Here is a 72,089-nt window from a genome sequence, read left to right as displayed (position 1 = left end):
TTGTTTTATGTAAACTTCCTCTTCAAGAATTCTGTTCAAGAATGTAGATTTCACATATGTTTCATAAAATTTAATTCCTTTATGTGTAACATAAGATAGTTAAGTTCTAAAACCTTCTAATCTTGCAACAGGAGCAAAATTTTCACCATAATTAATATCTTCTTGAGAATAACCTTTCAATACCACCCTTACTTTGTTTCTAGAAACTTCTCCATCTTCATTCAACTTATTTATGAAAACCCACTTTGTGCCAATTACATTTTTATCTTTGGGTCTAGGAACAAGAGTCCAAGTTTGATTGCTCTCTATCTGTTATATGTCTTCATTCATAGCTTCAATCTAAAGCATCTTTAACAGATCTAGATTCAAATTTAGTAAGAAAACATGTACCTTTCAATTTATTTCTTATCATTATACCATCTAACTTGTCTCCAATGATCTAATCAAGTGCATGGTGCCTTCTAACATATCTTGCTAACACAGGTACTTTGGATTTGGAACTTGTTCCACTAGCCTCATCATTTTTTTCTATATCAAACTCGGGTCCCACTGTCTATGGCTTGGGTCCTTTAGACTCGGTTAGCTCTGGCTGTAACTCGACAACCTCTAATTGCAACTTGGGGCCTTCAAACTATGACTTGAGTTTTACTGGTCGTAACTTAGGTGCTTCTAGAGATTTTGGGGACTCAGGAGGTGAAGTCTCCTAACTTCCAATTAGATTTGGCAATGTATCATGTTTAAAGTAAATAAAGCTTCTGTAATCCTCAGGTTCTTTGCTTCTCTCTTCTTCACTCTTTTCTACAAACTCATCAATTCTCACATGTGCACTTTCTATGATCTTATGAGTGGATAAATTCAAACATTCATATGCTTTGTTTCTACTAGAGTATCCTAGGAATATACCTTCATCACCTTTGACATCAAATTTACCTTTCCTAGTCTCTTTCAGAATATAACATTTTCTACCAAATACTTTCAAGTAACTTACATTAGGTTTGTAGCCATACCATAGTTCATAAGGAGTTTGACTTGAGTCTTTCTTCAAATGTACTCTATTCAACGTATGTACTACAATACTGATTGCTTCCTTCTAGTATTTGATTGCAACATTCTTTTCTATCATCAAAGTTCTTGCACAATCCATGATGGATCTATTCCTTCTTTCAGCTATACCATTTTATAGAGGTGTACCAAGGGCTAATACTTATATTTTAATTCCTCTTTCAGTGTAAAATTCATTAAATTTATTAGAGATGAATTCACCACCTCTATGTAACCTCAAACACTTTAGTTTCTTTATAGTTTCCTTCTCTACTCTTGCCAAATACCATTTAAACTTTTGAAAAGCTCTTGAATTCTCTTTTAGATACATTACAATCATCATTCTAGAATAATCATCAACAAAAATAATATAGTACTTATCTCCACTATAGCTATCTATTCCAATAGGTCCACATAATTCTGTATGAACTAGCTCCAAGACTTCTTTAGAATGATAGTTCTTGCTTTTGAAACTTGTCTTGCCCATTGTACCAATTTGACAATTTTTTCATAGGCCCATATGTATGAAAGTTCACATGACATAACCTTTTATGCCATAATTAGCTTTCTTCTACTTGAGCAATGAAACATGAACTTTCACTAAGATCTAGATAGAATAGATTATGTTTGGTTTGATTACCAGACCCAACTAGATTTCCTTTTGCATCTAGTAGCTTGGCCTTCCCATTCATGAATTCCACCTTGAATCCAATTTTATTCAACTATGACACACTCAGTAGATATGCTTTAGTCCTTCAACCCAATAAGTATTATCACATCTAAGTTCATTGGTTAGTGATATACAACCTTTTCCCTTTATACAACATGGTTCATTGTTTCCAAATCTCACACTTCCACCATCATAATGTTCCATATGTTCAAACTTTATTTTTTCACTAGTCATATGATGTGAAAAACCACTATTAATAATCTATGTATCATTTTTCCTAACATGAGAGATAAGTGTCATTTTATATCTTTCATCATCATATTCATCTTTTACAACAATATATGTCATTTCATTATGTTCACTACTATTTGAATCTTTAGCCATAAAACAAGATTTCTTACCTTTGTCCTTGTAGTCCTTGAAGTTCTTGAAATACTTCTTGCCTTTGTACTTGTTGTGCTTCTTTTCATATTTGTCTTCTCTGTTTGGACATCTTCTAGCAATGCGTCCAACTTCTTCACAAGAGAAACATATCAAAGGAATTTTACCTTTGTACTTTCCTTTGCCTTTGGGATACCTTCTTGCAAGTAATGCTTCAATGGCTTCAAGATCACTATCAAAACTATCTTCCTCATCACTTTTGAGATTTTTTTCCTTTAAAACTTTTAGCTCTCTTCTTGAGTGATAACTTGGCTTCAAATACAAACTCAAGATTGCTAGAATTAGGAGTATAATTATCATAGTTATCTAGTTCAAATGCAATAAATCTTCTAACTAGAGCATCCAAGTATATCTTGTTATTTGAATTGCATCTCATCTCTTAAATAGAAGTTACTCTGATTGAATAGGTAGGAAGAAGGGTTCTAAGTACCTTGTGTACCACTGTCACATCTTCAATTGTTCCTATTAGCTAATTTTTCCCTCTTGCTAAAATGAAAATATTTGAATTTAAGCATAGTTAATGACCACATACATTTGAATATCTGAACATTAGGGAATGATAAATATATTTTTATGACCTTAGGTTATATCTTTTCCTAAGTGATTGCTCATTTTTTTATATCCTTGTAGGCCCATATTTTATCCATTTTCAGATGCAAAAGGATCGAGGATTGTTGCTTTTTCACATTCTGAAGATGCAAGTTCTTTAAACAATGTGGGTAATCACATTGCCACTACATGGAAAAGTGGGGCCTATTCTTATTGTGGGTCGTAGGTAGAAAGGCTGTCAAGTTGCTTTGGCATATTGAAGGCTTCTAGTTGGCCAAGGTATTGACATGGAGAATAAGTGGACCACATGTTTCTGGATGGTTAGATCTTCCAGGATCTACAGTCATCACTTTGTCACTTGGTGAAAATGCAAAAATTTTAATTCATGCAACATAGTGACAAAATGAACTGTGGCATGTGGGTCCTATTTCCTTTTGGGCTACAGATAAGATGTATAGGGTGTTAGACAAACTAGCAAAGACAATGTTCTCATTGGTTAGGTTATGACATTGATGGTTTCATTTTTAAGACCATCAGATGGATTAAGATCTGTGGTTGTCACTTTGTCACTTTGTAGAATAGCGAGGTACTTGGTTCATGTGAAAAAGTGAGGTCTTGACATCTAGAATTTGTGATGTCACCTCCCTTGTGGGCCACAAAGTTGAGCTTGTTAGACCAGTGTGGAGATGTCAGGGCACATTGGCAGTTTGGTATCTTTTCATTGGTCAAAATGATGACATGGACAATAAGTGGGCCAGTTTTCTTTCCACCATCAGATCAAAGTTGATAAAAAATGGGAGCTTTCCTACTTTCTAAAGATGCAAGGTTTTTTAACAAAGTGGGCAAGCATCTTGCAGACATGTCCTTATGGGCCCGGGTGGAAGTCAAACAATTAGCAATGGTGGTTAAGTTTGCAGTTTCATGAGTAGACAATGGTTAAGTTTTAAGGGGTGGTGCAGTTGGGGTAATAAGATAGTCAAACCCATGAAGACTTTATAGGCTAGTAAAAAGAAATAACATCATTGGTCCATGTGGCTCATCTTGGTTGCTTGACCCAGTTGACCCACTAGCTCTTGATGATTTATTGAACCATGAGTGGGAGAAGTAATGATTTTCCTATGTAATATGATCTCCATGATCGATCCTAACCACTTCCGAGTTGTGGCTGTCCTAAAAAGTCATGAAAGACATGTTGCCTATCTCCTAGTTATCTATTTGAAGGATTTTTTCCATTAATGACACTGTTTCATGTCAAGATCAAGGTTTCTTCTAGTCAGGGTTGGTGATTTTCATTGCATGTGGATGTGTACTAGGATTAGATTTTACCCAAATTTACATGATTTCCCTCTATAGTTTTAATCTTAGTGGTTGATCTAGACTTCTTTTGGAAGCTATCCTAGTTATGCTTGAACTATAAAAGAAAGTTTTGTTACTCCCCTAAGGGTTCTCTATTTTTTCTAATTTTTATAGTTCTTCTATAATTTTGCCTATGCTCAATAGAGATCTTCTCTGCTGTATCCATTTTCTATCAGCTAAGTGTGTGTGCACTATTATAGCCTAACTTGTTGAATGTATTTTGACAATTGAAATATCATATGATCATGTTCATACTTGGTGACTAATTAGATCAAGTGAATCCATTATGTTCCTTCTTTGATTATGTTAGCTTTTGGCTTATCTAAGATATTGAGATTGAAAAGGTGTAGATAATGGTATATTTGAGAAATCTATTAAGTTCTAGTGCATTCATTAGGAAAGAAGTAGATCCATATACTATTTTGGTGGATCATCTCCTTAGATTAGATTAGGTAGTTTTGCTTTCATGCTTTCCTTCACCCTTTTCCTCTCAAGAACAAGTTAGGTGCATCCTGATAGTGAAGGAAGACAACCTTCTCTGAAGACTCAATCTCAAATTGTAAAGTCCCATAGTTTCAAGATTGTTTCCATGTCACACAAGGCTGCCTAAGAAGTATTCCCTCAAGCTAGGGTGCAAGCTTTTATGTCAACAGGTCCTCCACATGCTTTGATAGCACTGACACTAACTTTGATTCTCTCAACATATTTTGCAATGTTTTCATCCTCTCTCATCTTCATCTGATCAAACTAACCTCTCATTACCTCCATAGATATCCTTTATTTTGGTCCACATGTCATGATCAGTAGTACATCCTTTGACCTTATCAAATTTAGCATAATTAAGAGCTGATGCAATGTCAATCATCATAATGTTATGATTTTTCTTTTCAACAATCTGCTCTATAGTCAATGTTCCAGCAGGATCCTTGTAAGCATTCTCCAAATATTTCAAACATGAATCACTAATGGTTTCTAGGTGCAACTTCATAAGTTCCTACCATGCCTCAAAGTTATCTCCATTCAACTTGGGAATTTATCTTATGTACGACATCTTGATCTTTAGCTTAGGTCATTAAAACCTTCTCTACAAGTACCAAGAGGCTCTGATACCAATTTTTAGAAATATAAGAGGAGTAGCAGAGAGGGGAGGGGTGAATTAGTTACCACTAAAATAAATCTGAGCTCCCTTAGATTGCAATACAGAACACAAACTTTACTGAAAATACAGATATTGATCGGCAAACACACAGACACTCGATTAATACTAATAATATGTTTTAACTGAGTAACCATTGAAATAACAACTATAACTCAAAAAATGCTTAACAAGAAAATCTTAAAATATTATCTGTGATTAACTGACTTAACTTAGTTGCATACACAAAATAAAGAGCACGAACACAAGTGACACCAATATTTAACGTGGAAACCTAATTTGGGAAATACCACCAATCGCAACTAGTTACTGATTTTCACTCTTCTGAAGTGAGCCTTGTTAGGAGCCAACCTTGTTAAATGTTACAAAACACACTATTAGGTGTGACCCTGTAAGAGGATTTAATCACCTTTTTAGGAGTGGTCATGTTAGAGGTCTTTAGAAACTTCAATCTAGAAATGCCACCTTGTTAGAGGATTTATAAATAGTTGCCAAGCCAACTCTATTAAGGGATTTAGGTCACTAGTAAAATGGTTAAAGTGTAACAATGAGATGATCTAATTTCTTATGCAATTGAATTTTTTATTATAGAGCTCAAATTTGGCTTGTATACTTAATCCTTTATGATCGAATGTATCTTTGCAGCTCCATAAGGATATTCTACTTATCCTGTTGAAGTTTAGCATCTGTTAAAGTAATCATCAAATTATACGTACCTGTGCATATATATGCATATGAGAATATTCATATATATACATATACATAGATATATATAAGTATCTGATTTTTATAATTGCCATTGATTCATATCAGGTTGGCTAATGACACTTGCTATTATACTGATCAGGGATCGAGTTCTTATCACTGATCTTGCTATGTCTTAACCTCATGCAAGCATTCAATAATGAATCAAGCTATATATGATCTTAGAAAAAGTCTAATTATAATTGTTGTGCATTTTGGATACATACAATGTTTGTACCACACTCAATAAGTATCGGGTTCGTTGTATTGTTGTGTATAACACTTGATAAGTATTGGGCTTTATATCCTTAACAAATTGGAGCTTACAGTATGAATCATGAACACATAGCGTCATGTCTCTTCTATATGATATATATGCTCACCAAACTTGGAGACAATGTGATATCAAGTACTAACATATTTTCTGTCCCAAGATCATTCTTTAACCTGCAGTTTCAAAGTACACATTGTCAGCATTGGCCATTGAAGATTGAATCTAAAGATTTATACATCAACATTAAGAAAAGTAAGACTGTGATTATCTTTACTAGTATTTCTATCAAAGATCCTATATGCAATAACATGGTATCATAGCCATTCTGATAAGAAATTATTACTTAGTAATTACAGTCCTTTTGATAAGAAGTAATTATTCAAAAATTGTACATATTTATCTACAAAACTCAGAAAAATATCTTCAATCTTCTCAAACCAAAATGACTAACCACGTAAGTCTAGAAGATAGGTTGGAAGGGGCTTCATGGAAAACTCATGTTATGATTCTTTTAAGAGAAATGGAATTAGAAGAATATGTAGAAACTAATAAAGTCATTCTTGACAATGAGCAAGAGAAAACTACATGGAAAAGACATAATAAGAAAGCTATGAAAATAATTATAGATTCTGTGAAAGATCATATTCTCCCTTCAATGTCAAATCTTAATACAACATTCACAATGTTCTCTAAAATTAAAGATACTTTTGAGATTAACAATACTAGCAAACTCTTGACATTAAAATAAGACTTGTTATACATTACAATGAACAATTGAGAATCTATAACATCATGTTTTCTGAGAATATCTAAACTAAAAGATCAAATTGCAACTATTGGTAATCAAGTTGATGAAAAATAAATTTCCATGATTTCCATAAGAGGTATTCCCATATCTTCAAAAAACTTTAATGGAGGTCTAAGCTCCTGATCTGAGCTTCCTAAGTTTGAATCTCTCAAAAACAAATGCACTCAAGAAGAGTCAAGATTAATTATGAGACGAATCATTTCAAATCAAGAGGGAGAATTTCAAGCTCTTCAAGCCAGTACCAATAATAAGGGAAAAAGAAAGGGAATTCATCAAGATAACAAGGAATTCAAAAAATCATACAAGATAATATATTGGTCCAAAGTACAATGCTTCAAATGTGAAAAATTTGTTCAAACTCATAACTTTTGTCTAGAACAAGAGAAAATTCAAGCAACCCTAGCATAAGTTAAGTATGAAAAAGATGAAAATCTTGCATTTTAAGTTTTTTAACAAAGAGATAAAATGGAACAAGATTCCCATAGTGAGGAATTAGAGGGAGAATGATACATTTCCAAAGTTTGAATACATAAGTGGCATATGCAATGTTGTACTCAAATAAATTAGTTATCTATAAATTCAATTTTTGAATCAGAGATATGGTATATCAAGATTGATGAGAAATCAACATATATTCTTACTAAACCTCTTTGCCAATATTAAATTGGAATATTTTAGAGGTAAACTTGATCAAATTGTAATTTTTGAATATTGAACTTAAGTTTCAATTTATATGTGTGTTTATTTCTCTATAGTTGTTTAGTTGCATTAGATATGTAATAAAAGTTGATGATCTTTCATTGACATATGCATTTAGAAGGTAATCTTTGTAAGGTGATGATTTTACAAATGATAGGCCTGTTATTATGAAAGTGTTCTAATTTTGTTAGAAGTTATGAATAACAAAATAAGTTGTGATCACTCTTGATTTTGTTTCAAAAAATTGGAGATCATATCTTATGCTTGATAGTGTTCATTTCATGAAAATTTAAATTATTTGACAAGTCTCTATTCTTAGAGTGGTAGTGTCAAATAATGTGTTAAGATTAGATATTCTAATATTTGGATTATTAATTCTCCCTTGCTAAAGAGGGAGTTTTGAAGTTTAGCATCTGTCAAAGTAATCATCAGATTATATGTACCTGTGCATATATATGCATATGAGCATATGCACGCGCACACACACACACACGCACGCACGCACACACGCACACATCCACACACACACACACACACACAAGTATCTAATTTAAATTATGATTGCCTCTAATTCATATCGGGTTGGCTGATGACACTTGCTATTATACTGATTAGGGATTGTGTTCTTATCACTAATCTTGCTATCTCTTAACTTCATGCAGGCATCCGATAATGAATCAGGCTGTATATGATCTTAGACAAAGTCTAATTATAATCACTATGCATTTTGGATATATACAATGTTTCTATCACAACCAATAAGTATCGGGCTTGTTGTATTGCTGTGTATGACACCCGATAAGTATCAGGCTTGTTATCCTTAACTAATCAGAGCTTATGGTAGGAATCATGACCACATAGGGTGATGAATCTATGTGGCCTTTTTCCATGTAGATTCATGCCTCTATGGGGGCATGTCTCTTCTATATGATATATATGCTCACCAAACTTGGAGATAATGCAATATCAAGTACTAACATATTTGCAGTCCCAAGATTGTTCTTTAACCTATAGTTTCAAAGTACTCATTCTCACCATTGGCTATTGAAGATTACATCTAAATATTTATACATTAGCATTAAGAAAGGTAAGACTGTAATTATCTTTACCAATATTTCTATCAAAGATCCTATATACAATAACATATTCTTCTAATTCACTTCCTCTAAGCATCTTCTATTCTTCCATACACTTGCACATTTTCAATCTTCAACTTGATCTTATATTTATACCTTATCCATTTTCAAGTCGGCTTGAATATAGCTTAGAATAATTAATATTCATCAACTCAGTTTGCTAAAACTAGCAAACAAATCTATTAAAATCAATATGCCAAAATAAGAAAATCCTTCATTAGCCGACCTTGCTTGGTAGACACTATCTCAGAAATGATTTTCCTATGTTAACCAAGTGAAATTAGTTAATATTGCATCTTCAAAAAAATTTCTTTGATAATCAAGTGAGCTTAGTTAATACTGGTTCCATCCAAATTTTTTGTCATTAACTGAGTGAGCTTGGTTAACACTCAACTTATGTGACCTTCTCTTTGTCACCCGAGTGATCTCAGTAGACACTATCTTCTAAACTTGGAAAACTCTAGAATTCTTGGTAGACACAAGAAACTATCTTTAGTGCTTGAGTGAACTCGACTTACACTACCTGGTAAAGATATGACATTTTGTGTAACATCAAAGATAATATACAATTAACCAATTTTTTTCAACATTATTGTAATGATTAGGATGAAAAGGCCTGCTACCTTTAGCTTGTTTCCTTTCTAAGGTCAGCAACTTGTTGCTCATCTTTTACACCACTAAGAAGTTATCTTCTAGCTTCCTTTCTAGATTAGAACCTTGATCTTGCAACCTCTTTTCTAGATTTGAACCTTCATCTTGCAACTTCTAATTACTTAACATCAAGGCCTTTATCTTGTTCTTTAACTCTCCTAACTTGTTGGAGGATGTAGAGGCTATTGGGGTTATGACAAAAGGTTGGCTCATTGATGTGGTATGGATAGGGGTTATTATAGGCTGACGAGTAGGCAAATAAGGAAAGAAAGGCATTGGAGGCCTTGGAGATGAATTCCCTCCTTGAATCAAGATATTTTCTACTCTTATGGCAATTTCATATGTAGTTGGTAAGGTATCCGCTCCCATGGCTTGCAAGGTAGTAGTAATCTCACTATTGAAAGCTCTTAGGTAATGCAAGAAAGTATTACTAGGGGATTGTTTTACAATAATAGGTTTTCTAACCCTTGTCTTTTGGAATCTATAATTAAAATCTATCATATATTCATGGGGTGCTCTCTTAATGGTAGTTAGCTATTCTAAAAGTGACAAGTGATCACTTTTATCTTCAAAATGTTTGCATGATCTTTCTCCTAACTCATCCCATCTATTGATAGAATTATGTGGTAAACCCGTATACCCTTGTAAATATTTTCCCTTTAATGATGAGGCTAAAATTCTAACAACAAAAAAATCCTCTGTAATACTACGTATATTCCAGATGTTTGAAACTTCCTAAATATGTTCTATTGGGCAATAGAAGTTTTTCACTGATAAAATCTGGTAGACTTGTAAGAGCAGATACTGGGATATCATGTCTTTGGGCTAGGATGAGAGGACTTCCTCCATTGAAGGTAGTAAACACCTAATTTCTAGGGAGGGCCATGCAAAATAATGATCTATTTAGATGAAAAGATGGTACCCTAGGCTGTGATTTGTCAACTAGAGGAGTAGAAAGAGATCTAACAAGCGTATGTGCTACTTTTGAACTCCTAACTAGTGATAGAGAGATTCTACTTCTTTTTCTTCTAGGAAAATAAAATGAAAGTTCAGTATACTAGAAGTTACCTCTAGAATATGCCCTCATTTGAACCTTGGGCATGAATTACAACAATTCTAGTTTGGAAACTAAGATGTGGAGATGGAGTCTCCAAGTGCTTGAATGAGAGCCTCTTGAAGGCTTGAAATTCTAAGAAAAACATTATTTACTTAGCATAAGTTTGAAGTTCCTTTCTTGACACCAGTGAACCTGTAGACTTTAGAAGTTCTTCAATGTCTGTCCCATTAGGTGTGCCAAAAACTATTGTCACAAAAGTTTGCACCCTTACTTGAAGTTTCACCTAAAGGCAACCCTCTAAAACATGGAAACAATCTCCAAGCATGAGACTTGAACTATGAGATTTATTCTCTAGAGAAGGCCAAATTCCTTACTATCAGGATGCACCTAATTACTCTTTGAAGGAAAAGGGAGAAGGAAATGCATGAAACCAAACTACCTAATCTAATCTAGAGGGGTGATATACCAAATAGTATGTTCAATCTTATCTTTTCCTAGAACTATACAATTCATCAATATATTTCTAAGTACATAGATTCAATCTTCTCTTAAAATCAACAACCACATGAAGATCATAAATTGATAGAATGTTATAAGGAAGGAGCTTCACTCTATATCATTCAAACGTAAAATAGATACAACATAGAAGTGGAAGAATGAAAGCAATACATTAATAGAAGGCAAGAAGATATTGCACAATATACTAATGAAGAAAGAGGTACAAAAGAGAAGTATATTCATTTGCAGGCAAAGGAAATTGTAGTAGTAGAGTTTGCAATACAACTGATACAGAATTAAAGAAAAGGTCGACCCTTGAAAGGGTGACAAAATTTTCTTTTATAGCTTAAGCATAACTGAGAAAACTTCCACTAAAGGCCAAAACTCAGCTACTACCTCAAGTTTTAGAAGAACAATAACTACTGATCCCAGGAAGATTTGATTGGATGCACATCCATATGCTGAAAATCTAATTTTTTACATGCAACTTGGGCCCTGAAGAGATAGAAACATTGGCCATAACTATCCTGACTAGTAGATGGATTACCATGGTGGTGATAGAATACAATTTTCATTTATCAGGGCTTGAGAACATCAAAGAGTGGTTGCAAGTGATCAAAATATTTTCTCATCATAAATGAAACATTTTGCAAGTTGAAACAATGTTATGTTACCAAGCAAAATAGGGAATAAGAAGTCAAACTTCCACATGGCCCTTTATCATTGAAATACCCTGCTAAGTCATCACCCAGCATTGAAAAGTCTCCCACATTGAAAAGTCATCACCATCAGGTCTAGATAGTTAAAAAGCATTGGCCTCCTCACAACTAGTGATAACATATGGGCCACTCCACACAAAAAAAAATTGGAGTGTCTACCTGGTTTAGCTCTGTTTGCATCCCACTTGAGAATGATGTCTCTCTCCTCGAAAACCTTGGCTTTAGCCTTTTTGTCAAAACTCCTTTTGACCTATTATTGATGTGTCTTAAGTCTTTGCATAGCTTGCTTTATTTTTTCTTCTAGTTCAATCAATTCTACCAACCTAACTGTACTCATGGCATCATCTTCAATTATCTCTAATTGATAAGCTAATTCAAGGGAGGGAAACTCAAGTGAAATAGGAAGTGTTTCTTCCTTTCCATATACTAGCATAAAGGGTGAGTTCCAATTTCTCTCTTAGGTGTAATCCTATCATCCTAAAGAGTTGTTCTTAACTTTGAATCCCAACACCTCTGATTATTTTCAATTATCCTCTTGATAATCCTAATTAGGTTCTTGTTGGAGCACTTAGCCAAGCCATTTCCTTGGGGATGGTAATTTGAGGAAGTGCTCAAATGGATACCATGGCCAACTACCCAAGAGAAAATGTGAGTCCCAACAAAGGACTTGGCATTATCTGATATAATTGTTGAAGGGACACCAAACATGGTAACAATTCCATCAAGGAATTCCACTACTAAAGTCTCTATGGCATCCTTCAAACTTACTTCTTCTATCCACATTGTAAAATAGTCTGTTGCAGCTAAGATCTACTTGTGACCAGAGCTGGAAGGTGGATTGATTGGACCAATGAAGTCTAGGCCCCACTAGGCAAATGGTTGAACGATCTGAATAGGATGAAGGCGAAGAGCTGCTAACCTTTGTTTACCTAAAAAGAAGGCACACTACTCTCATTATCTTTATGGATGTTTTCCTAGCTAAGAAGTGGCCACCATCAAAGCCATCATGAAACTCTTTGATCATTCTATCTGTTTGGTAAGGATCAATGCATCTTAATAGGACTCCATTGAGATCTCTCCTAAAAATAATTGCATCCACTACAACAAAAGTAATAGATTACAATCTGAACTGTCTTCTTTTAGCTCTATCTAATACTTGTCGATATCCTCCTCCCAACAAGAAGGTTGTCATGTCATGTATCAAACTATTAATATTTTCATCCCTTGCTGCTTGTTCATCCTTTAATACTAGTGCAACTACCTCAGTCATTTCCTAGGATGATATTATCTTCTCACATAATCCCTTACCTCTCACAAGCTTTGTGATTTTGATGTCAATGTCATATTCCATGACTTTGGTGATCCATCAAACTCTATTCTCATCGATATCTTTGTTCAAAAGGAACTCCTTCACACTTTCATGTGGAACTAGGATTTGGACCTTCTTATGTGATAACAAATGTTTTAATTCTTTAAAGCTCTTATAATAGCAAGAACTTGCTATTACACATTACTGTATTTGTCCTCATAATGCTTTAGCACTTCACTAAAAATGGCTATACATTTCTCTTCATCAACATCATTCAATTGTGTTAAGATGATTGATATGCTTGACTCACCCCAAGGATATAGAGAATGAAATCCTTATCAAATTTGGGATTGATAAGGGTAGGAGTTGATGTTATTGCTACTTTGATTTCTTCAAAATTGACTCTTCCTTCCATTGTCCAAAACCATATTTTTCTTTAGCATGACTATAAGGGGTTTGAGCATGGTAGCAAGGTTAGGAATGAACCTTCTTACAAAGTTGATTCTACCAAGGAAACTTTGCAACCCCTCCTTTTGACTAGGGAGTGGAAGAGCAAGGATTGCTTTTACTCTTTTTGGATCAATGGTTAAGCCATCCCTAGACACAATATGTCCTAGTAACCTTCCTTGACTTGTGGAAAATACACACTCACTTGGATTTAAGGACACACCATTATCATTGCACTTGATGAACACCTGCCTCAAAAAATCGAAGTGGTCTGCCACATTCTTTGAGTAGACTATTATGTCATCAAGGTAGACCAACACAAATTTCTTGAGCATGCTCTTGAAAGCCATCTCCATTACTTTTTGGAAGGTAAAACCTACATTGGTTATTCCAAAAGGCATTTTTCTATAGGCATAAGTGCCCCATTTAGTAGTGAAGATTATCTTGTATCTATCGGACTCCTGGACTAACACTTGGTTATAACTTGAAAAGCCATCTAGGAAGGAAAATCTTTTAGAGCCCCTGACCTTGGATAAGATTTGTTCCATGGAAGGGAGAGGATGGTGATCTTTGAGAGAGGCCTTATTTAGGTCTCTAAAATCTACACATAATTTGATTTCTCCATTCTTCTTCCTAATAAGAACAAGGTTGGTTACCCAAGAGGAATGCTTAATAGGAAAAATAATATTAGCCTTTATCAACTCAGATATCTCCTTTCTCATCATAGGTTGAATCTTAGGATTAACTGGTCTTTTCTTTTTCCAAATAGGCTTTGCATCACTATTTAAATCTATGATATGTGAAAACAAACTTGGGTCAAAACCCTTTACATCATCATATGTCCATGCAAATACATCATTGAATTCTTGACATAAATGAACAAAACTTTCTTGTTCAGCTTCAGAGCATACCTTTCCCAAATTGAGAACCTTTCCATCAGTCATGGAAACTGGTATGTGATAACCTTGGAAGGTGAACGGTCCTATTTGAATTTGGTGAAGTTTTAAGATTGGTTGGAGTAGGTGGATCATTTGAACCTATGCAAGAGTCTCTTGATTTCCTTAACTCTTTAGAATCTTGAATTCATTATAATGATTTAGAATAAATTAGAGGGGGGGGGGGGGGTGGTGGGGGGTGAATTAGTAATCCTCAGGTCCAAATGTACATAAAAAACTTTTACTAACTTCAAACTACTTAATCAATCTCATAAAATAGCCTGGTCTATATATCATATAATCAACGACTTAACATTTCTAAACTCTATGTTCTATCTATGAGTGTTGACTAATAATAAAATGAACAATTGTCAAAATAGCATGCATAAAATAATATCCACACATCTAAATAACACTTTGACACCAAGATTTAACATGGAAACTCAACTTGGGAAAAACCACCAAGTAACATGCTACCAGTTTTTTACTCTTCTAAAGTGAGCCCAATTAAGAGCCAACCTTGTTAAAGGTTACACAACACATTTTTAAATTCTAAAGAATTTAATAATTTTGTTAGGAGTCACCTTGTTAGAGGACTTTGGATCATTCCATTAGAATCTCACCTTGATTAAAGGATTTTCAAAATTATTGTTAGGTCAACCTTGATTAAAGGATTTTGACTGCCACAATAGTTAGAATGTAACAATAGTTTTGATCTATAAAGTACAACTCACTTTGCTAGATCTTCATTCTCTCATCTTTTGGTTCATTGGCTGGCCTCCATTCACATCTCCATCAATGATCTACTTGGCATCCCTTCAACTGATCACACTTCACTAGTCTCTTCACACTTCTCCTCTACTACTCCACTCTTGACAAATTCTCCTTAAGATCGCCAATAAACAATGATCCAACCTTACAAATCATCTTTTATTCCTCCTTAAATAGGTAATTTTTATCTTTTACCTCTTAAACATCACTATTGATCTTAGGCTTGGCTTAAATTCTTTGAATCCTTCCATTATTTTGTTTTCCTTCTCCTTCTAGAAACTTATGATTATATCCTTTCCTTTATCATATAAAAAACTCTCTTCATGCATTAAATATGCTATCTCATCAATCCTTATCATCTACACACCTTGACTAATCCAAAATTCCAATTGTGTCATCCCTAGTCTCAATTATTTCACAAACTATAACTTATGTTGTCACTCAACAATCACTACATTATTCTTCTCAGTCATTATTGTGTAGCTTGACATACACTATTATATTTTTCTTGACATCAACTGACTTTCTCAGTCATTACTATGCTTGGTTGCTACTAACATTTCTTCATCAACTTTCTAAAAAATAACTATCACTTAGCTTGAACTATTTGTTTGACTTCTACTTAAGTTCCTTAATATTTCACTTCACTTGCTTCATTGGTTGGCCAATACTAATACTCAGTCATGCTTAGAGTTTGAATCAACTCTTATCTTTCTCTTATATACCAATTCACTTGGCTGCTTCACTTCATGTAATGATTAAACAAAAAATTATCTCATCAAGGACTAACTTATCAAGTGGCTATTGTAATTCCATCATACTTAACTTCTCATCCTCAACAACATCACTAGTTCACCTTGCTATCTCTTCTTTTCAAATCCTCTTCATCAATCAAATGATATGGCACTTTACACTATTAATAAATGTCTCTCTAGTGGTTTGACACTCTATCTTACTATTAGGTTTGACATTAATAACAACATAATAATTGTTCCAATTGTAGTTTCCTACAATCTCCCTCTCTAGCATTGATGACAACACCACTAGTTACCACGTAATCCAAAATATTCAAACTTGTACTATCATCTCCCTCCGTTTTTGTATTCTCTCTTTCTTAGTTTCATTTTGATTCTCATCCATGTAATATGAGGATGCTCCCTCTTTGCTAATAGCTATATATATCACAACACCTCTAGAAACATATGTCTCCCTCTTTCATTTTTGCACATACTCTTTTTGATCTCTATATTTGAACACTCTCTCCCTCTTTGACAACAATAACTTCATATGGATTTTCCCTCTTACTGATAGGAATGGTAATTGAACCATGTATGTATATATATCCCTCAATATATGGTAACTTGATCACTCTCTCCCTTTTTTACAACAACACCAAAGCTATTAACCATGCACATACATCTTCATATCACTATTTTGACTAATATAGAAATGTCACTTCAACATTGAATCTTTGCACCTTCATCTACTCATAATTTAGTGTCTTGATTTTGTCACCTTTAGGCAGTTCCTAAAGTGTGAGCTTTTGCATCAATGTATATGATATCTCGATTACAACATTTGATGCAATGCAACATCTCTACAAAATTTGATTTAGGTAGGGGAATGACCCCTACCTTACCTCTTAGATATTCAAAAACATCCTCAGGTAGTGCCTTTGTGAATATGTCAACTAATTGTTCCTTTGTATTCACATATTCCAATATCACCTTTTTGTCTTGTACCGGTTCTCTCAAGTAGTGATAATTGATCTCAATATGCTTAGTCTTTGTATGCATCACATGGTTCTTTTATATATTTATAGCACTTGTGTTATCAAAATTAACAAAAATAGGTTCACTAATCTCTTCCTTCATTCCTTTTAACAATTGCTTGATCCACAAAATATTAGAACAATTCACTGTAGCAACTCAACATATTCAACCTCTACTATAGATTGTGAAATGCAAATTTGCTTCTTGCTTGTCCATTAAATCAATCTCCTTCCTAGAAAGAAATCTACTTCACTTGTACTTTTTTTCTCATCAATGTTGCCTACCCAATCAAAATCTATATAAACCTTCAATTCAATCTTGTCACTCTTCTTGTACCATAATCCATAGTCTTTTTTTCCTTTCAAGTATCTCAATATTCTTTTCACTACCATCATTTGATTTTCTCTAGGATTACTAGAGAACTAGCAACAATACCAAATGCCAATGCAATTTTAGGTCTTCAATGTACAACATATTTTAGTTTTCCAATCATTGACCTGTATAATGTTTGATTCACCTTAGCTGAATAATTATTCTTTGATAATTTGTGTCTAGTTACCATAGATGTTCCAACAAGTCTTGAATTGTCCATACCAAAGGTCTTCAATATTGCCTTGACATACTTGGATTGTGTAATGTAAATGACTTTATTCGTCTATTAGACTTACAATCCAACAAATAATTTTATCTCTCCAAACATTGACATCTTGAATTCCATCGTCATTTCATTAGAAAAATATTTTCTCAATGAATATTTTCTTCCAAATATGATATCATCAACAAATATTTCAGCTAGCAACATCTTATTTTCAGATTAACTTTTAAATACAAATTGCTATTGTAATTAGTTCTTGTGAAACCAATTTTCACCAAATAGTTGTGTAACATTTCATACCATGCTCTAGGGGATTGCTTCAAGCCATATAAAGCTTTGTGTAACTTACATACCATATTCTTTTTGCTTGGATCAACAAATCCTTTAGGTTGTTCAATGTAGACTTCTTCCTTCAAGATTCCATTTAGAAATGTAGTTTTGACATCAATTTGGTACACTTTGAATCCTATGCAAACAACACATACAAGAAAAGTTCTCACTCCTTCCAACCTTGCAACTGGGGTAAAAGTTTGACCATAGTCAACTCCTTCTTCTTGTGAATATCCCTTACAAACTAGTCTTGCCTTTTTTTGTGAATTCACCTTTCTCATTTAGCTTATTTCTAAAAATGCACTTAGTTCCAATCACATTCTTACCCTTTGGTCTTGATACCAATGTCCAAGTCTTGTTTTTCTCAATTTTCTCAGTTTCTTCACTCATTGCTCCTTTCCAATATTCATTCTCCAAAGCATCTTTGACTAATTTGGACTCAAATTCACATAATAAGAATGTATTATTATTCAGTTTTCTTCTTGTTATGACTCCTAGATCTCTATCTCCAATGATTTAGTCTAGTGCATGATGTCTTCTCATATACTTTGCCAATATAGGTTTAGGTCTTCTTTCTTCTTGTTGTGGTTCATTGGATTCATCTTGTTCATCTTTTTCAATTATCTCTAGCTGCAACTTAGTTTCCTTTGTCTGATGGTTGACACTTTATGTTTGTAACTTGACTCTTATAGCCTATTGCTTGATACTCTGCTAATACTCGATAGAATTCTTCTGCATAACCTTGATAGTGTCTGGCTGTTAATGCTCGACAACCACCTTTTTTGGTTAATGTAAAATACTAGGTTCACTTTCATAGATATCAAAAAAGTTTCTATAATCATAAGGTTCTTTCTTGCATTCTTCTGCATTCTTTTCTGCAAATTCATCAACTCTAACATTTTCACTTTCCACAATTTTTTTAGTGTTAGAAATAAAACACTTGTAAGATTTTCTCTTAGTGGAATAACCTAGAAATATACCTTCACCACTCTTTGCATAAAGTTTACCTTTTCTTGCACCTTTCAATATGTAATACTTGCTTCCAAAAACTTTAAAATAATTCACATTAGGTGCATATCCATACCAAAGTTCAAAAGATATTTTGTATGTTCTTTTCTTCACTTAAAATTGGTTTAGAGTGTAGACTACAGTACTTATAACTTCTCTTCACTACTTCCAAAACATTCTTTTGAATCTTTAATTTTCTTGCACAATCATTAATTGATTTATTCCTTCTTTCAGCTGTACCATTCTATGGTGGAGTGCTTGGTCCACTCATTTATCTCTTGGTTCCTTTGTCATTGTAGAATATGTTGACTCTTTTATATGAATTCACATCCTCTATATGATCTTAGGCTCTTCAAACTCTTTCCTATTTCCTTTTCAATTCTAGCCAAATACCACTTAAACATTTAAAATGTGTCAGATTTTTCTTTAAGAAATATCATAATCATCATTCTAGAAAAGTCATCAGCAAAAAAAATGAAATATTTGTCGCCATAATATATTTGAACTCCAATAGGACCACATAAGCTAGTATGAACCAAATCCAAAATATCATTACACTGCACTACTCATAACTTCTCTCCAATACTTCATGAAACATTCTTATCCATCATCAGTGTTCTTGTTTAATCCATAATTGATATGTTTCTTCTTTCAACTATACCATTCTATGATGGAGTCCTTGGTGCACTCATTTATCTCTTCGTTCCTTTGTCATTGAAGAATATGTTGAACTCATCTGATGTGAATTCACCTCCTCTATATGATCTCAAGCACTTCAGACTCTTTCTCATTTCCTTTTTAATTCTAGCCAAATACCACTTAAACATTTGAAATGCATTGGATTTTTCCTTAAGAAACATCACAGTCATCATTCTAGAAAAGTCATCAACAAACAATACAAAATATTTGTCACCATAATAGTTTTGCACTCCAATAGGACCACATAAGTTATTATGAACCAACTCCAAAATATTATCAGAAGAATAGATCTTGCTCTTGAAACCATATTTTTTTCATTTTAACCATTTGAAATTATTTCCACATCACTTTATTAGGTTTTCTTAGTCTTAGTAATCATCTAAACTCTTTTCATCTTACTAATGATTACCAATTTATCAAAGTTTATATGATATAGCCTCTTATTCCATAACCAAATATCTTTAAATTATGAAAATAAACAAGTATCTTTATACAGGTCTAGATAGAACAAGATACCTCTTATTTTCACTCCACTTCTAACTAGCTCACCAGTAGCATCATAGATCTTTTTCTTCTTGTTTTGGAATTCAACTATGTAGCCTAAACTGATCAATTGTGCCACACTGAACAAGTTATATTTCAAACGATGAACCCAATATGTATTGTCACATTCAATCTTATCATTTAGTTTATTTAATACTTTACCTTTCACATCATATGGTGCATCATTTCCAAATTTAACACTACTTCCATTATAATGTTCTATCTTCTCAAATCACTAGTCATATGATGTGAGCAACCACTATCAATTATCCATCGATCACTCTTTCTTACTTGTGAAATCAATGTAGTTTTATCATCTTCATCAAATTCATTCCGCATTACAACATAAATAACTTCTTCATCATGATCATCATAATCACTATCAAAGCCATCTTCTTCAACAATTTAACAAGATTTCTTATGTTTATCCTTGTAGCCTCTGTAATCTTTGTTATCTCAGCTATCTCTTGGTAGTCTTATGGGCAATAATGCTTCAAGTTCATCAAGCTCATCATTAGATTCACTGCCACTTTCTACATACTTTATCTTTATTCTTTCTCTTTGATCTATCAAGGGTTAATTGTTCTTTAAAACTAGTTTCAACACTAGAAGGGGAATAATTATCAAAAGTTGGCAATTCAAATGCAATGAGTCTACTAATTAGACTATCCAAGGTTAGATTATTACTAGGTGTGTATCTAAATTCTTAAATTGTAGATACTCTAATTTCATCGATAGGAAGTAAAGTCCTCAATACCTTACTTCTCATAGTCTCATTAGATATAATGCCTCCAACTCCTCTAATAAAATTTTCCACTTCTTTGATTCAACCACAATATTATGCAATAGTCTCACCTCCTTTCATTCTAGTATCATCAAATTTGCCTCTCAAGATTTCTTCCTTAGCTCTCAATATATTTTTTTCTCCTCCATGGATTTGTGCCCATTTGTCCCAAATTTTCTTTTCAATTTTGAAAACCTTCACATCATCAAATTCAACATAACTTGGGGCTACTACAAGTTTAATAATAATTTGGTTGTCATTTTTCTTCTCTTTCATTTGTTCAACTATCATAGGTCTTGGTACCTCAATGTATTCATTTTATAAGTAGTATGATGTAGAATCTTCAATACTAGATAAGTGCAATCTCATCAATATTTTTCATGGTGGAAAGTTCTCCTTGTTCATCTTGGGAATCTGTCTCTTGTACATCTTGATCTTTGGCTATAAGTCCTTCAAAATTTTCTTACAAGAAACTAGGCTCTGATACCAATTTCTATAATGATTTATAATAAACAAGAGGGGGGTGAATAAATTATCCTTAGGTCTAGATGTACATAATCAACAAACAACTTAATCAATCTCGTAAAACAACTTGGTCTATGTAACATATCATCAACAATTTAACATTCTTTAACTCTCTATTTTTTCTATGAGTGCCGACTAATAGTAAAATAAAAAATTGTAAAAATAATGTTCATAAAATAACATCCACACATGTAAACAACACTTTGACACAAGGATTTAACATGAAAACCCAATTTGGGAAAAACTACAAAGTAACATGCTACCAATTTTTTATTCTTTTGAAGTGAGCTTGTTTAAGAGCCAACCCTATTAAAGGTTATACAACACACTATTAAATGTGACCCTATTAAAGGCTTTAATCACCCTGTTAGGAGTGGCCTTTTTAGAGGACTTTGGATCATTCCATTAGAATATCACCTTGATTAAAGGATTTACAAAATTATTGTTAGATCAATCTTAATTAAAGAATTTTGACTGCCACAATGATTAGAATGTAACAGTTGTTGGAAACTACAATTGAAATAATTGTATGTTTTCATTGATGTCAAACCTTACTGGTGAGACAGTTGCCACTAAGTAGAGTTCCATATCATTTGATTGATGGAGAGGATTTAAAAAGGAGAGATAACAAGAAGACCTAGTCAAAGGGTTGAGTTATGTGGAACTAGAATGGGCACTTGATTAGTTGGCACATTGGAAAGATAATGTGTTGTCTAATAATTACACTAAGTGAAGAAGATAGTTTAATTGAAGCCTATTAGAGATGATTAATGGATGAACAAATGCACAGGGTAAATTGAAAAATAGAGCAAAAGATTAAGGAACTTATAGTTGAATTTGAGTTGTGTTGATGTTGACTGAGTGAATAGTAGATGCCAAGAAAATATAGTGTCAAATAAGGATTAGTAAAGAAAAAGTATTAGAAAAGTCAGATTGAGAAAAGATCGAGTATACCGAGCAAGACTGTCAATATTGATATAATTGTCTAGTGATGATCGCGGACAAGGAACATACTACTGATCGAGTGTTAGCATTTGATAGTTTGTGAAAGAATTCAAATTCCTAGTTGACATAGTTAAAATTTTGGATTGGTTAAAGCATTTGAAAGATAAGTATTAATGAGCTGGAGCATTTAATGGAAGATAAACCATGTTTGAGCATTCCTAGGCATGAATTCAAAGAGAAGTTTTGAGAAGTATCTAGAAGGAGAAGGAGAAAATGAAATGATGGAAAGATGTGATGAATTTGACCTAACCCTAAGATCAATGGTGATGTTTTAGTGAAAATGATCAAGCTACCTATTTAAGGAGGCACATGGATAACCTAGAGAGGTTGGAGCAGTTGTTGATTTTGTTGATTGGTGCACTTGAGCATAAGGCTATGAAGAATTAAATAGAGATGAAGTGTGATTACTTGAAGGGTTTCCAAGTGAATCAATGATGGAAGTATTAATGAAGGCTAATCAGTGGATCAACATATGAGGTACACTATGATATGTATTTACAAAGTAATTTATATTTATCTAATCAACCCACTATTACTTTTCATCCATTGTATCAAATAAAATCCTTTAAACAAGGTTGACCTAAATATCATTTGTAAATCCTTTAATCAAGGTGACACTCGAATGGGATTTTCTTAGCCCTTTAACCAAGCCACTCCTAAAAGAGTGATTAAATCATTTAATATGGTCACACCTAACAATGTGTATTATAACCTTTAACAGGGTTGGCTCTTAACTGAGCTCACTTTAGAAGAGTGAAAAGTTGGTAGCACATTACTGGTGGTTTTCCCAAATTGAGTTTTCACGTTAAATGTTGGTGTCCTACTTGTGTGACTGGTATCAGATGTGTTTTATTTTTTTATTGCTTTGCATTTTGAAAGTAGGTTACTATTGGGATAGTTAACTGCAAGTTTATGTTACGACTAAGCTGATATAGAGACTAAGTGGACTAATGAGTAAATATAAGTTGTTAAAAGTGGTTAAAGGTTTAAATGAAACATCTAAACCTGAGGATAATTGATTCACTCCCTCTTATTTATTCTAAAATTATTCCAACAATAATGGGTTTGATCTATAAAGTAAAAATCACTTGAAAATTTAGATCTCCATTCGCTCATCTATTGGTTCATTGATTGGCCTCCATTCACATATTTATTACTGATCTTCTTGGAATCCCTTTAAGAAATCACACTTCACTAGTCTCTTTACACTCCTCCTCTATTGCTCTGCTCTTCACAACTTCTCCTTAAGATTGGAAATCAACAATGAACCAACCTTAGAAATCACCTCTTATGCCTCCTTAAATAGGTAATTTTGATATTTTTTCGCTTAAACATCACTATTGATCTTAGGGTTAGGCCAGATTCATCAAATCCTTCCATTATTTTGTTTTCCTTCTCCTTCTAGAAACTTCTAATCAAATCCTTTCCTTTGATCATATAAAAAATCCTCTTTGTGCATTAAATATGACAGCTCATCAATCCTTATCATCCATGTGCTTTGACTAATCCAAAATTCCAATTGTGTCAGTCTTAATCTCAGTTCTTTCACAAACTATAAATTATGTTGTTACTTAGCAATAAATGTTCTATTCTTAGTCATCATTGTGTAGCTCAATGTACACTATTCTATTTCACTCGACATGGACTAGTTTATTCAACCTTTACTACGCTCGATTGCTACTAACATTTCTTCATCAACTTTCTCAGCAATAACTATCACTTCACTTGAACTGTTTGTTCAACTTCTACTTAAGTTCCTTAATCTTTTACTTAACTTGCTTCATTGATTGACCATTATTGATACTCAGTCATCCATAAAGTTTGACTCAAATCTTATCATCTCTCTCATATATCAATTCACTTGGATTCTTCACTTAATGTAATGATTAAACAACACATTATCTTATCAAGGATTAACTTATCAAGTGGCCATTGTAATTCCATGATACTTAACTTCTCATCCTCAACAATATTACTAGCTCGTCTTGATATCTCTTCTTTTCAAATCCTCTTCAACAATCAAATGATATGACACACTACATTGTTAGTAAATGTATCTCTAGTGATTTGACACTCTTTCTTATCATTAGGTTTGATATCAATGACAATATGAAAATTGTTTCAATTTTAGTTTCCAATAGAATTGACATTCATTTTGGAGCTTACCCTAATAGTTTTGGAACTTAGCTTACCAAAGTGATTGTCTACTTGTATCAGAGAAGAAGAAACATAAGAGATGAGATTTGTTTAATTTTTTGATTGAACCTAAGAATGTTGATTAAGCATACAAAGATGAATCTTGTATTAATGCTATGAAGGAAGAACTTGAGAAAAATGAAAATAATAATACATGGGAATCAGTCCCCAAGCTTAAAGATAAGAATGTTATAAGAAACAAATGGGGTTTCAAGAGAAAAACATATGAGCAAGGAGAAGTGGTAGGAAATAAAGAAAGAGTGGTATATACAGGATATTCACAATAGGAAGGTATTGATTATGAGGTCACCTTTTCCATAGTAGAAAAATTATAGGCATTAAGATTACTTTTTGGCTTACGCATTTGACAAAAATTTCTAAGTGTGTCATGGATGTTAAGTCAAATTTCTTGAATGGAAAACTTGAAGAATAAGTTTACATTGAAAAACCTAATGAATTTCCTTTAACATAGCAAGAAGACATGATATACAAATTGAAGAAAGCATTATATGGATTGAAGGAAGCATCTAGATCTTGATATTTGAGGTTGGATAAAAAATTTCTAAGTTTGGGTTTCAATAAGGGTAATGCAAACAATAATCTATACTTGAGAATTGATTCATATGGTTTATTAATTATTGAAGTATTTGTGGATGATATTATTTTTGGAGGAAATGATAAGGTGAGAAATAATTTTTTTGATGAAATGAAATTTGACTTAAATTTTTTTATGATTGGTGAGATGACATACTTTTTGGGTCTACAAATAACTCAAACAAAAGATGACATCTTTATATCTCAAACTAATTACGTTAAGGAGATTCTAGACAAAATTGGCTCAAAAAATTGCAAAGTAGTTTGAACACCTATGCTGACAAGATGCAAGTTAACTAACAATTATGATTCACCTAGCACTATGAAAACAAGATATAGGTCTATGATTGGTGGTTTATAATATTTTACATACACCAAACTTGATATTGCTAGTGTAGTTGGAATTGAAGAAAGCTATGAAGAATATCTCATCTTGCAACAGTAAAGGGGATGTTCAAATACTTGTAAGGAACATTGGAATATAGAATTTGGTATAAAATATCTAATAATTTTACATTGTATTCATATGCTAACATTGATTGGGAAGGAAATGTAGATGACCAAAAAAGCACAAGTGCACAGGAATTTTTCCTTAGAGGAAGGTTAGTATCATTTTTGAGAAAGAAACAACATTATATTTTAAAATCTATATCAAAAGTAGGGTATGCAACATTATCAAACAATTTTAATTAGATAATATGGATGAAAATTCTTTAAACCTACTATCATTTTCTAAGAGAAAAATTCACTAAGAAAGAAATCATATTGGAATATGTGAGCACAATAGAGAAGGTAGCATATATAGTTACTAAACCATCGGATAAAGACACTTTTGAGTACCTCAAAGGCATGCTTGGGGTAATGGGCCCACCTAGTATAGAGTAATTGAGGTAAACTCATATCAATCCAGTATATTTAGAGCATATTTATTCATCTATATGTGATGCTTAGTATTCTCCTTAGGGGGAGCGATCAGATTAAGAAGAGATAATCCTATCTTCAAAGCTCTTATGTAATGATTTTTGACATAACAACATTTGTTTTGATTACGTAAAAACAAGTTTTAAAGGACCCAAAACCTTGTACAAAGTATCATAAAAACAAGAGCAAAGAAGCTCATAAAACATAAGGCCTCATAGCTTAAAAGAGAATAGTCTAGACTAGCTAAAAACAAGAGGCTAGAATACAACTATGCATGAAAATACAACAAAAAGAAAGAAAAAAGACAGCCCCAAGATAGCTACAGTGTCTTTAGAAGATTTGTTGCTTGGTCTACCATGATGTTCATGTTATTTGTAGAGGTTTTCATATCATCCAACTTTGTTTCTTCCATGCTCCTATTCTTCTTGGAATTAGCCCTTGTTTACTTGCTAAGACCCTGGTCCTCTTTCATATCCTTAGAGTCTTAGCCTTTACCATGTTGAGCTTGTCTAGTAGGGTGTTAAAGTTGTCGTCCATAGTCTTCAAGATAGTGCAGTTATGATTGGCCAATTTCTTAACCATTTTCTCCAAGTTACTCACTTTGATATCCAAACCATCCACTCTTTTTTGAAGGTCTTTACCCAATTGATCTAAATTTCTATTATTGGCTTCAAGTGGTGGAACATGTTTCATCAAATTATTTACCTCTTTAGTGTTGCCTATAACCTTAGAAGGTCTGTCAATGTGTTGACCCAACATTCTCTCCCCCCTAGCCATCCTATTGAGCTGATCAAAATCCCTTGAGATGTCTTGCATTTGCTAATTTAGATTGCCAATATCCTTCATCATAAGTCATGGGTTATCAAAGATTCCCTTCAGAAAACCCTGGTCTTCCTCATCCTTATTATGCACAAGGTAATCCTCATGCCCTTGTTGCTTGTTCCAATCCAGCTCAGTCTCCTTAAGCCCTTTATCAACATCCAAATCCTAAGCAAGCACTTTTTTCCTTTTTCTCTCCACCCTCTTAATTACGAGTTCATCATCAGAGGGGACATAATTCTTTTCAACATTCTTCCCCTTATTTCCCAAAACCTTGTCTGATGTTCCTCTCTTCTCAATACCCTCTTCCTACTACTCTTTAGAATTAGTGTCTTGTTAAGTATCAATCTCTTTATCCTTCTTTTTTCCTAGATGAGCTCCCTAGATCACATTTCTTCCTCTTCTTCATTTCAATCTCAACAATCTCATCCTCTGTATCCTCATCAAATTCCTCCTTTGGTTCACTTCCCTCCATCTCACATTTTAAAGATTTCTTGCTCTATCAGGGTCTATCCACTTTTTTGGATTTCATAAGGTTCATAACTAGAACCATTAACCCCTCATGAGAAGAATGATCACCCTCAAGATCATTTTGAATGGCTAAAATAGTGTTACCCAAAGATTGTTTGAGGTAGAAGGGTAAATTTAGTCTAACCCTATGCCTAAAATGGTTAACCAACATGAAATGGTGTCCATATATCTTAGTAAAGTGGCCATCTAAAGTAAGATACTCAATCACCACAAACATAAAAAATCTCCAAGGGCGAGAAATGGAGCCAGGGCTAAAGTATGAATTACCAATTTTCACCAGACTATTGTACTCCTTAGCCATTTTCGCAAACTCTTCAACCACCTAATCTGAAAGCTTCTTGTCCTGGTAGAAGTTGATACCCTCAGTGTCAAGACCCATTGCTTCAACAATAATATCTTCAGAAACCTCCATCCTCTAATTACCCACCAATATACTCCTATCTTTCCAAGTTTTGACAAATTGTCGGGTAATGGCATAGTTACTACCTTTTAGTTTCTCCATAAATCCTATAAAGTTCTCCTATTCCAAAATGTCCCAAATCTCACTCTTCTTCTTCTCTTTCTCCTTCCTCTTATCTTCTTCACACTAAAAAAGGGCTCTCACTTCTCAAAAACACCTACTGCAATAAAAGACTAGATGTAAATGCTTAAAATCTTCCCAAATGCTATATTAATTTATTTAATATTTTCCGTGACATTATAATTAATTATATTTGTCATATTCTTCTACTTATTTAATTAAATTTATTTAATTAAATAGGTTCATTTCCTAATGTATTTAAATTTAATTTAAATACTTTCCCTCTAATGTATTAAATTCATTTAATACATAGTGCTCCATAAATCCCCTTTTAAAATAAATTCTAATTTATTTAATTCCCTCCACTTTACTAAACTCTTTAGTCATATGATTAAGTTAAATTTTATTTAACTTAATCCTAATCCCATCCTAAAACCTAGTCTACACCCATCACTCTCATCCTTCTAAGCCAACCCACTTTATTATCCTAAACCCCTTCAAATCACTTTTTTAGCTCCTAAGTGTTTTCTCACACATGTGTGAGAAGCTCATGAACCAATAAAGCTTCCACTTCATTTACACCTCTTACACCTTTGTCCCCCACTCCTTCCCCCAAGGTTGATCACACATGTGTGAGAAAACCTGGAGTCTCTCAATCATAAAGGCTAGTTTTGACTTTCGCATGGCTTTGTCTTTTAATCCATGTGTCTCCCTTGTGGCACCTATGTGGATGCCACATAGATGCCACCTCCCCAAGGCCTCTCTAAAACCTATAAATAGAGCCCTTGTCTCAAGCAGTTTTCATCTCCCTCATTTGCATTGTTTTTGATAAGGTAAACAGGTTTTAAGGGGTCCTGAAACCCATAAGTTTAACAACAAGAAAGGCTGAAAATAAGTGAAAAAATGCCCAGCCAAAACATAAGCCTTACGGCTGAAAATAAGCCCAAAGGCCCAGCCCGAAACAACTGCCCACTAAAAAGGCCAGAGAACCAACCAAAAAAATAGAGACCAGACAAAAAGCCAAAGCCAGGAGAAACAAAAACCAAAGGACAGAGACCCAACCTAGCAGACTACTTCTCCATCTCGAGCATGGTCTGGGCAGCTTCGGCGCACTCTTGCTGCTGTTCTGCCTTATGATCCTGGGCGTTCATCAAATCCTGCTCCATAGTGTTGTCCTTGACTTTATCCACATCCAGCCTATCTTTGTCTCTGTTCTGTTTATCATCTTCCTCCATCTGGTTCCTGTCTTTGAGATTTTCCAAGAGAGAGAGGATGTTGTCATTGATCGAAGCGAGGAGGGAGATCATTTGACTTGCCAGGTTGTGATTGTAGTTCTCAATATTTTTTACTCTCCTCTCCATCAGAGTCTCCCAGCTGTTCCGATCGCCTTGGCTTTCTGCACCTGTCTTGCTCTTGATTTTTTCCATTTGGGAAACCCTATCTCTGACATCCTCAAGCTCATGGAAAAGCCATTTAATTGATCTGAAGTTGTCGATCATGCTATTGCGGGCATTGTTCAACAGATTCATGCCCGTTTCTCTTGCATTATTAGAAATAGCCACCATAGCCGGGTTAATTAGCTCATTGATTCTAGGCTTCTCGAGGTCGTCCACCAGGAGTTGGGGGTTCATCGCCTCTCTGTAGATTCCCATAGTGGCCGTTCTCACATTGAAGTTCTTCCAAGCCTTCCTTCTGTTATTAACTTGCACTTCCCCCTCAATCTGTCCAGAGTTGTCATTTTCCTCCAAAGGAGGCTGAGGATGTATAGGGGAGAGGGGAATGGGCAGAGAATCCTTTCCCTGACTACTGGAGCGCTCCATGCTCTCTCCCTCCCTCTTCTGTCTTTTTCTCAATTTCTCCTCATCCAGCTCCTCCTTCGAAACCTTGTCAGAATCATCAGTATCCATTTCCTCCTCCACCTCAGCAGAGCCAATTTTAGCTGGGGTATGACCTCTAGGGCTCTTTCTGCTGGGTAATTTGATAGAGGGGTAATCCTTCTTATGGCTTTTAGTCTTCTTACCTGAATGCTCAAAAACCTCATCAGAGCTGATGCTCTCGACATCGTCGAAATCTGAGGAAAAACTGGAGCTGCTCTTGTCAACATTCGCCCCTTGGATAGGGTTTTTGCTAATGGTTTGAGGGTGGAAATGCTCATGAATCAGAAGCAGAAGACCCTCATGCAGTGCCGGGTTGATGGTAGCTTTCTTTTTAAAACTAGAAATGGCCTTGTTCATCAAGTTAAAAAGATAATACGGGAAGGAGATCTTACTACCATGGCGAAAATGATTCAGAATCACAAAATGGTGAGTCCTAACCCTATCAAACCTGGGGTCTACGGTTATATATTCAATGACAGCGTAGAGAACATACCTCCAGAGCTTCTTTATAGTATCCGTTACAAAAAACGTCTCTTTCTTGCCCAGCTTGTTCAGCTCTTCAGTGTTTTTCACAAAATCCTTGATTGCATTAGAAGACATCTTCTTGTCTCTGAAGAATTTATGCCCCTCCATCGGAATCCCCGTGACTTCAGCATCCACATCCTCAGTAATTTGAAAGTAGATCCCGTTCACCTTAACCTTACCATTATTCCACAAATTCACCATGCTGTTAGTGATCTCAGGATCCGAGCCATGAAGTTTCTCGAAGAAATTAGTAACCCCACCCTTTTCCAGCTCTCTCCAAACTTTGGCCTTGTTCTTCCACTTCTGAACTTCCCCCACCGGCTCCTTTCTGCTCCTCTCACCCGTCATGTTTACCTAATCAACTTCCACAATTCTCATGAACTCTGAACTGTGCAAGTTATTTGCATTCGAAAAAATGGTGATGTTTCTTTTATGATACCCGTGAATATACCCCTTTCTGAAAATAATGGTATCGTCCTTTCGAATGTGTCAAAATTTCAGAGGAAACCCCTTTTGCTGGTGAAAATCACGATGCCAATAATGGCACTTACCATTTATTAAGCAATCTTTATTATCCATAATTGCATTGGATTTGAGCCGTCCTTCCCAAGATTTTATCTTGGTCGATAAGCAACTTTGCCTCCACCGAAAAATCTTTTCCAGCATGCCAGGTCAGATTATTGGTGGCGTTAACCCCTTTATTAGCAAACCAATCAACGACTGGGTTTGCCTCTCTATAAACATGAGTGACGTGGACCTTATCGAACTTTGTGAGAGTGGCGCAAGTCTCAGTAATTATGTTTGCAATCATCCACGAGGGAGGGGAAATACCATTAATGGTATTAATAATGTCTTTGGAGTCCCCCTCAAGCCAGAGTTTAGTAATCCCGGCTTCAAAAGCCAACTTGACCACCTTACTCGCAGCTCTTGCTTCAGCCAGATGAATAGTCTGGATTCCCAACGGGGAAGCAAAGGCAGCTATTCCCTCCCCATAGCTATTTCTTATGATTCCACCGCAACCTGAAGGGCTTGGGTTACCCTTAGAAGCCCCATCAAAGTTGTCTTTTGACCAACCATCTGGGGGGAGAAGCCAGCTAGCATCCTGCCTTTTGAGGTTCCTGTCTTTTTCTTTAGCTATCTTTCTGTCCCCTTCTTCTTCTTCTTCCTCCTTCATCACTTGGAGATTTTCCTTTATATTCTTCGAGACCTTCCTACCAAGGATTATAGCCGGCTCCTCTCTGTCTCTAAATATTCTATTATTCCTTTCCTTCCAAATTCCCCAGCAAAAATGGGGTAAAATCCAGTCCGAGTGATCCTGCCGACCAACAATCTTACAAAGACCTTTCCACTGATGGAAAAAATCCATGAGATTATCCGGTTTGCACCAGAGGGTTTCATTATCATGTGTGATGACATTCCACACCTCCCTGGCATAGTCACATAAGATGAAAATGTGATTTTCGGTCTCAGCCTGATTCTTACACAAGGGACATCTACTGGGCATAACATGTCCTCGCTTCATGAGATTGTCATGAGTAAGGATTTTGTTCTGAAGAGCCAGCCAGTAAAAAATGTTGATCTTTGGAGTGAGACCCAGAATCCAAGCCTCCGCCCAAGGGGCCTTCTCTTTTAAGCTCCAAAGGGAATTATAGCCTGAGGCAACAGAGTATCTTCCATTGGGATTATCCCTCTAGACCAGCTCATCCCCCAAATTGATAGGAATCATGGAATTGAGCATAAGCATTATAGGAGTCAAGTCCTCAGAGATCTAGCTTAGAGTTAGATCTTTCTAGTTATTTTAGTGATTTGCGCATTTTCTACTAACCTTTGGTAGATGTTAGATTTCTTGCATTTATGCTTTCATTTTTCATGATATATTTTTGTTACTAGTTTGGTTCTTTGCATTTCCATTTCACATCCTAGAATCCTTCGAGGTTGGCTCACTCATAGCCATTTCTTGAAGCTATTCTTCACTCATTTAGTCTAGATTCACTTATTTTATATTGCATTTTCATTACATTGGGATTTAATAGTTGTGTTTGGGAGAGGACATTCACATCTCTCACACTTGAGCACACCAACAAGGCCTCTTATGGACACCCTTGTTGAGCTGCTTTGAGGTTACATGAGGAATTTTAATTTGTGGTTGCATAATTTGTTAAACTCAAACTTGTTTTAGTTGTATTTCAACTTGTTTCTAATCTTTCATATGTACACATTACAACTAACATTTTCTTCTTTATGCATGCTCCCAATAGGTTAGGTTTTCTTGCATACATTTTGACACGCTCGGTGAGACCCACGTCCCTTTTTCCACCTTCAAATTTCATCACAAACCATTAATTCATTGCAAAGTCCCACTCACTATCATTTTTGCTAAGATGTAGTGTCGTTTGTGAAGATGTTCTGTCATCTGCGAAGATGTTTTGTTGTTTACGCAAATCAACATCCTTGTAGATTGGCATCTTCGCTAGTTTCTGTCTCCACCCATTAGTAATAAAAATTCAGTCTAATCCTATGAACATCTAGTGTTTTGGTGTCTCTGATTCTTACTGTATCATCTGTGAATATTTCCATTCCGTCATCTACATAGTGGGCGACCAAAAAACTTGTTATTGGACTGTCATCTAGAAAATTTAGCCAAGTCTGTCATCTCCATTTTGGGTGGACTAAATGCTAAGCATCATTAAACTATTGTATATGCTAGTGTATTCTATTGTTTCTGCATAACAACACTTCCTGAATGGTGGCCTTTGCGTGTTTTGTCATCTCAATATTTTGGCATCTACACAAACTAGTCTTTCGTTTGTGACTGTCGATTTGTTAGTTCAGTGAAAAGTAATTGTTTCTTCCTGTATGCAACTTTTGTCATCTTCATTGTTTAGCTATATCTGCTTGATATTGTCATCTCTAATTTTTGACAAATTAGCTTACATTTTTTTAAAATACCAAACTCATTGATTGGTTGATGTGTAGGGTTATAATCTGATTTTTATTGCAAGATATAAGCTTTAAAAAAAATTGTAGTGATTTTAATCACTTAGTGACTTCTAGTGATTTTAATCACTTGGAAATTTGTAGTTATTTTAATCACTTGTAGGATTTAAATGGTGAATGAACTTGTATGAACTAATTATTTTCCTTGGAATGCATGTTATAACTAATATCAAAAGCCAAACACACTCTTGAATGCACTAAGGTAAAACATTACACACTCTTGAATGATCTAAGAAAATTTACACACATTTCATTAGAATCAATGATGCTCAAACAAACTCTTGAATGCCTTAATGAATGAACAAGTTTTTCATAGGAATGCATGTGTAGAGTAATCAAACCCAATCTTGAGTGCCTTAAGGAAATTGACATGCTTTCATTGGAATTAATGTTTAGATAAAAAATACACTCTTGAATGCCTAAGGTCAAATAAGCTTGCTATGAAATATTTGGATTTAGTGCTTAAAATGAATTCACTCAATTTTAAATAACTTAAAGGAATTTGTTTATTTTTAGCATTTTGCTTATGTTGAGGATGATCGATTTAATTTATGTTGATGAATCCTCACTTTTATTATGTTGACGACACTATCAAGTTGGAAAGAAAAATACATGCTTAAACACGAGTGTCTTCAAAGTAGAGAGAAAATATAAGCTTCATTGGGAAAGAACAAGTGTCTTTTAAACCCTGAGGCCACTTACGTATTCTCTCCTCTCGTGCCTATGGGTGATCTTGAGTGCACGAGAAATAAGTGGTCTTTTTAATATTTTTTTAGGAGGCCTACCTTGGGATTTCATCACCCCTTGGGATGACCTCAATTCTAGTGTTCTAGTGGAGTGTAAGAATCAGGGGGTGAATCAAAAGACACCTCTCTTGGAAGCAAACTTTTGTCACTCTTGGCTAAGCCCTAAAGAACTTTATACCTTTAGGAAGTGAAGGTGGAGATTTGGGTTACTGTCTACTCTTGATTGTGTGGCACTATTTTCTTTCATCTACAAATTTGGGCTTCACATACCTTACGTATATCAAGGACACCCTCTAGATAATCCTTGTACATCCTAGTGGAAGACTTATTAGGATTGTTGATGTGTTTAGTGTGCTTGATTTTTTAAATATTCAAAACCAATACCAAATATCAAACAAGTTCAAAAATGAGTGAAATGGTGAGCTAAAAATTCAGTGAGTGAAATAGTTGTAAGTGGGTCCTCTTGATCTATAGTTATTTTCAAGAGTTCTTACATTTGGTCTAGCATTTGAAAAGTCATTGGGTCACAAGCTTGTTTGCAAAATTTTCATACTTGGTCTTGTAATTGGGTTTTTTTTGTTCTTGCCATGACCAAAAATGTCAAACCTAAGAAGGTGAAATTATGCAAGTCATTTGACTACAAGGAAAGGAAAACCTTGGCACTCAATGATAAACAATTTCTATACACTATCAAAGACATAAAGAAAGAGGAAGTTGAATAGGAATGTTATGATAGAATCTTATACAATGGTAAACTTCAAAATTGGTCTGCTTTCCCTAGAGTGAACCCAAGATTTTTGTTCCCAGTGAGAGAAGATTGAGTTATCTGAATAGTAACCATATCACCGTCATTTTTCACATCAACCCATTTTCAAAATTCCTAGTCTTCAATTTGCAAAATTTCTTCTATAGAGCCTGATCATTTGAAGTTTAGTCTTTTGGCATAAGAACATCTTAGTTACAAAACTTCTGAGATTACAACACTAGACCTTTATCCACAAGAAAACATTTATTATAGTTATAATCATCCATTTGGGATCACAAGTCCATCTCTAAATAGTGACTAATCTATTTGGTATCCTATCTTGCCCAAAGATCACTTGTCCATCTTTGGTAGGAGAAAGATACTATTATCCTATATCACACTTGGTTTTCCAAATCAACAAGGTCTTTTGTTTACATTTAGGTTGTTGCCCCTTTTATTATATAAGGTTTAATTGCTCTCTCACATCTTCTTTTCTTCCACAACCTTCCATCCATTGGTTTGGTCACAATTGTATGGTACAAACACTATTCGACAGATTCAAATTTAACCCTATGTCTCATTTGTTGGAATCGGTAAGACAACAAGAGATGGAGAATCCTTTTCCTCCATGATCAGCCTCATGGGGAGCACATTTCCCCCTAGTGCAAACTTTTGTATTCCTACCTCAACATCCACTAGAACCAGAGAATCCTTTTTGAAACACCACTCTAGGGAGTAATTCACATGATGACGAAGAAGTGTACCAAGATGAAGGTCCCACTGACAATAATGATATCCCTAATGATGTCCAAGCATTTCTTGCAAATCAATACAAGTTAGAAATGTTGGAAAAGTCTATTAGGGAAAACGAGACTAAGATCTTCCTAAACCTAGTTAAAGATGGCATTTATGTCCCTACGAGTTTTGATGAGAGCACTTTGTTTAGACAAATCACCAAGGATGGTGCTCTCGTGTTGCCAACTTCAAACATAGCCCAAAAATTTGGCAAGGGCAAAGAACATATGGTGAGAACTAGTTCCATACCTACATCAAGTGTTTCATCACAACCTATGTTCCAATTAATTGCAAAACATATTCAACAAATCATTAGTGTTATGCCCAACACTACTACACATGCTAGTATTCCACAGTCAACCTTGACAAGTCCAATTGTAGGATGCTTAAACATTGGGCAAGTATCTACACAACAGATGACAATTCCAACACAACTGATATATTCCTCTTATTTACAAATGCCAAAAAGTATGATGAAAACATTTGTTCCAATTCCCATGACTACATATCAATACATTGGCCAAAGTGGAGCACTGTCGCTTCCACCACTTCATAACATGTTTGGAAGTCCATACAACTTTAGAGGTGGGTTCATCAATTCCCAACAATCACAAATGCAACCAAACCAAGATCTAGCCCAACAGTTGCATGAACTTCAAAATTTGGTCCATACTATGAACAATAAAGGGGTGAAGGATTTCTCTTTTGAGGAAATTTGTCCTTTTCCATTTGACAGATCCATTAACATGATACCATTTCCACCAAACTTTGAGATTTCTAAATAGACAAATACACAGGAGGAACATGTCCTGTCACACATCTCAAGAAATTTTTTGTCTTATGTCAAGAAGTAGCCTATAGTGAGGATTATTTTAAGAGGCAGTTCACACGAAGTCTTGGAGGCCCCGCACTTGAGTGGAAAATGAACTTACCCAAAGGTTCCAACACTTCCTTTAATGATTTGATAGGGAAATTTGTAGCACAATACTCTTACAACATTGAACATCATGCCTCATTGAATGATTTGTGCAACACAAAACAATGAAATGGTGAAACATTTGCCAACTTTTCACAATGGTGAAGGCATCTTACTAATCGCATGCCATACAAAATTGAGGATTCCCACCTTGTGGATATATTTATCAAGAATTTAGTACCAAATATGTCTTTCCAAATGAAGATGGCTAGTCCTAAATACTTTGTCACATTAGTCAAGAAAGGAAAGAACATTGAAAATGGACTCTTAGACAAGAGTTTGATTAAACATTATAGCTCTCCATCCTCAAACAATGACACAAACAACAATAGAAAACCCAAGTTTTGGTCCAAAAACAAAGGTGTTACTCATGATAGTGTCACTAATGTCAAAAGTGTACAAAAACTCCAAGGTGGAAACAACAACAACAACAACAACTATTGTAACCAAAACAACAACAATTCAAACCATGACAATAAGAATCAAAACAACAATCAGAACAATAGAAATCTCATAATCAAACATAATCTTTTCCTCAAAACAACAACAATTACAATCATGACTATGATCAAAATAGGAAGTTCACTAACTTTCATGAACACTTGGATGCCATATTCCAAAAACTACTGGATCACAACTTTATGGTATTCCCAAAAACATGACTCTTTGATAAAAATCAACCCAAATTGAAATGGTATAGGGAACATGAATATTGCAAATACCATCGCATCAAAGGACATGACACAAACAAGTGTATGAAACTTAGAGTCTTCATCCAAAATCTTGTCGATGATGGGGAAATTGAGGTTGAAGGAGGACCACCCTCTAAAAATGCTAAACTGAAGGTATTTCAAAAGCCATTCCCTGACCACAACAATAACAATAACATAATACAAACAATGTTAACTAAGCTTCCACATCAAACACACTCCACTATGACTATTCTACTAATCACATATCAGGATTTGACTCGTTGTGTGGTAAAATAGAAACAAATGATATATGTGGTTTTGATTCCATGTGTGGCCACATTGAAAAAGTGGACACTCACATAAGCACACTTTTCCTACAAGTAGCCGATTGTTATGTGACCACTCGATAGGGAAGAATTACTTTGTAAGATAGCACTTGCAACTCTACTAATCCATTAGTTCCACATGCACCTACTACGCCATCTACTTCACAAAGACCTACTTCTCGCTTTGATGTATTATCCTAGTTAGGGAAGACTCCTACACAAATATCCATTCTAAAACTTCTCACCACCTCACCCATCCATAAAGAGATTTTGGAGACTACTCTTTTAGAGTCTCGTGTGCTTGAAAACATTAATGCATCCCAATTCACTACCATGATTGGAAATCTCACCGCCTAACAAAACCTTGTCTTCACATATAAATATTTCCAAGGTCCTAATTAACACCATAATTTTTTGCTCCAAATTGAAGTCCTTAAACAATGACATAAAATAAAATGAGTCCTTATAGATAATAGATCTAGTTTGAACCTTTGTACATTGAAGATGATACATTTCCTCGGGTTTCCATAAGACCTCCTAGATATCAATAAAATGATCACAATTAAAGCATATGATGAAAGAGAAAGAGAATAAAAAAGAGTTATCATGCTACTACTAAAGGTTGGTCTAGTTGTAATAAATATTTAATGCCATGTCCTAGATTTGGACTTGCCATACAACATATTGCTTGGTTGACCTTGGATACATACACTCAAAGCGATACCATCTACATATCATCAACACTTGAAATTTCCCCACCAAGCAAGGGAGGTCACAATTCTACGTGATCCTTTACCTTTTTCTTTTTGTAAGAGATTGGAGGGTGCCCTAACCAATTTTTGTCCAGTTAGTGAGTTTGCTAAGGTTATACCTAGATCTCTCATAATAATGGAATCACCTTCTAAAATAGTACCAAAGTTATCCAATATTAATTCCAGTTCTCATAAAGGAAAAGAGAAGGTTGAAGATATTAAGGTCAATACTGCAGTGAAGAAGGTTACTTTTGCTGACCAAGGAATGGGAGAGTATAAGTTTTAAAATTCCTTGTGTGTTGGACAACTCCCACTCTCCCCTCGATTCTTTGAAAAACCTTCCCAAATACCACCTTTTAAAAATAAGAATACTATGCATGTTAATAAGACAACATTTTGACATTGGGGTTCATTTAGTGATGAGCACATGGAGTCTAACATCTTAGATTGGCTATATTTTAATGGAAAAGATGAACCTATGGAATTCCCTAAAGATAAGTATGTTAAGACTCCTCCCATCATTGAAACTATGGGATATCATGGTACCAACCTTGGACCTAAAGAAGATGGAATTAGACAACCCCTTGAGGCTAGTAGCTATCCTAAAGGACGTAGTTTGGGCTCCATTAAACCTAAGGTGTCCTTTGTTGACAACTATTGTATGATTGAACCTAATTCTGAGACTGAAGAGGAGGAATTTTTGGAAGTACCCTTCTAATACATTGAGGATGACCTAGATAATTATGTCCATGCCATTACCATAGCTGACCTTTCATCTACCGACTTACCCCTCACCAACCCCCGCATGATAGATTAGGACCTTCAAGACACACCACCAGCTCTTGATATCTGTAACTCTGACAAAGTAGTGATGGCACTCTTTGGCCTTAAGAACCTCCAAGATTACGAACATGAGATCCAATACAATGAGAAGCCTACTTTGCTAGCCAAGTCAACTCTCTTAGTCATAAAAATGAAAAAGAAAAGAAAAATAGAAAAAGAAGAAACATCCTCTAGTGAAAACTCTTTTGGAGCACTTTTGGATGAAGAAAAAGACAAAATAAAGGACACATCTTTTGGTGAAAACCTCCTAGAGGTGCTAGAAGAGGGAGAGACTGATTTGTTGTTCATATCTTTAACACTAGAAAAGTCATCTATATTGAATGAGGACACAATTCCAATTAACTTGGCCATCTTAGATAATCCACAAATCACCTACATTGCAGCTAGATTAAGTCTCGAATAACAAAAAGTAATGCCTAAATTCCTACAAAAAGACAAAATCAATTTTGCATGGACATACAAAGACATGCTTGGTTTAGACATAGATTTTGTTGTGCATCACTTAGTAGAAGATCCAAATATTAAATCTATGAAACAAAAATTACGCAAGATGCATCCTAAGGTAGCACTTTTGGTCAAAGTAGAACTATAGAAAATGCTAGAAGAAAAATTCATTTGACCTATTGATTATCCTAAGTCGGTTACCAACATTGTTCCTATGGGGAAAGCATCTGGGGGTATCCACATTTATTTAGATTTTTGAGATTTAAATCTCGCATGTCCTAAGGATGACTTTCCACTTCCTAACATAGACATCATAGTGGATTTGACTGCTGGACATGAGATGTTTTTTTAAATGGATAGTTTCTCTGGCTGCAATAAGATCAAAATTGCAGAAGAAGATCAACATTGAATGAAATTTACAACCCCACGGGGAATGTTTTGTTGCCAAATCATGGCTTTTGGCTTGAAAAATGCTGATGCCACCTATCAACGTGTAATGACTACAATCTTCCATGATCTTCTACATGTACTCATAGTGGAGGACTATGTTGATGACTTTCTTTGAAAATATAAGACACGTGATTCCCACATTGATGTGCTCACCACCATTTTTGAAAGGTTGGAGAAATATAAAGTGTGCCTAAATCCAAAGAAGTGTGGCTTTTTGGGGTCAAATCAGGCAAGTTGTTAGGATAAAAAGTGTCAAGAAGAGGCATTGAGGTAGATCTTTCCAAAGTGAAAGCCATCATGGAAATGCCTCCACCTACTACATTGAAATAGCTTTGCAGTTTTCAAGGAAGGCTATAGTCCATCAGACGGTTTGTATCCCAATTAGTAGATAAGGTCCATCCACTTCAACATTTGCTTTGAAAAGACACTAAGTTTCAATGGGATTTCCTATGTCAAAAAAGATTTGAACAAGTTAAGGTATACTTGGCTAATCCACCAGTTCTAGTCCCTCCAATTGTAGGATGACCATTGATTCTATACATTTCTACCACTTTAGTTGCCTTAGGTACTCTTTTGGCACAACTAGATGACAAATGTAATGAGCAAGCCATATACTATCTTAGTCCAACATTAGTTAGCTATGAGTTGAACTACACTACGATTGAATGAGCTTGTTTGGTAGTAGTATTTTGCATGTAGAAATTATGCCATTATATGCCTTATTACACTATACATCTCATTGCCAAGATAGATTGACTCAAATATTTGCTATCAGAAACTTCCCTCACTAGTCAAGCTGCAAAATGGGTCTTGATTTTAATTGAATTCGACATTGTCTATAAGGAGCACAAGGTCATTAAGGGACAAGCAATTGTAGACTAGCTTGTTGAAGCTCCTCTTCAAGGAGACCATCCTATTATAACAGATTTTATAGATGACACAATTATGACTATTACCCCTAGTACACAATGGAAGCTATTTTTTGATGGATCCTTCATGCAAAAGGGATCAGGGGTAGGAATTTTGTTTGTTACATCGCAAGGAGACTTTATTCCTAAGTCATATAAAATTTCATTCCCTTGCACAAACAACACAGGTGAGTATGAAGGATTAGAAATAGGGCTTCATCAAGCTATTAGATGAAATATTAAGAGCCTTATTGTCTTTGGAGACTCTCAATTGGTCAGTAAACAAGTCATAGATGAATACCAAACAAAGGATGATAAATTGTTGCCATATCACTAGATAGTTGAAGATCTTAAACAACACTTCACCGAGATAGTCTTTCAGCAAATAGCAAGGGCTAATAACAAAGCAATAGATTCCATGGCCACCATTGCCTCCATGATCGCCATGCTTGAGTATAGTCCTAAGTATGAATTTCTTGTTAAGAATATTTTTCTTCCTACTTATGAGCAACCTGAATGAGAGCTGGTGAGTGAGATTGTTGGTCCTGAGTCTCCATGGTACTCTGACATTTTTGCATACCTCCATCACAAAATAATCTCCATAACCCTTTCCACAAATCAAAAGAAAACCTTCATCTGTCACACTACCCAATATACTATCCTAGGTGATACACTTTTTCAAAAACACTTCGATGGAACCCTCCTCTAATGTCTTAGTTTAGATTAAGCTCGAACATCATTAGAAGAGGTTCACCAAGGAATTTGTGGTGCCCATTCTAGTGGTGTTACGTTAGCAAAAAGCTCCTTAGAATGAGTTACTATTGGGCTACTATGGATGTGGATGCATATCATTTTGTGAAAAGATGTGTTCCTTGTCAAAAACATGGCAATTTGATACATGCCCCTGCCCAAGGCCTTTAACCCACCATCACACCATGGCCCTTTTCCCACTAGGGATTCAATCTTGTTGGTCAAATATATCTAAATTCTACAAATGGCCACAAGTATATTATTGATGCCATTGAGTACTTCACAAAGTGGGTCAAGGCTATCCTATTAACCTACACCACTGGAAAATAGGTTTTGAAGTTCATCTTGAACTACATTATCTATCATTTTGGTATACCTCAAGACATCATGACTGATAATGGAACTTCTTTCAAAAATTAGGAAGGTCCCACATTTTGTAAGAAATTCAAAATCACCTAGCATTTCTCAACCAAATACTTCCCCTAAGGCAATGGCCAAGCTAAAGCAACCAATAAAACCATTTTGAAAATTCTAAAGAAAATTGTTGATGTAGCTAGTCGTGATTGACACCTCCAAATCACTCCTGCCCTTTCGGCCTACCACACCTCCATCCATACCCCAATAGGAGCCACTACATTTTCCCTTGTTTATGGTTCTGAAGTTGTCTTACCCATCAAAATTGAGCTCCCTTCCCTCTGAATCTCTTTCAAGAATCTAATTTCCAAAGAAGAATAGTGAGTTGATCACTTGTAAGAGTTGTAACTCCTCGATGAGAGACATCTCAATTCCTTAAACATCTCCATGTGTATCAAAATTGCCTTCAACTTTAGTTTCACAAAAAGGTAGACCTTGAGAATTTGAGGTGGGTTACTTAGTTTTGCAACATAACATGAGGAACCTCTAGAACCATGAAAAGAAAGGAAAATTTGAAGCTAATTGGCTTGGTTTGTTTATCATTGTAGCCAAATATGGTTCTGGGGCATATCAGATTGCCACTTTAGAGGGAGATCTACTCCTTGAGCCTATAAATATCCAACATCTCAAGCGGTTCTATGCTTGAGTCCTACAGTTCTTGTACAATGTTGTTCTAGTTCCAAAAAAATACCAAAAAAAATTAGAAAACTAGAAAACTCCAAAAACATTTGTAAAATGTTCCTGAAGAAATGACAAAAAAGAAGAAAAAGTTCCTAAAAAATATTGTAAGGTCAATTATCTATAGGGCTCATCTCACTTCACTCAATTCACCCATTTCATCCCATCTTTGTGCAAATGTCCTATCTGACTTACACTTTTCATACATCCAATAAAAGACCTCTTGTCTACAAAGCATCACTTCACTTCCATTTTTTTTAAAGACCTCTAGTCCACGAGGCATTTTCCTATCGAGTGTTTGTTCTAATCCCATTACACTGAGCTTATTCCCATGAATATGACTGCAATAGGACCTAACCAAAATCACCATTTGAGACATAACAATTTGAGAAATCTATTCTTTTCATAGCCCTTGCCAAAAAACATTTGTGATAACAACATTAAACAAACAAACTTTCATAGGATGAATCCTTCCTATACGTGACATTATGACCTTCACCTTTCGACTTAACATTCTTGGTAGGAACTATGGACTAAATGACTACTAGGTCATGTGGTCTCCTTTTGGTTGATTTCATTTTGTGTGTTAGTAGTAGCCTTTTATGGTCTACCTTGATCTTCCATATTTTGGTACCACCTAAATGGCTCTAACTGACTACATGTGTCATTTGTGGTATGATCTATTTTTTATGCTTTAGTACATATGTGTCAATTTTGAGTTATGGTTATGCATTGCACACTAGGGGCAATGGGTTAGTACACTTTCCACCAAAGATCCCCAAAAAGACTTTGGGTGTGCCTAGACCTCTCCAAAGCGTCTATGACATTTGTTCCATCATGACTATTCAAACTACATCTATCATCCTAAAGTATCTATATTGTTGAGAGTCTAGTTCACACAAAGGAACTTTTTCATTTATGCTTCAATAGAATATGGTGCATAACTCCTTTTACAAAATAAAACTACAGTGTGCTCTCCCATATAAACACAATTGAATCCCTCAGTATCATGTAGTTAAGATTCATGTAGTATAGGATTTCATTATGCCTTGCTTGAGACAAAGGTTTTGTTTATTCCCCCCTCCTATGCTAAGCTACTTGATTCCTACGAGTGAAAAGTTTGACACATGTCCATTCATTAGGTTCCTTCATATTACAGTTGCATATTTCATATTTACACTTAAGTTTGCATCATTTCACTTTGCATTCATGATTAGCATCCTTCTCTATTACTGACATTTTCATTTAGGGTACATTCATTTTCATATTAACACATTCATTCCATTAGACATTTCATTCATTATTAGATCTCATTATTCATTTCATTAATCCGTTAAATACATACATTATAGCCATTACATTTAGTGACATATACATCAGGATACATCTCACAAAGCATATAGTAAATCCATACATATAAAATAACAAAATGCATACATTTGATTTATTGCCATAGGACCTGCATCATCCACACACTAGTCATCATATATGCATCATAGGAATCATGACACCACACACATCCTGCATCACAATGTTAGTAACAACAACATAGAAATCATATGCATAAGAGACAACAATGCATATACATATACACTCATCGAATCATGTCATATATATCAAAAAAATAAGTGTCTATGTATAGTCTGTATACAAAAGAATCATATAGTACATCATGCATAATGCATCATCAAAAACTTGTTGCATCTGCATCATTGTGTCAAAAAATTGCTCACTGTAGAAATCATGGAGCTGGCCTTGAGGGCCCAACCCTACTTGTACCCCCTCCTCTTGGAGGCCTACCCTGTCCAACTGATGGCTCTAATCCCTGGTGCCCCCCTATAGTCCATGAGCTCATTGAATCCCACAAGTATGGTTATCAATGCTCTATTGGCACAACATCATGATATAGAGACCTATAGTAGGCTACCTCTTGCATGGCCCATCCCTCATGTTGGCATGCCATCATTGCCCCAAGTTGTACCATCTATCGGGTGATATCACACTGCCTATGATACTCGTCCACCTTCTTCTACTGCATGTCTCTCTCTTCTCATAGGGTGGCCACCTCCTACTATAGAATGTCTATCTATGCTAGCTCATCCATCTTGACCTGCATGGTGAGATCACTAAACTCCCCTACATCTATCCTATCCTGTAGTGTTGCCAAGGCCTCTTGGGCACTATCTGCCCTCACTCATTGCACCTATACCTCAGTGTGTAGTGCTGCCAAGACCTACTGGGAAATATCTACCCACATGTGCTCCACCTATGCCTCACCCTCTAGATAAGAAACCTTTGTCTGGAGTTTATCTCGCTCAGCCGTAACTGTATCTACATCATCTCGTTGAGATGGCCCTTATACCTGTGGCCCTAGTGGTGGCCCCACTAGTGCTGATACTCTCCTCTGATAGACTCTGCACCCTCAAGGACCCTGTTGTGCCCTCTGCCCTAGTGGTGGCACCACTACTGTCTGTCCCCCATCCCCTGCTCCATTCCCCTTGTCCTGTGCCTACTCTACTACAAGTGACACTCCTGGTAATGTGAGTCGTATTGGTTGATGGACCACCCACCACTGTGTGTATGTAGGTGTCATCCCTAAGTCCCCTAGTCCTATCTGTACACCCAAGGCACTGGCTGCATCCCCTATGATGACATCCTCACCAGTCTTAGTGTGGTCTTGAAACCCCATAATATACCATACTCATAAGATGTCACTGGATATAGGAATCTATCTGGCATGACATCTTGCACCCACCCAAACTTTTTTTGTGCCCTAGAGGGCATATATCTCGTCACTATGTGTATGCTCCAACCGATGAGCCAATAGTTTTTCTAAGTGTATGGTAGGTAAAGCTGATCCTCACTATCATCCTCTCCTACTATTGCTAAGGTATCCCCCATCACTCAATGCCATCATAGGGTGTCCAGTCAAACATGATGATCTCATGCAGACATCTCCTCCAAAATTTGACTCACTCGATTGAGGTGTACTGGATCAGTGACCTGTATTGACATGCAAATAGCTCCTTGGGTTGTCGAGTCTCGCACCTCCTAATGAGGTGCATCACACTTATGTACTCCCATGACCACACCATTAGTAATGTCAATCCTGGGCCTAGGGTCCATTGTGTTCTATAGGCACACATGTATAAATCATGGTACAACTCAGTCAAGATAGTCTGACCCCAGTAGAAAACTACACCATCATTTTGTAATAGATTACTCAGTGTATCACCTAATTTACTATTGCAAATTGAAAACTAACTATTAAATAAAAGCTTTAACCATACTAAACAAGCTAACACTTAAGATAATACCAAAGAAAAAAATATGGAGGAAAGTAGACCAAAAATTGTAAACTCCTCAAATGCTTCTCATGATGATGAAGCAATGTCCCTAATAAGAGGGTATGTATGCTCATGTTGTGCTCAAGCTTCCAATGGATGGGGGTTTTTACCAAGTGTGTGTATGGATGAGGGTTTCAAAAATGGAGGTATGGAGGGATTTCAACATTATGATGGTATTTTGGTAGTTGTTAGGCTCTCAAAATAGCATTATAACTTTGCATGAAAAGGTGGATGATTTTGTGAAGGGAGAGGGTTCCATTTATAGGCCAAGGGGTAGAGAGATGGATGGTAAAGATGCAAAGATGATGAGATGTTGAGGGAGGGTCAAGATGCACTCAAAAGGGAGCACATGGATTGTGCTTGTTTAGCACCAATAGGGAGGTGACACATGTCAGAGGGTGATTGGATGAAGGGAAGGCAAGGTGGATGGTCAACAAAGGAGGCTCAAGAGATAAGGGCTCCATAAATGCTTTGTAAGAGTCATAAAGGGGGATGTAAGAGGTGTAAGGGATATTTTGAGGATGTAAGAGGTGTGGTTGAGTTTGTTGACTTTGTCTTGGGTTAGCAAGTCTTAACCCTTGCTTAAAGTTGTGCACATGTTTAGGAGGGGGATTAGGATTAGCTTAGAAAGGGGGTTAGGGGATAAGTGGTTTAGCTTTGATGGGATGGGTTAGATTAGGGATAAAGGTAGGTTTTAGGGCTGTTTTAGGGGTTTAGATATTTTATTAAATGATTTATTTAATAAAATGGGGGATGTGAGATTAAATTAAATAGATTTGGACATTTTTTTAATTTAATAGAGGAATAGGGATTTAATTGATAAATTGATTTTGGGTTATCATTTGATTTTATCAATTGGACTATAGTTAATTAATTCAATTGATTAACTAGGGGATGATGATCAATTAATTAAATAATAAATATTTAATTAGTAATGTCTTAGGAGATTACTAAATATGATTACCTAATGATGTAATCAGATTTAGGTGTCTACACTCAGCACTTGTGTTTAGCCAGTCGGGAACCCATGCCTAGCATGGTCTGACACCATCCTCCATATTAGTGAGGCTAGGTAGTGCCTCTTGCCATATCAACCATAATCTTTGGATCAATAGCCTCTATCATTGACACTTGAAGCACTCTCATAAATATGGATCTGCACTCTCTAGTACATACTCAAGATACCTCCTACGGATTAGCACTCGAAGAATCTACCACACATCCAGTAGAGTGATTGTCACCTCTCTAGTAGGTAGATGGAAGCTTGATGTCAGTGTATGCCACTGCTCTACCAATGGTGACAGTTGTGCTAAGGGTGTTCTCAAATCTAGCTACTTGTGGACATGCTCCAAATTGCATAATCTCACCTGATCCCACTCTGCCTCGGTCAGTGTCTCCGCTAACACCATCATCACTAGATAATGCTCCCATGACCAAAATGTCACCATTTCCATTTATAGCATAGACATGCAATGGTCACTATATCATCTAGTTTCCTATACCTTTTTCTTATCTAAGAATGGGGCATCCTACCCTTATTCACCCCCGATCATACCTATCACACGATTCTGTTTATTTGTTCCAATCGACAAAGATGCCAATTCATGAAGACATTAATAGGTGCAGATGTCAATCCATGCAAGTGTGGATCAACAAAGATGATGAACCGTAGAGAAGTTGATCTAGCATCTTCGGTAGTTGTACAAACACCAATTTCCTGCTAGTGGTTACTTGGACTATCATCTTCAGAGATGATGACACAAAGATCATCATCTCTAACCCGTCTCTGCTTTCTGTTTTCCCCCCTTTGGAATTTGCGAAGATGATAGGACACATCTTGTCATCTCCGTAGAGCCTTGGACCCTAGTTTGTTGTCAGTGCAGATGGAAGAGTAGAGAACTATCATCTCCATGTCGACCCAATTTTCCCTTCATTTAATGAGCAATAAATGCAAAAATTAAATGCATAATCATAATTTTAACTAGGAGGGATAGTTGACTTATCGGTGGACCCATCTCAGCTGACCTTTATTACTCACAAATGCACTCTCCAAGTTGTAATCTCTTGATCAGATCCATCTTTCACTCTAGTTCTCTACTCTCTAGATGTGCAAATGCCCCTTACTTGAGCCCCTAGGAGGCTTATATAGGCCCTCTGAGGTCCCCTTTTGAGCCTGTACCCTTTCCCTAACCATGTCAATCCCTGAGTCATGCAAAATGTTCATCTATGCATTTTTTATGCCATTTATTTTCTTCTAAAGACCTTTTTGCAAAAATTTCCCAATTTTTTTTTTTTGCCCTATTCTCATGAGGGGGAACCCTCCTCCCCTGTTGTCACTATGACATAACTCCTAAGACTCCTATGCTCTCTAGGGCAACCTATATTTTCTTTTCTTTGATATAATGTCATTCTGACATCACATCAAAGAGGGGCAAAATGTAGATGCTTAAAATTGTCCCAAATGCTATTTTAATTTATTTAATATTTCCTATGACATTTTAATTAATTATATTTGTCATATTCTTCTACTTATTTAAGTAAATTTATTTAATAAAATAGATTCATTTCCTAATGTATTTAAATTTAATTTAAATACTTCCCCTCTAATGTATTAAATTCATTTAGTATGCGGTGCTCCATAAATCCCCTTTTAAAATAAATTCTAATTTATTTAATCCCCTCCACTTTATTAAATTCTTTAATCCTATGATTAAGTCAAATCTTATTTAACTTAATCCTAATCCCATCCTAAAACCTAGTCTACACCCATCACTCTCATCCTTCTAAGCCAACCCACTACTTAATCCCACTTTATTATCCTAAACCCCTTTAAATCACTTTCTTAGATCCTAAGTGTTTGCTCACACATGTGTGAGAAGCTCATGAACCAATAAAGCTTCCACTTCATTTACACCTCTTACACCTTTGTCCCCCACTCCTTCCCCCAAGGTTGCTCACACATGTGTGAGCAAACCTGGAGTCTCTCAATCATAAAGGCTAGTTTTGACTTTCGCATGGCTCTGTCTTTTAATCCATGTGTCTCCCTTGTGGCACCTATGTGGATGCCACATAGATGCCACCTCCCCAAGGCCTCTCTAAAACCTATAAATAGAGCCCTTGTCTCAAGCACTTTTCATCTCCCTCATTTGCATCGTTATCATGCTAGCTTAGAGTTAGATCTTTCTAGTTATTTTAGTGATTTGCGTATTTGCTACTAACCTTTGATAGATGTTAGATTTCTTGCATTTATGCTTGCATTTTTCATGATATATTTTTGTTACTAGTTTGGTTCTTTGCATTTCCATTTCACATCCTAGAATCCTTTGAGGTTGGCTCACTCATAGGCATTTCTTGAAGGTATTCTTCACTCATTTAGTCTAGATTCACTTATTTTATATTGCATTTTCATTACATTGGGATTCAATAGTTGTTTTTGGGAGAGGACATTCACATCTCTCACACTTGAGCACACCAAAAAGGCCTCTTATGGGCACCCTTGTTGAGCTACTTTGAGGTTGCATGAGTACTTTTAATCTATGGTTGCATAAGTTGTTAAACTCAAGCTTGTTTTAGTTGTATTTTAACTTGTTTCTAATCTTTCATATGCACATGTTACAACTAACATTTTCTTGTTTATGTGTGCTCCCAATAGGTTAGGTTATCTTGCATACACCAAAGTCAAAATCATAGCCAAAAATTTTAGTGGGAAAAAAGACCCACAATCCATGTGGTAATGAATGACAATACACTATTTGTCTTATAATAACCTATCGCTTCCCAATCCTTCCCATATCATTATTAATCCTTGATGGCATATCCATCATTAATGAAACTTTTTTTTTTTACTTATAGCTTTGTCATGCTCAATCAATAAAAGTCCCTTGATAGGAATATTATCGCTTTGATTTTAAATTAACTTTTCATCACTTTTGCATGCCACATTAGCAGTCCAATCAGCAGCTTGATTAGTTTCTCTATAGTTGTGAGTGACTAAAAAATTTTCAAAGGAATTGATAGAATCAATGGCTTTGCCTATAATATTATTAATAGTCCAAGAAGGATTAGTAACTTTATTAAGGCAATTTATTATATTAAGGGAGTCCCCCTCAGGCTAGATCTTATTCAAATTCAAACTTTTGGCATAGCTAAGACCATAGACGGTCGCACTTGCTTTTGCCACATGATTAGTTTTAACTCCAATAGGAATGGCCATCCCACCCAATCTATCCCTATTCATATTCCTAATGATGACACCATAGCTCGTTGTTCCTAGGTTGCCCTTTGAAGCCCCATCAAAATTAATCTTACACCAATCCTTGGGAGGACAATCCAATCTTTCCAAATCCCTAAGGTTAGGACCATTTTGAACAAGAATAAGACCATCCAAATTCCAATTTTGAAACACTAATTCATCCCAAGAATTCTGAGGTTGGTGCACTTTTCTACAAGATCTCATATTCTCTATCACCATATTCTTTATCTTGCAGAATAGTTGGCCTGAATTAGTTTCCTTACCCCTAAACACTCTATCATTTTGTTCCTTCCAAATGCCCCAGCAAAGGAATGGGAGGATGAAATCCCACAACCTCATAAGAAAATTAATAGTAGAGGGAGACTTCCAACCATTGAAAAAATCTTGAATGGTAAGAGGCAAAACCCAGGTAATATTCAACAAGCCGCAAACCTTTTCCCATTATCTTCTAGTATAAGAGTAATGAATAGTCATATGGTTAACTAATTCATCAACTTCCTTACAAATATAACATCTATTAACAATGTTAAAACCTATCTTCAACAAATTTTCAATGGTCAAAATTTTATCCTAAAAAAGAATCCAAAAAAATATGTTAACTTTGGGTGTCATACCTTTAAACCAAGCTTTGGCCTAACAAGGCTCTTGACGCTCTTCAAAATCATTAGCATACACTGAAGACACAGAAAATAACCCATTATTATTATATTTCCATATCAAAGCATCCTCCTCTTGGATTAAAAAGACAACATTCAAAATCTTGTTGAGATCATTAAGTTTATTATCCACTCTATTGAGGTTAATCCAATTATTCTCCTCCCAATAGTCCTCAACAAAAATCCCAAAGAAATTATTGCACTATTCCATAAAGCCATTCCATCTTTGATCTGAACTGAGGGAGTGATCAAGGATCCAAATATCATCCCAAAAAAGAATAGTCCTCCCATATCCCACCTTCCATCTGACCCCTTTATTGATAACCTGGTTATTTTTTTGTGCATGTTTCCAAATCATTGAACCCCCTTGTAAAGTCTCATTGCTAAAGAAGAGTTTAAGATCTTGATTCTCCCTATTATATTTATCATTCCAAATGTCTCTCCATTCTCCCTCCTCTTTATGCCATCTCCATATAAGCTTGGCAAGCAAAGAATCATTCATAGAAGCAACCCTTCTAAGACCAAGGCCTCCTTTATTGATAGGCATGCAAACTTTCTCCCACACAATCAAAGCCAATATTTTCTTCTTTTCCATATCCATACATAAGAAAAGTTTCTAAATTTTCTCAATTACCAAAGCAAACTTTCTAGGGATCTTAAAAAAACTCAAAGCATATAGCAAAACATTCTGTAAGGTGGATTTGAGAACAATAACCTTACCAGCCTAGCTAAGGAGGGAACCTTTCCAACCAGGTAACTTAGAATAGATTTTATCAATCAGAAAACTCCAAAAAATCTCAGGTGGGTCAAGAAAAATGGGTAAACCAAGATATACCAATCTCACAACCAATAATTCTTTAAATTTTATTTTTCTTATTATCATTAACATTGATGAAATATATCACACTTTTGTTCCAATTGATAATTTGACCAGAGGCATGCCCATAATCCTCAAGAGCTTTCTTGATGTTCCTCATATTCCTAATAGAAGCTTCTCCCATTACAATAGAATCATCTACGAATTACTAATGGGAACAAGTTAGATCTTCAGACGAAGGTCTGAGCCCAACAAAATCCTCCACAAACACCATTTTCTCCCCAAATCTACCTAAGCATTTAACCATGAGAATCAAGATAATAAGTGAAAGCGGATCCCCTTGCCTCAACCCATGAGAAGCCCAAAAAAAAATAGTTGGAGAACCATTAACAAGAATAGAGAAGGTGGTAGAAGAAACTAGCATAAGGACCAACTCCAAAAATCTCTTATTAAAACCAAAAGCTTCCAGCCCTCATTTGCATTGTTATCATCTCTTGGACATAGTAAGGGAATGAATATTCTCATGCACCGAGATGATAGAATCCAAAATCTGCCTACCAAGAACAAACCCATTCTATTGTTTGGAAATCAAATTAGGAAGAAAAGATAAAATTTTGAGCATTAGAACTTTAGAAATAACTTTATAAAAAGAGTTACAAAGACTGGTTGGTCTAAATTGATCCATGCAATTAGCACAAGGCTTTTTAGGAATCAAAGTGAGGAAAGTACCATTCAGCTCCTTGAGAATTTTCCTTGATCCAAAGAACTCCTTAACCCCATTACAAACATCTTCTCTGATGATACACCAATACTTCTCAAAAAATAGGAAAGAGAACTGATTTAGACGAGGAGCCTTGTCACTATCAAATGTGAAGACAACCTTGGTAATTTCATCATTAGATAGAATAGTAGTGAGGAATTTATTCTAATCCTCTAAAATATATTTTGGGATACAATCAAGAAACATTTCCTTCTTATCCTTTTCCAAATTGGGATCACCTTTCAGCAGATTACTAAAAAAAATCCATAGCTTCTCTTTTTATAATCTCCTAATCCTTAGTAGGAACCCCATTAGCAATAAGCCTAGAGATTATATTAATCATTCTATGCTTCAAGGTAGTCATATGAAAATAATTAGTGTTCTGATCCCCTTTCTTCAAAAAAACTTTTCTAGACCACTGTCTCCAATGCATCTCCTCCTTAGTGATAATATCATGCATCTTAGTCAATTTCAAGCTCTCCTCCTCCCTGGAAACTATCCCATACCCATCTACCTGAATACTATCCTAAATCTCTTTAAGTTCCTTAAATACCTTCCTCTTATTGTCAAAAATATTCCCAAAGGTATCCTTATTCCATCTTTTGATATTCTTTTTAACAGTTTTTAACTTATTAACAACTTTGAACATGGTTGTGCCCTCCACTTGAATACTCCACCAATCGTTGAAATTTTTTTTTATCCTTGGATGAAGAGTCCACATTTTTCAAACCTAAAGGGATAATTCTTCTCAAAAGTTAAGGGGTCATCCGCAAAGAAAATGGGGTAGTGGTCTGATCCAACTCAAACCTAAGGAGAAAGAGAATATTTATAATGCAAAAACCAATCACTATTAATAAGGGCTTTATCCAATTTGACTTGGATGAGGTCCTTCCCAAGCCTTCTATTGGTCCAAGTATAATCAACCCCATGCAAATTCATATCATTCAAGAGATGACTATCAAAAAAATCCATCAACTCCAATCTATTATCCAAGTTAGTTTGACTTCCTCCCATCTTCTCGTTCTCTTTCAGAGGAGTATTGAAATCCCTCATAATGATCCAATTTTCATCCACAAATATTTTTTTCTGATTAGTAAGGGATTCCCAAGGTTCCTTTCTACCCCATTTGGAATTGGGGGCATAAACATTAGTAAGCACCCAAGAAGAACCATCCTTAGAATTGGTAAATCTAATGTTCATCATATTTCTATTATGAGAGATAAATTCCCCATTAATACATCTATCATTCCAATAAACTATCATACCACCTGAGGCCCCATCCGAATCACTCCCAATAACCCTACCTCCTCAAAAAACCAAAAGACGTTCAACTTTATCCTTTAACATTTTTGTTTCTTGAATAAGAACAATATCTAGCTTGTTATCCCTAATCATATTTTTCACTATATCTTGCTGGTGATGATTATTTAATCCTCTGATATTCCATGATATAAACTTCACTTCTTATGGAAAGATTTTGAATCTAAGATAGTTATCTAACTACCATCCACCATACTCCTATTAGTCTCCACTATTGTTCTCTGCACATTAGAGGGTCTTCCTACTGAAGTAGGAGATAGACCAACATCTCCATCTTTGATAGCTTTCCCAGATAGTGTTGGAGGTAAACGACAATCCCTAGCTTTGTTGTTCTCAAGATCACCTTTTTAAATGCTCTTTCTAGATGGTCTGCTAAGGATATCCCTTATCTTATTACTCCTAGTTTTCAACAAAGCATTCTCTTTATTCTTTTTAGAAGATGAAACCTCATTTTTCTTTTTTGATTTTGTGGTTTTTTTAGCCCCCACTTTTGTCCAATCTACACTAGAGCCATCATTCTCCCCTAGCAAAGCTTTAGAGATGTCCTCAACATCCCCCCACTTTTGATTACTCTCTATAACTATAACATCTGAAAGAGGTCTAACCAGACTTTGAGTTTCCTTCCTTATAATGATACAATCTTGTTTCTTATGGGAATTAGAATCATCATTGTTAACATCTTCAATCTAAATCTCACCATCCACTTCTACATCCCTCTTTTTGAGAGTTCCCACACATCTTTCTAGTGCCATCATGGTATTCTCATCTTCCCTATTATGATATGAAGGTACCCATTGTTGGTTCTCCACTCCAACACTCTCATCTTGTTGGGTTGATTCAACTTGTTCAGATACTTTAAACACCAAAGTCTCAATCTCAATACCACTACCCTCTTGAGTATTCTTTTCCTTAGAGTGGCATTGCACAACTTCTACCACATCATTCAATCCTTTGCGAACCCAAAAAAATTTAAACTTTTTTTGAGCTCCACTCAGATATGGACATTTTTTCCCCCAATGACCAGATTTTTTGCAATGAAAATAGGCAAAGGGGATGGATTCATACTTTATCTTCTGTTTCCAAGTTCCTAATTTAGATTTGAGTGAAATAACCTATGGCATATCCATTCCTTGAAGAACTCCCACATAGATTCTGCCATAAGTCAATCTTCTTCTAGAAACTATAACTGTCGGCTTGATACCAAACAAATTGGACCACTTTTTTGTCAGAGAAACAACATGTCTGGGACCCCCTAGTTTAGATTTGAGTGAAATAACCTTTGGCATATCCATTCCTTGAAGAACTCCCACACAGATTCTAGCATAAGTCAATCTTCTTCTAGAAACTGTAACTTTCGGCTTGATACCAAACAAATGGGACCACTTTTTTGCCAGAAAACCAACATTTGTTAGAACTTGACATATTTTTGGTTTTAGATTAGCTAGATCCAATTAAGGCACTTTGGTGAAGAGCATCATAAAAGGGGGAGAAGATTAGTGAAAAACCATAGAATATCTATGGGGGAGAAGAATTCTTGAAGTATATATGGGTGAAGGTTGGATATGCTGAGGATATTTAGAAAACTGTATTATGAAATCAACATGAAACATTTTATGACTGGGTTGATGGTTTTTCACTACACATTTCCCTTAATGCCAAAGGCAGAGATTTTTAGGATTTAAGGTCTTTATTGGAACTTGGATGATTATATTATGTGTTGTATTGATGAATTTCTTTGTCATTGATGACCACATATGTTTGTATGTTTGTGAAAAACACAAATTATGTATATTATAGGTTGATCATCAGTACAATAAAGTTATTTGGTAACATAATTATGTATTAAAGCTTATATTTGTGTGGAAAAATGAGTATAGACATCATGTTAATGTTATTTGAGTCTTATGTTGAGTTATAGATGAGTTAAAACTTGTTTAGTGAAGATGGTAGCATACAACTGTATAAAGAATAATGATAGAGATAGTTGATAGTATTTTTGCTATATCATTACTGGAAAGTATGAATTAACATCAACAAGCTTGGGATATGATAGAAGACTTGTCTGTGCATGTATGTTTGAGATTTGGAAGCATTTGGGTTGTTTTGGAAAGGTCATTATTTTTTAACATGTGTATATTTGATTGGAAATTGACTATGTTGAGGAAGCATTTTATCATTGGTAAATGTGATATTAATTTTGTAACCTGTGTGAAATATATTGTAATAATTTTAATAATTATTATGAAGGCATGCATGCCTTAGTTTAAACCTATGTAATTAAATGTACATTGGGGAATCTCTAATAGGTCAACATAGTAAATTATTTGTAAGGGGTGTAAAAAGGAAAGTTGTTTTCCTTGGTTAGATATGCAATACCATGTATGTGATTAATTCATGTAGATGTAAGCTTATATCCTGGATGATCACATCATAGAAAAGTTGATGATTGAGGTGAGCTTCAAAGGAACTATTTTGGCAAGTAAATTACATATCAATCCATTCATAATTTTGGACATGTTATCCTGAAAGATTGTCTTTCACACTTTTTGGAGCATTTAGGAAGTAGGTATACTTCTTTCCTTTCAACATTTAATAGGGTGTAAACCTTATTATAAGGGATCAAGTTCTCTTAATAGGGGTTTTTCCTCTAACAATGATGACTATACTAAATTCATTGTATGTGACTTCTAAGAGGGTCACATCCTTTTATAGAGAATTTATATATTAATACATTATCTTGTGGGTACTATTCCCACCAAAGTGAAAACTCTTTGATCAACGATTTCCCTAGTCAAGAAATAATTGTGTTATGGTGTATGGTTTCTTATTATTTTGCATCATTGTTTTAATTATTCGAGATTGAATTTATAAGTTTGGTTTAAATTATATTTGGTCATAACTTATTCACCCCCACTTCTCAATTGTGTGTGGACTTCACTTCTTTAAAATATGCATGTTTCTAAGTTGAATCCACACAATTTTGACAGAAAGTATACATAATTAAAACAACTTCTTCAATCTAATGTGCTACAAAAAAACATTAATATTAAATAGTTGAACTTTCCAAGAGCTTGTGAGTGGTTTGTATACTTAAACAAGCTAGATGAAACTATAGGAATCATTTGATTACATATTTTGTATAATCTATAGTTTACATGGTCAATTGTAAGACATTTAAGGAAATGTATGGTAGGTTACATGAATTTTTGGAGAGTATTGATATATTTAGGAGTTTTCTATTAGAGGTTGGTCTTAATTTCCTATCTTTTGATTCATATCCCTCCATTTATTACTAATTATAAAACTCCAATTCCTTTTTTCATGTTTCGTGTTCCTGAATTTCTACACATGCTAAAATTCAGTTCTAGATATTATCATTTCAAAAGGTTCTATACAAAAGTAAGCATGTCTATTTGATTCCTACATTCACCACACCTCTACTACAAATCATGTTTCATTATGAGCCACACTGAGATATGTAAATGTTCTTTGTATTAATCATTCAATGATATTTACAATTGAGAAATGAAATGAACAAGTTGAATGTATAAGTTCTCTCACACAAGCTGTGAGAGTAGCTTTAATTAATGAAAAATGATTCTATTCTATGTAAGTGAAAGTTTACAATGAAATAAAAGAGCTCAAGGGTCATAAGGAGCCAGTCATTTCCTAGTTATAATTGCACGGTTGCTTACTTGTATTCTAGTTCATATGCTGCCTCATCTTTCCAAGTTTTAGGATACTATAATGAAATGAGAAAAATGAGTTAGATCACATGATCTAAGAAATGTCATCTCACCTCCTCTCAGATACTCAAGCACTTCATTTCTTTCACAATGTACTTGCATAAAACATAAAATAAATCATCAAAGCTCATGAACAAACATTTGCAATCGAAATCAACTGAACATAGATATCAAAGGGACATGTTTTTATATGAAACCTTTTATCTGTGTTATTCTATTGATTTCAAATGTCAATGTATGATTCATAGAAACAAGTATTAAAGGGAAAAAATGTTTTGGTTTGAAACATTTTGCTTAATACATAAGAAAGAAAGTGTTGGGTAATTCTAAGTAACACATGAACCTAGATTAAATGAAAAGATGGAGAGAGTGCAAACAAGAGCTGCAATAAGAGGAATTGGTAAACATGGTGCAAATATCAAGGCATAAATATAAAGGAAAATCAAGGGATATATAAGCTATTGCATTATTCCCAAGTACAATAATTAAAACAAAGCTTCAGGTTCACGATTTTATTACTAAATAACAACAACAATATGTTCATAAAGTATGTTGAAATAACAAAAGAGTGAATTATAGCTATCTGAACAACAACATGGTCACAACATATTAGAGCATGGTTCATAAATAAAGAGTTCATGGAGCTACCCATAATAGAAAGATCAATACTTTTGAAGTATCAACAATGCTAAAAGTATTAGAGTTGATAAGCATTAAAGGTTTCAGAAGTGGAATGCATATCAACGCTCGAAGAAAATGATATGGATAAGTAATAGTGAGTCTTTAAAAGTATTTCTTGCCTTGCTTTGTTGCAATGATTAAGGTACCACATATACAAATTTGGCAAGAATAGTTGTATGAGCTAAGCATTAAATAAGAAGTATGAGGTAAGGTATGAATGCAAAGATTTTCTACAATAATGTCAACATAATCAAAATATTATATAGTCACTTATGAATTCATATCAATGAAAATAAATTAGTAAATATGAAGGCTAAAGTGCAGGATTGAGGAAGCTATTTTTGTCACTTAATATCAGAAAATGACAAAGGAAATAACAAGTGTAGAGCTACTCTTTTCAAACTAATTTTATACTTATGCCTAATTGGAATCGAAAGAGAGAAATATTTCAATATCATGCCTATCAATATCCACTTTACAAGTTATAGGTGCTTCATAAAGAAACAAATTAGATAGAGTATGCTACAGAGGAGATACCATTTCTTCATCAATTTTGTAGTATTTTTGCATCTTAGTTTCTATAGGAAAATTAGAGTAATGGTCATTAGTAACAAGAAAAGTAAGAGAGGTGAATATTCCAGTAATGAAAGCTAGTATGATCATATGGTGCTAAAGAATCAATAGCTATGTAAAGAATCAAACTGTAAGAAAATAAATTAAAGTTGTTTGATAACCAACAAAAAGATATTCAATTTCTTCAAACAAAGTTGCATTCATGGCTAAAATCGAGTACCCTGATTTACAAAAGCCTATATATAGACTTTCAAGAAGGTCACATGTCAACTATAAAGAAAGATATAGATCTAAAGGTAAAAGGTCATGAATCATATCATTTGTAAACATTCAAAGGTTGTGTTGAAAAGAAATGACATGACATGACAGTCTACCAAAAGCAGAGGAGGTCATGAATAGAAACGGTAAATTCATAAGATAAATGAAAACCTAGGAAAATGATGATATTATTTCTCTAGTAAGAAAAAATTGACAATAGAAGCGAAGGAGTATTTTTAGTTTTCATATGTTGGTTTATCTTTGTTAAGATTCCAAGCAATAGGAGAGAAAAGGTTGAAATTTGTAGCAATCTTCAGCTGGAAAGACAAATTTTCAAAGAGATGTAATGGTTCAAAAGGATATAGAATACATCAATGAAATAGAGAGAAATATTCCTCAACAAGTGGCTCTTGGTAATATTTCATTTACCCATGGATGGCAGCAAAGACAAAAACTCTACAAGGGGTATAAAAATCTATCAGGAGTGGTCGCATGTAGTGAAAGAAACACACACAAACCCTAGCATTGGTGACATATCTACAAAGACATCACCAACAAGCCATCATGAAAAAGTGAAAGGGAAAATGGATAATGAATGTAACTAACAATCTACGTTAAAAGTCTCTATGTGAGCCCTCTTTAACATGAGAAAAATGCCAAGACAAAGACACAATCATATAACTATTTGAAAAGATCTAGTCGCATACATCAAATAAGCTACAAATGCCATGATAATAAGTCATGAGGTGTAAATAAAATCCAAAAATTTCTATGCCAAAGATCAAAAAAGAAGTCATTTACAAGAATTAGCAAGAAGGACTGATAAATATCATTTAGAAAGACCAACTGAAACACAAAAAAATCCATGGTATGCAGCTAGGGTTCCAAAAAACCCTTGATTAGTGAGACTCCAAAACCTTCATACTTTCGATATGACAAATAATTTTGTATTTCTCCTAATATGTCATCTTTGATTGTATTTCAATCTCATTTCAGGTCTTTTTAGGTCTACTTTGAAGATGTTTTAATGGCATGCCTATTTTATTAAAAGGGTAATACTTAACTTTATATTGTGTATGTTATGTGTTATAATTTTAATAAAATGAGTTTTTACTTTATTGAAGATACATGAAATTGTACTTATTATTATATTAATTGGTATTTTTATAAACTAATTATTTAATAATAAATTGATGGAGTCAACAAAGTAGCAATTAGGAGGGAACTCGAGTCTTTATAGGAGTTTATATAGTGACTTTTTCTTAAATTGTGGATTTGAAGCTCAGTTAGATTTAAAGGTTGAAGTCTCCTTGTGTGATGTGGTAGTGGTGGTGCTTTGCAATTGACATATGTCATAGGAGTTGTACTAGACTTTAAATCTTAAGTGATGACTTTTGAATCATCTTAGGAGTCATTTCAAGTGGATTTAGAGTCATCTTGGAGTTGTCATCATAGATATTTGGTGGAGGAAGACTTTGAGATAATGAGGACAACTTTTTGGAGTTCCTAAAGCCTTTTAAGGAGCAATTTTCTCTAATATCCAATCCGTAACTCCCTATTTTTGAGGGAGGTTTTCTAATTTCAAGTTTGTTATATACTTCTCTTTTTTAGAGAGAAGGTATTCAGTATTGCAGAGAGACCTTTGTACTTAGGATTATGTTTTCGGTATTGTTTGAAATTTTAAGTATCTATTTTCAGGACCTTGGAGAAATATATTAAGCATTTTTAATCTATCCCTAATGTCTTGTTTTGTATGTAGATTGGTGATTGGTGATTTATACTCTTTTTTGTGTTTCATTTTTAAATCATTTAAGATCTATCTCATTGAGCATCTTTCATGATTGTAATTATTCTACACAAGTCAAGAGTTGTACTAATTTTTTGTAAGTGTTAAATGTGATTAATTTCCTTTTAGTACTTTTGAATATTAGGTCTTTTTTTGAAATACTTATGTGCAGATCAATGTATCCGAGATTGTATTAGTCCATAAATTGCTAAAGTTTTAACTTGTGTTAGAGGATATACTATCTTCACCAAAATCATTTTGATGTCTCACCATTTTTGTCTATGCATTTCTTAATTATTAATCATTCATATCCATTTTCTTTGCAAGTTTTGTTAAAATTTCTCAGTCGTTAAGTGATTCACCATAGAAAACTTAATATGAATCGGCTTAGAATATGAAGGTTCAATCAAGTTATAGGGCACCCACATCTTTGATTGATCCCATGTTCTCCAAATTTTTTGAGAATTTAGGTACTTGAGATAGGGTGCAATTTTTGGAATTAACAGTTTTGGCATGCCTGAAGGGAAACATTCCTACCAATTTGCACAAGCATCTTACTATTTTGATACACAAACAAAAAATTGTCAAATACATGAAAGGAGTATTTTGTATTTGGTGACTCTGTAATCAAGGGACAAATGCTATTCAAAGCTTATGAGAAAGCTTTAGACCAGGAGTTCCAATTATTTTGAATATTTGTAGTTGGAAACGTCAAAAATGCATGGAATGCCTCTTGCCTCAATGAAGCTAGCAAAAAGGACACAACTTTTAGTACCTGATATTCTAGTTTACAAAAGAAGAAATCATTCAAGTGAAAGGAATACTAGGAATTCAACGTGTCAAACTTGTAGAATGGATCTTTTTGAACTTGATATTTCTATTGCTTCAACAATGACAACAACAAGTACAAACTCAATAAAAAAAAATACAAGTATTTTTGCTACACAAAAACCCTTATCATAGTTCTAGTGCATTAACACCAAACACATTTACCACCACCAATGGCATGAAGGTTCACCTTTGTACCATTCAATCATGGGGTCCCTTTGAACTTTGTACAACATCATGATATTCTCTTGGCTACTTTGTAAAGTTTCTGATGCAGGAGCATCCAGTGGTGTAAGGGTAATCCTGTATCACCCAAAAAAACAATGCTTAGAGATAGTGTTTGTTTAATGTGTTTTAATTTTTGGATACCCATTTGGGTCAAATAAAGGTTCCAACTTTGATAGTTCCACTACTAGTCTTCTAGGTTAGATTGTTTAAGCACCTTAAGCACCTTGGGATACGTATAAATGTAGAAAATGAGTTATTTTGTAATTGAGCCAAAATTATGATGATTTAGAGGGTGTAAGTTGGAGGGATGATTATACTTGTAATTTAAAGTGCTCCAAAAAAAGAATTAGGTCAAAAGGCTTTACGGTTAGAAATTTATTGCAATTTTAATTTTCCTGGAGACCTCCTAAGAGCGCTTCAAAGTCAAATTTGGGGCTCCAAATGGCTTCTTATAGGGCCAAAAAATGGAGACAGGTAAAGCTCATCTATTGGGTTGTAGAGCACTTCGAGAGCTTTTCAAAAATGTAAACAGTTCATCAATCAGAGTCACGGTTCAAAAGTTATGCCTCCCAAAAGTGGGACTATCGTTTTTGGATTCTTCTAATTTTACATTGACTTCTAACATGATTTTTGGAACCTTCTATTTTGGTGGTGGATGCCAAATGGCATATTCTAGAATGTATTCCTAACCCCAAATCATTTGGGGCTTATTTAAGAACACTTCTAGCATTGTAAAAGTAGTTCTCGGTGGAGTTTAAGAGAAGGTACTGTGCAGAGGATTTCTTTCTCTAGAATCATACTATTGTAAGCCCATAGGGAATTTTTCATTGATAATAAGATTTCCCTTTTCCTGTGTGTTCATTCTAGTCTTTGGTTGTGTCTCCATCAAGTGGTATTAGAGCAAGTTTTCTCGAGTGTGTAGACAAAGCGCCGACTATGACACAGTTTGCACCGAGACTGTGGGGTTGTGGGTTTGAGACAAGAAGATGCCTCCATGAAAGGAATGAGGTGGAAGGGTCAAAGTTGTTACTCCTAAGGTTAGAGCCCTCCAAAGACAAGTTCAAGCATTGCAAGAGGAGATCTATAGTGGACTGAATGTTGCTGCAGGCAACGAAAGTGAGGAAGAAAATAAAGAAGAAGAAGAAAATGTTGGATAGGAAGGGGAAGATAAAGGGGAAGTCCTAAATCAGGTAGAGGAGAGTCTTTTTAGGGCCATTTCTAAGCTTGGAAAAAGACCTAAAATTGGTGTGGATATGTTTTCAGGAAATTTAAACCCGGATGAGTTGATTGACTGGATCAATGAACTAGAGGAGTATTTTGAGTATGAGGATATTAGGGATCTAGATAGAGTTAAGTTTGTGAAGGAAAAAATGAAAGGCCATGCCAAAATTTGGTGGCAAGGGATTCAACTGGAAAGAAATAGAAGAGGAAACAAGAAAATCACAAGATGAGATTGCATGGTGGACAAACTAAAGAATCAGTTCATTCCTGTTGATTACAAGCTTGATTTGTTCAAGAAAATGCAAGGATTAAAGTAAGCAAGAAAATTTGTCCAGGAATATATGAAGGAATCTTATCGACTTCTTATTAGGGCAGAGCATACAGAAGCAAATAAGGAGAAGGTTGCTCGTTACCTCAGTGAGTTATGACCTAGCATTCAGGAGGAGTTAAGTCTAGTTAGAATGACTAGCATTGAAGAGGCATACCAGTTTGCCTTGCAAGTCGAAGAGAAGCTAAATAAAAGGTTTGAAGGAAGGAAAAGAGGCCACAGTCAAGGAGGAAGGGGTGGCAGTAGGTCATCTAGAGGCTAAAATGAGACCCAAAAGAAAAATGAAGATGTGGGTACTAGCAGAAACCATAGAAATTAGGGTTTCAACCACTCCCGTGATCAAAACTTTGGAGATCAAAGAGGAAGAGATAGAGGATGTGGACAAGGATCAAGAAGAGGAAGCTTCCATGGTACTTTTTTTCATTGCAATGAAGAAGGTCATCGTGCATTTGAATGCCCTCAACAACAAGGAAGGACAAATAGAATAGTTGATGGTCAAGCAAGGGTTGCTCATGTGAATGAGGATGCACAGCCATCACATTCTAAGGATGCAAAAAGAGGAGAGGTTTTCATAAATGAAAAGGTCTTATTAAGTGGTGAGACTGAACCTGGACAAAGGAGGAGTTTGTTTCATACCAAGTGCAAGTGCGAGGGTAAGTGTTGTGATGTGATTGTTGATGGTGGCAGCACTGACAACTTGGTGTCTAAGGAGATGGTCTCTTAGCTAAAGCTCAAGAGGGAGAAAAACCCCCAACCCTATTAGATTTCTTGGGTGAAGGATGATCATAAGGTCTTGGTCAATGAACAATGTTTGGTGAAGTTCAAGATAGGGAATTACCATGATGAAGTTCTCTGTGACATCATTCCAATTGATGTCTTCCATTTATTTTTGAGAAGACTGTGGCAATTTGATAGGCATGTTGTACATCATGGTTATGCAAATACATACTCTCTGACAAAGGATGGAGTTTGCCACAAATTGAAGCCCTTGGTAAAGGAAGGTGAAAAGGTATGCAGTAGTGCTAGGATATGTCTTTTTAATGTAAAAAATTTTTTGGATGGTATGAAACATCAACATATGTGTTATGCTTTGATTCCTAGAAAAGATAAGGAAGGTAGTAGTGAAATTCCACCTAAAGTTTCAGGCCTATTAAGTGAGTATGCAGATGTCATCTCTAATAATGTTCTAGAAGGGTTGCCACCAGTAAGGCAAATTAGTCATCAGATAGATTTAATCCCTGGAGCCAATTTTCCTAACAAGGCTGCTCATAGGATGACTCCTACTAAAACGGAGGAGCCAAATAGATAAGTTCAGGAGCTATTGAGGAAGGGTTTGATTCAAGAGAGCCTGAGTCCATGTGCAGTACCTATGGTATTGGCACCAAAGAAGGATGGAGAGTGGAGAATGTGCACAGACTCTCAAGCTATAAAAAAAATAACCATCAAGTATCGGTTTCCTTTGCCAAGAATGGATGATCTTATGAACTGCTTGAGTGGGGCTTAGTACTTCACAAAGATAGATCTCAAGGTGGCTATCATCAAATATAGATACAAGAGGGAGATAAGTGGAAGACTACATTTAAGACCAAGGAGGGTCTATATGAGTGGTTAGTCATGCCTTTTGGACTGAACAATGCGCCAAGCACCTTCATGCTGCTTATGAATGAGGTACTAAAGAAATTCTTGGGAAATTTTTTTATTGTCTATTTGGATGATATTTTAATTTTCAAAAAGACTTTGGATGAACATTTATTGCACATTCATAGAGTCCTTGAGAGGTTGAGGGAAGAGAAAATGTTGATTAATTTGAAGAAATGTAGCTTTGTAAAAAAAGAGTTAGTCTACTTGGGGTTTGTTGTATCATCTAAAGGTCTCAAAATGGATCTAGAGAAGGTCAAAGACATCTTGGAATGGCCTTCTCCAAGGTCTTCTACTGAGGTGAGATCATTTCATGGTCTATTTAGTTTTTATAGGAAGTTCATTAAGAATTTCAGTGGCATATGTTCACCCTTGACTGAAACAATAAGGGGGGATAGAAAAGAGTTGAAATGAACTATGGTAGTTGCAAGGAGTTTTTAACTATTGAAGAAGAAGGTGACAGAACAACCTGTGTTGGCGCTTCCTAATTTCAGTAAAGTGTTCTAGGTAGATTGTGATGCTAGTGGTAGTGTTATTGGGGCTGTATTGAGCCAAGAAGGTAAGCCTATTGCATATTTTAGTGAAAAATTGAATGATACAAAGAAGAAGTATTTTGTTTATGATCAAGAGTTCTATGCAATCATTTAGGCCTTAAAGAAATGGAGGCATTATTTATTGACAAAATAATTTGTCTTTTATACTGATCACCAAGCATTGTAGTACCTAAATAGCAAAGGTAAATTGAACTAGAGACATTTGAAGTGGGTAGAGTTCATGTAGAGCTATACATTTATGTTGAAATATAGAAGTGGAAGGTCTAATAGCATTGCAAATGCATTGAGTAGGAGACAGTTGTTGCTGGAAATAATTCAGGTTGGGTTTGATGAACTCAAGAATCTGTACCTGAGGATCCTAATTTTGCTGAAGCATGGAAGGCTTGTAAAGAACCTATTACTATAGATAGAACCAGGTGGCTAGATTATTTGATTTAGGATGGTATGTTGTCAAGGGCAGTCAATTGTGCATTCCAAGGAGTTCCATGAGGGAAAACTTGATCAAAGAGAAACATAGTGGGAGAATGGCAGGACACTTTGGTCGAGATAAGACCATTACCATTCTTAGAGAACATTATTTTTGGCCTCAAATGTCATAGGATGTGAAGAATTTTGTGTAGAGTTGTCAAGTATGTCAAGTAGCCAAGGGATTTAGTCACAATACTAGACTCTATCAACCATTGCCTATTCCATTAAAGCCATCGAAAGACATAAGTATGGATTTTGTTCTTGGATTGCCGAGGACATAAAGGGGTAATGACTCAGTATTTGTGGTGGTTGATAGGTTCTACAAGATGACACATTTCATTCCATGCCACAAGACACATGATGTTGTGCATATTGCAGATTTTTTTTTCAGAGAGGTGGTGAGACTACATGGCCTCCCAAAGAGTATTGTTTCCAATAGAGATACTAAATTTGTGGGGTGTTTCTAGAGAACTTTATGGAAGAAGTTGAGGAAAGAATTGAAGTTCAGTTCTACACATCTTTCGCAGGCTAATGGACAAACATAAGTGGTAAATAGAAGTCTGGGCAATTTGCTGAGGTGTTTAGTGGGAGATAAACCCAAGGGATGGGATTTGATTCTACCACAAGTGGAATTTTCTTACAATAATTTTGTAAATAGGAGTACTGGTAGATCATCATTCCAAATTGTGTATGGAAGTAGCCCAAGGACTGCACTAGAATTAAGAAAGATGGAGCAAGGGGAGAGGACAAGTGTCGAGGCAGAAGAATTTACTGAACATGTCAAGAGCCTACATGAGGAGGTCCATACACACATTACCAAGATGAATCAATAGTATAAAGCTAGGGAAGATCAAAGGAGGAGACATAAACAGTTCCAAGTAGGGGATCTGGTTATGGTACACTTACAAAAGGAATAGTTTCTAGTGGGTACTTACAACAAGTTGAAGATGAAGAAATTTGGCCCCTGCAAAATTTTGAAGAAACATGACTCAAGAAATGCATATGAGGTGGAGTTGCCAAATGGGATTCACATTTCTCCTATCTTCAACATTGCAGACTTAACAGAATATCATGATGATGGTGTAGATGAGGGGTTGATGCTGGAACCATGTCTAATTCCTACTTGTAAGGAGGAGATAGAAGAGATTCTAGACAATCGTGTGGGTAGAAGTACCAGAAATAGGTAGTATGAAGAGTACTTGGTGAAGTGGAAAGGACAAACAATAGAGGACTCAACTTGGATATCAACAGCAAAGGTTTCCCATTTGGGTTTTCCTCTACCATAAAGTGATAGGGTCACTTTTCAATCTACCCTTGGTGTTTGATGTAGGAGCATCCAGTGGTGTAAGGGAATCTTGTATCACCCCAAAAAAAATATGCTTAGAGATAGTTTTTGTTTAATGTGTTTTCATTTTTGGATACCCATTTGGGTCAAATAAAGGTTCCAACTCTCACAGTTCCACTACTAGTCTTCTGGGTTAGAGATTTTAAGCACCTTGGGATACATATAAATGCAAAAAATGAGTTATTTTGTAATTGATCCAAAATTATGATGAGTTAGGGGGTGTAAGTTGGAGGGATGATTATACTTTTAATTTAAAGTTCTCTAGAAAAAGAATCAGGTCAAAAGGCTTTACGGTTAGAAAGTTATTACAGTTTTAATTTTCTTGGAGACCTCTTAAGAGCACTTCAAAGTCAGATTTAGGGTGCTAAATGGCCTCATATAGGACCAAAAATGAGGGACAAGCCAAGCTCATCCATTGGGCTATAGAGTGCTTTGAGAGCTTTTTAAAAATGTAAACGGGTCATCAATCGGAGTCACGGTTCAAAAGTTATGCCTCCTAGAAGTGGGACTACCGTTTTTGGATTCTTCTAATTTTACATCGACTTCTAACATGATTTTTGGAACCTTCTGTTTTGGTGGTGGATACCAACTGGCATATTCTAGAATGTATTCCTAACCCTAAATCATTTGGGGCTTATTTAAGAACACTTTTGGCATTGTAAAAGCAAGTCTTAGTGGAGTTTGAGAGAAGGTACTATGCAGAGGATTTCTTTCTCCAAAATCATACTATTATAAGCCCATAGGGAATTTTTCATTGATAATAAGATTCCCCTTTTCCTATGTGTTCATTCTAGTCTTTGGTTGTGTCTCCATCAGTTTACCAAAATTCACTGGTGAAACTCAAATTACTACATTTGAGCACATAAGGGATGTAGCTAGACTATGAAGCGTTCATCATATCACAAAGGAAGACATTGTTGTTAAGATGCTCACAACTTGATTAAAGGGAAAGACACTCCAATGGTTTAGGAACCTAACTATTGGCTCTATTAGTTCATGGGATGCTCTTAGAGATGTGTTGACAAGACATTTCAAAGATAAATCTGACCATTTATCTCTGGTGGAGCAGCTCACAACTATAAAGTGTGCACCCCAAGAAAAAATGATGGACTTCAACAATAGATTCCAAAGAACATGGGCCGGAATACCTATTTTCGTAAGGCCTTCAATAGACCTTGTGTTTCTATATTTTTTGAAAAGCTTAAATAGTGATATTTCTCTAATGATCCAATTAATAGGAGGTGTTTTTTTGCCTCAAGCATATGATATCGTTGTTAGAGCCAAGAATAGTTTTATTCAAGAAGGCAAGATAGCCCCTAGGCCTCCAATGCCCATTTTTCTAGACATTTAGTCAAATATGCCCTTGATAATTTCACCTTTTAATTCTTTACCCACTACTTCTAGCCAAGAAATAGCTATTGTAGGATCTTTATAGGAGCTGTAGGAGATTCGGAGTAGTCAACTCAAGATTGTAAATTTGATGCAAACCTTCAATAATGAGATGGTGAATTTAAAAAGACAACAATTTCAAGCTAGGAAGCCTTTCTAACAAAAAAATCAAGCTATAAATCAGCCTTGTCATTAGCAAAACCAAGACCAATTTTAAGAAAATAAACAACTATATCAAGCCAATACAACTAGTTATAGGAAAAATATTAATCAAAGAGCTTTTTGGCCTTATAATCCAACACCTCTTAATGTTGCTAATCCAGTGAAAGACATTGTACCCATGCAAAACAACTTGGCTATAGATTTAGAGTGGTGTTATCCCTGCAATGAACCACATAGTCAAGCTAATTGCACAAATGGTATGATTAATCATGCTTTAATAGTTTAGAATGCATCAAAGACAACATGATGTAGTTGTTGATGCATCCAAATAAAAACATAATACACATGCTCTTGAGACTACATTCCTGAACTAACAAAGAGAGGAATTTCGTGCAGTAAATAATGACTCATCAATATCGGCCAACACTAGAGAAAAGAAAAGAGCTCTTGAAATAGAGAAAATGACAAATAAAAGTAAAGGAAAAGCTACTAATGAATCAACACTTACTTCAGAAGTTACAAGTAGTATTCTTATCACTGTTATTAAAGATAACATTCAAAAGTAGGCATGCCATGCTATAGTTCATACACATCAAAATTCATATGCTACTTGATCAAGGGTGCTTCCCTTAATACCGTAACACTTACAGAAACAAAGAAACAAAAGCAAATGTTAGAACAAAATATGGACTTCTTATTATCGCCACAAATGCAGAATTACTAAATTCACAAGTACAATGTGCTAACCCAAATGGGCACCTTCAATATAGTAATCCGCAAGACTAAGTTGTGAACTACCACCCATAGGTGTTCTAGAAAATGTTCGGGCCTTTCTTAAATAGGAAATTTTATGACACCTTGGAAGGTTCTAGATGCTCAAACTTAATACCTAGGGCCGAAAAACCCTAACAATACATATAGAGTTGGCCAAATACATCTTTGATGAATTATTTTAGAAATTTTGGGTAGCCCAACTTCGGAAACCCATAACTCTTGAATCATTGCTTTGATTGGCTATTATAACCACTCTTTGAAAATACCAACTCTTGATCTATAGGCTTGAAATCGCAAGTGCCCTTCTGTCGAGTTTTCAAACCTCATCCGAGCATTCTAAGGCCTCCGACGGTGAACCTGAAGATTTTTCTCCTAAATTTTCTACCGAAAATCCACAATAACTTCTCTAATACTTAAGCAAGAGCAATGAGATTTTTATGCTAGACTTATAATTCTGAAATGAACTTTCATATAGAAAATCAACAATTTTTGAGCTCGTATGATAAACTTACTAAAAATAGTAAGCTCCCAAAAATAGTATCCACCCTATCTAATAGTCCTTATTTAAATAGAAAAGGCTGAAAATAAAATATTTTTGGGTGATGAAAGATTTCCCTCACACCCATGATACTCCTGCATCAGACACCCAGGGTAATTTGAGAATTGACTCCATCACGTCTTAGGTGTTTAGAGGAAAACCAAGATGGTTAACCTCCTCCCTTGCTAGCCATGATGAATCCTCTATTAGCCTCCCTTTCCATTTGACCAGATATTCCTCATAACTTTTGTTCCTTGTACTTTTTCCAACACAACTATCTAGTATCTCCTCAATCTCCTTTGTAGCCAAATTAGCTATTGGAATACTCCATTGTGCTTCTACAACTTCATCTCCATCACCTCCTTCATAATACTTTGTCAAATCTGAAATATCAAATAATAGTGAAATATCCAATTCAACAAGAAACTCCACTTCATGAGCATTTCTAGAATAATTCCTTTTTATTATCTTCCATGATTCAAACTTCCTCATCTTAGGCTTATTAAATGTACCCACTGGAAAATGCTCCTTTTGCAAATGAGCCACGACTTCATCTCCAATCTGAAATTTCTTATACCTCATTTTCATATCTACCTTAGCTTTGTACTATGTATTCATTTTTATGCTGTGCTTCCTCACCTCCTCATGGATGCCATGTTTAGAGAAATCTTCTGCTTTAGCACTACTTATCTCTCCTTTATCCAACTGCCTCATTTTAGAAGCATTTTTGGGACTAGTCCCATATACAATCTGTAATGGTAATTTATTGGTACTCTCGTTGATAGAATTATTATATGAAAATTTTTCCTATGGTAAAATCATATCCCATCCTTTGGGCTTGTCTCCAACCAAACATCTCAGCAAATTTCCCAATTTACGATTCACAACTTTTGTTTGTCCATTAACCTATGGATGATGCGATGAACTGAACTTCAAATCTATCTTCAACTTCTTCCACAATGTATGCCAAAAATACCCAACAAATTTGGTATCTCAATCTGAAACTATGCTATTTGGAAAACCATGTAGTCTCACCACTTCTCTGAAAAACAACTCTGTTACATGAGAAACATCACTAGTCTTCTTGCAAGGAATGAAATGTGCCATCTTTGAAAACCTGTCAACCACCACAAAAATAGAATCATGCCCTCGTTGTGTCCTCAGTAATCCAAGAACAAAATCCTTGCTAACATTTTCCCATAGATTCTCTGGTACAGGTAATGGCTGATACAACATTGTATTCAGCTTCACTCATTTAGCCATCTGACATACTCTACAATTTTATACAAACTTCTTCACATCTTGCTGCAACTGTGGCAAGTAATAATTCTTTGTAACCAAAGCAATGGTCTTATCTTTTCCAAAATGTCCAACCAATCCTCCACTATGCTTCTTCTTC

This window comes from Cupressus sempervirens, chromosome 4 (genome assembly GCF_028749045.1).
Source record: "Cupressus sempervirens isolate cs-2001-9-10 chromosome 4, ASM2874904v1, whole genome shotgun sequence".
Lineage (NCBI taxonomy): Eukaryota > Viridiplantae > Streptophyta > Pinopsida > Cupressales > Cupressaceae > Cupressus > Cupressus sempervirens.
This window is presented reverse-complemented; position numbering follows the sequence as displayed.